This window comes from Podarcis gaigeae, assembly GCF_964106915.1.
Source record: "Podarcis gaigeae genome assembly, chromosome: 17".
Taxonomy (NCBI): Eukaryota; Metazoa; Chordata; class Lepidosauria; order Squamata; family Lacertidae; genus Podarcis; species Podarcis gaigeae.
In genome coordinates this window covers 15806796-15878884 of record NC_139694.1, presented here as the reverse complement: position 1 = coordinate 15878884, position 72089 = coordinate 15806796, and the positions used below count along the sequence as shown (strand labels likewise).

The 72089-nt window shown below is 43.7% G+C and overlaps 1 protein-coding gene across 1 annotated transcript; it reads right to left on the bottom strand.

The window, feature by feature from the left end:
- Positions 1 to 32453: 32453 nt before the first annotated feature.
- SUSD1 (sushi domain containing 1) lies at positions 32454 to 71707 on the bottom strand. Its single transcript, XM_083718829.1, has 16 exons — positions 71428 to 71707; positions 68449 to 68580; positions 65652 to 65807; positions 62388 to 62540; positions 58561 to 58737; positions 58076 to 58258; positions 56779 to 56958; positions 55924 to 56015; positions 54258 to 54444; positions 53035 to 53123; positions 50197 to 50383; positions 43485 to 43578; positions 41937 to 42195; positions 36981 to 37020; positions 35703 to 35796; positions 32454 to 33177 (listed from the first exon to the last, which is right to left on the bottom strand). The coding sequence occupies exons 1-16, from the start codon at positions 71537 to 71539 to the stop codon at positions 33033 to 33035; spliced, it is 2280 nt and encodes a 759-aa protein (XP_083574955.1). The 5' UTR covers positions 71540 to 71707; the 3' UTR covers positions 32454 to 33032.
- Positions 71708 to 72089: the final 382 nt, after the last annotated feature.

Below are 72089 nucleotides of genomic sequence, written 5' to 3'. Positions count from 1 at the left end.
ATGTGATGTCTGTCTTCAGCTTGCAGCAGTACACTCAGATAATATTAGACTTAATGTTTTTAGAGGGGAGGATTCTTTCTATTGTCACTTACTTCCAATGGTCCTATGAGTCCCTCTTATGTAGATGTTCCTTCAATTGCTTCAAACTATGATAAACCAACCCTTGCTCATTCTGAGTGGGGCATCTGCCCTTAAGGCCTACTGTGAAGGCACCTGAGACCACCACATTGCTGAAGCTAAGTGTGCATGATTGGTGCCTGGGCAAGAGACCACCTGAAGACCCCATGACTCCTCCTTGGGTTCCATGGTGGAAATATGGCAGGATATAAATGAAATAAATAAAATAAATAACAAAAGAATCAGCATGTGACAAGCTTGGTAATGCTCTACTCTGCTTTCCACTGTACTTCACTCTTAATAAAGTTAGGTAGCTGCAATTATTTTTAACTTTTCCAAAGGAAAAGAGAGAGAGAGATAGAGAAAGATCATGACAGAAGGAGATACTTTGGGATGAATTAGTCATGGTTCGCAATGATAATCTTTGTTAATGATGCCTGAAGCAGGCGCATGTCCAAAAGAACGAAATAATGAAGTGTAGCGCTGTTTATGGGCCCATGGAGAATTCATTAACAAGGATACTATATAAGCCAGGGAGCTAAGGGAGGGAAATGGGATCGGTTTTTTTAGAATGCTGTTTCCACTAGGGGCATTGTGTTTTTCCCAAAAAAAGTTTCCATTTGGGAGGATGACCTCACAGTTAAAGGTATACCACAGAATAGGCCCCTCAGCTCCCACTATGTTTTCGCATGGTAACTACAATCCCAAAGGATAAGTGTGTGAGACTGGAGATGCACTCCCTGCTTTATCTTCTCATATTTCTGCTTCAGCAAGTTGCACCTGCCGAATTCCAAATGCTTAGGGTTTCTTGTTTAGTTTTTTGCCTTTTTAAAGGCTGTCCAGTAAAAGCAACAACATACCCTATGGCACTTCAGAGACGACTGTGCTACAAAAAAATTGTTAAATCATTAGGGTGTCACCATTAGGGTACTTCATTAGTCCCCTTGGCAAATTATGTTAATAATTCCAGAGTATTTGAAAGCAGTTTTATGCAATGAACAATGGCATATTGAATTAGAAGGGGAAATGTGAACTTACCTCTTTCCTATACATTATATATGGTAATTGGAAGCACCACCAGAGCTACATTTGGGGTTCTGGAGGGGTATTGATCACTTTTCCCAGCTGTCAACTAAACAAGAAAGAATTATGGAGGGAATGGCAGCTGCCAGCAAAAATTGTATTGATAATTTCAAAGAAAGATCCCGGCTGAAACACTCCAGAAACTGTGGTGGTTCTTCTATCCTGATTTCATCACTGTTTCGTCACATGGTCCTAGGGCTTTGCAATGCAATGTTAGGCATGCCTACTGAGAAGTAACGCCTACTGAATTCAGTGGGCTTATTGTCAGATAAATGGGTATAGGATTGTAGCCTGAATTAAAGTATTCAGATCCTTAATTCATCATGGTAACCATGCTCCTGGGATAGCTCAGTCAGTAGAGCATGAGACTCTTAATCTCATGGTTGTGTGTTCGAGCCCCACATTGGGTGAAATATTCCTGCATTGAAGGTGGTTGGGCTAAATGACCCTTGTGGTCCCTTCCAACTCTGTGATTCTGTAAGAAGAGCCCAGCTGGATTGCACCAAATGCTCCTCCAATCCATTTTCCAGTTGCACAATTATTTCTGAATGAGTTATTAGGTTGAAGTACTTGCTTGGAAGGCAAGCGAATCACAGAGGGTTACTGTACTTGCTATTCCTGGGTCCATTTCACACAGGTATGCTGCCTTTTAAAAACCTTTAAATGATTTACCGGGATCATTCTTGTCTGTATCCTATCACCCAACGGAACAGAGGGCACCCATGAAGGTCAGTGCTATTGAGAGAAGTTTTATAAAGTGCAGTAGGTTAATGATTATAGAGGTGGGGAGCACACAGAAGTCCAATTTAAACAGATTCTAGTATGTCTTTCTCCCTTGTTGTGCAATCTAGTTGCAGCTCTTCCAATTAAAAAATAGTTGATAGATACCTGTGTGGAAAAACAAGCACAATGAGAAGACAGAATGAAAAGGGGGGGAAGAAACTATTCAAAAGTGAAGACCTCACTAAGGCTTAGTGAGATATGTCCAACTCTCTGTACAAACTTAAGTTTGCAGCCAAGCCTAAGAGATATGAAGTGAAAAATTGACTCATGTGGCACCACCAAGCTCTGAGCAAAAAGGAGTGAAATGCTAAGGAACCAAACAGGCCAACCAAGGAACCTCTTCCATAGTAAGTAGGCCAGACTACTTCTTGCCACCCCTGTATGTTGAATGGGAAGCAGCGATAGTTTTCTGTAAACAAATTTGCTGCAGTGTTTAACAACCAACAACAGAAACCCTAACCCCACCTGCAAAAGCAAAGAACCATTGGAAGAATCTCATGGGCAATCTCTTGAAGGGCAATGAAACTAGCTGCTAGAAGGCAGCAAAGAAAACATGCATTAAGAAAGAGAAAAGGTTAATGATTGCAAAAAGGTGCTCTCAAGCTAAAACGGCCATTCATTGGGAACACCTAGAACCATATAACTGCGTGTTCTAAAACAGCAAAGGAATAATATTTTTTAAAAAAACAACAATAACCAAACATCTATTTTTCGGTAATTTCTAAAAGGTTGAAGGCAATTGTCAGAGCTGCCCGAGGCCCCAGCTCACAAAGGACCAACGCCAGTTCCTTGTTATATACAAAAGTCTTTATTGAAGTTCAGTTTCGATTTCAAAGCTGTGGCGCGCAGCTCTACGTCTTAACCTCTAGACCGCTGAAGCTCCGTCTGAATCTCCTCCCCCCAGACACCAGTTTAAGACTCTAGCCTTGCACCACCTCTTCCTTTGCTCTTTCCTCCTCTGGGCCCGCTTGTCCGCTGGGGTCTCGCCCTTTCTAGACTCTTCTGACGCTGAGTCCCCTGAGTCTTCCCCCTCCCTCCGGCGGGCTTTAGGACCTGGTTCCCAATCCGGGTTTCCTGCTGTGCCGCTCGCCTGTACATTCGAACTTGGCGCGTGCGCCCAGCCGGCAACCTTCCTCCTGACCGTTACACTGCTCCTGTCACTGCTTCCCCCTTCGGAGAGGCTAGCTGGACCTGACTTCCCCTCCATTCCCTCACTCTGTGATGGAGGCGTGGCCAGCCCTGATTCGTCTTCTCTCCCTGCTGGAGGAGAAGCTGGCCCTGATACATGGGACTCTTCCCCCCCACTACGCTCTGGTGGGGGAACTGGTCCTAATCTCCCGCTGCTGCTTTGGGAGTCCCCGCTGGCCCCTTGCTTCTGGTGTGTCCCCCCTGGGACCCCCCTTGCCCTGGTAATCGGCGCCCCCTTCTGGGAATCTTCTGATTCACTGGAGAAGCTCATGGAATCTCTCGGGCTACTTTCATACTCCCCTACGCTGTCCTCCGATTCTTCCCCTTCGCTCTCCATTTCCTCTCTCCCCTGTGCCTCTGCTCCTGAGCCCCTGACAGCAGTTGTTGTTTTTCTTAAGAAAAAAAATGTTTAGGGGTACTCTCATTTTCCTACTCATATTGAAATTCTGCCCCTCCCTCAGTGAGGCCAAACTTAGATTCACAAAATGTTTAGGGTTATGCGTATCCCTGTCCCACCCCCCCCCCTGAAAAAAAGCACTGGCTGAAAGGATGATCAGGAGTAAGGAGGGAAATCTGGGTCAAAGAGTTTCATTGTTTTGCAAATCAGAGGCAAGAGCTTTGCATACATTATAAATAATATGGCCCTGTATTATGACAAGATGTAATTCCAGCATATACTGAAGCCAAGGGTATATATAATTTTCCTTTGAATTCATTGTAATGTGCAGAAGCACTGTCTGAACCCTCAAGGTTTTATTAAAAATAAACTAAAAGATTTGAAGTAAACATCAAATGCCGCGTATGTTACTCAAGAAAGCCATAAGATCACACTGAGACCTGCATCGTGGAATTTCACAGAACAGCAAGTTGAGGGGCAAGAGACAACAATTTTGATCAGGCAGCCAGAGACAGAAAGGTATTACATTGCTGCCAAAGGAATTGAGGAAAGGAAGAATTGCCTGAATACAGGTGAATAGTGAAGCTTCGGAGACATGGCAGACCCAAGGGAAATTCCCCAAACTGCTGAAAACAAGCTAGGCTGGTAAAAGAATTTCTTGTTTTTACAAAGGGGCCATCACTCAACTGATTCCCTGGGACCACAGAGAGCTCTTTCTCTCTCTCTTTGTTCCTGAAGATATTTATGCCTCCTGCACAGAAAGTAATTCAGTGAGCCATATCTCTTTTCCAAAATGCAATGCTTTATCCCCAACACACAAGCCCAGGATCCCCTATAAACTGGCTGAAATTTGCTAAACTTACACTTTAAGATGTCTACAAAGGAGTCCCCCACTGACTCCAGGGAGCGTTGCCTCTTGATCTGCCAGAAGCCTGGAAGAACAGCATATTCAATGCATCACGTTACTTGTAATAGGGAAAGAGCTTGCAGGAGGCAAAAGAATAATGGCTTCCCATATTGTACTTTTAATGCTTTGGAGTGTTTTTGCAGGAAACTCCCTCTCTAAAATCTTGAGGAGGGTGACTTTTCAATGATTTGGTCGCTTTTCAGACCTCTTTACTAATTTTACCATGTATAGTAGCAATCAGCAGAGTATTTAAACATGGACCGTTCAAATACATATGACATTATTGCTTGAATGTGATGAATTTTTGCCTTTTTTGTTACATAAATAGTAGCCGCAGGGAGGCCTGAGCAGCCACAGGATGGTAGTGGTGGGGAGTTTAATAATTTCTCTCTTTGACACCAAAATAACCTCTCTGAAGCTGCTATTTGCATTTCAGAGAAGCCTCCATTGGCATCAAGGGGAGCTTCTGCTGAAAATGAAAATAGCAGCTTTAAAACAAACAAACAAACAAACAAACAAACGAAATCTTATTGCTTTTTAAACAAATACAATAACCATTAAACACTTATTCAGCAGTACAGCTAATGGTGTTTGTTTTACCCATTGCACTGCAAGGTAAATTAAAATAAGAGCTTTGGGGAAATAATGTTTGTCAGGACTGTGGCAAAGAGACAAAAACATTATGTTTAAAAATCTTGAAAGAGAAAAAGGCATTCATCTGTTTTATCACCCATACTTCCTACCCTCTAGACCTGCTTCTTCCTATGTTGTCTATCACAACATTGACCTGATTTTATCCAGTAGGTAGGAATTTCACAACCCCCAATGTGAGACATTTTAAGAAAAAATAACAGCAAGTTCACATACTTACCTTGTTCATGTGATGATTGCAGCTATCACTTGATAACCAAAATAACTGACACCGTTGCTGTTCATCATCTTATGAGCTAGCATCGATCATTGTCTCTTATCTTAAGAAATCTCCCAGGATGGGCACCAAACTGTAAGCTAATAAGAGACAATGATGTATGGCAACTCAGCGAGTGATGAATGTTAGTCCAACTGCAACACACACTTCCCTGGTTTCTCAGACACTGAAAACACCAGCATTGTGCATTTTCTTTGTCAAGTACAAGAGAGATAAAGCCTTTATTAATTGGAATTAACAGGGTTGTGGTGATGCCCTCTATTAAGGGCAATATAAAAGCAGACCATATCCCAGACATGATCAACAATCTTTAGAACAAATTGAAGTTTGCATTTAGACAAAGATTCCCATCCCACCCAGCCAGGAAAATATATCTTCACATCCAAGGTTCACTAGCCAAAAAAGGTAAGCCAATTTTTTAGTCTCCTAGCAAAACCTCTCTACCTGTTACTACCTTGCAGTTAATGCTGGGAGCAATTTCTCCATTCAACCCATCTTCTAACAATCATAGAAGAAAGCCGCGGTGCTACAGCCAAAGTAATAAAACAGAGCCAAATTAGAGCAAACATCAGTCCCTGAAAGAAAGCAGTAGGACAGGCTGTAGTGGTTAAGAGTGGTGGACTCATAATCTGGTGAACCAGGTTTGATTCCCCACTCCTCCACATGCAGCTGCTGGGTGACCTTGGGCTAGTCACACTTCTCTGAAGCCCCTCAGCCTCACTCACCTCACAGAGTGTTTGTTGTGGGGGAGGAAGGAAAAAGGAGATTGTTAGCCGCTTTGAGACTCCTTAGGGTAGTGATAAAGTGGGATATCAAATCCAAACTCTTCTTCTTCTACCTAACTTGCTACATCCTTAGCAGAACCACAGAAACTATTAGCCCTCTACGTTGGAGAGGATGTGGAGCGAGAGGTACCTTCTATCATATGTGGTGGAGCTGCCAGGATTCCTGGGCATGGAGATTTCATGAAGTCTCCCTAACAGCAAGGCTGTTACCACCTATTCCTTTGATGGCATTCCTGCCAATATCTGGCAGAGAAAGATCTGGTGTACATTAAGGGAACCTGTCGAATTTCCTTTTTTGCAGCAGCAGCAAAAATCCAAATATACTCATTTTTGCAAAGCAATTTCCTCATATACAGTGAAAATTCTGTGTGGTGAATCAGCCTTCATTAATGTATGCCTAATGTGTGCATTTTACCCTAGACAATGCATTTCTGTAAACATTATTTGACTGTGAGAACTGCATTGCAAAATTCAGAGAAGCGTGGATTTTGAAGTATGGTTGTGTTTTGGTTCACTTATTGTTCTGGAAAGTGCAAATTATGTAGGTTTGCCTTTAAAATACCCCCCCCCCTTGCATCCCTAGGTGTGTGTGTGGGGGGTGTCTTCTGAGGTGATAAATCTTCTCTCCCTAATTTGCAAATTGTAATTATATGTAGGGAGTTCTTTTTACACGAGAGAGCTTTCAAAACTGATGTCTCTCCCTGCAGTCTGAAACAATACTGTTCACCCTAGTACCGCAGAACTCCTCATTCTGCTGCATGCATACACCAGACTTCAATGTCCCATCCATGCATTTGCCAAAGAATGCTGCAAGCTTGCCTTGACAGATGGAACATTTTCTCTAGCAGTTTAAAAGGTCTGCATAATATGGAGGACAGAAACTAGGTGGCGAATCAGCTGCAACTGCATTTACGAGGGATCGTTGACAGCAATCATCTGGAATTAACAGCTGAATCTTTCAAAAGCCACCCTCTTCAATTTCACGAAATGTTTAAATTATTGCCCTTCTGGGACCTCGTGCAATCAGGAAGGAAGCTTGAAGGAAACTAGATATTATTCAAAGATGTCAGTTGGCTGCTGATTGGGTTGTTTACTGAACAGCTGGAAGAAGGAGGAAAAAGTCTTTCTGAAGTTGCTAGATCAGCAATGCGCTCCTTGGGCAGAATTTGGCCTCATGTGCTGGTCAGGGCTGCAATGGCTCATCTCCTAGAGTGCAAGCCTTCGGCCTGGAAGAGCTGGCTGAGGTCCCAGCAGAGACATGGGGCTGATATCGCAGAAATGCCTGAGTGATGACGGGTCACTGCCCTTTAAAGAACAACACTCAGCTTTTCTGGGTTATCTATCTTTTATTATTATTTCAAATGGTGAAAATATCCAGCTTCTTCCTCTTAGAGCATAAAGCAGTTGAACCAGAATCCCGCTCACTAAAGTCCACCCAAAATTGACTTGCTAAAGAACAGTTTTTGGGACAATTGTGTTTCCCTTTCCTCAAGGATTGTGTTGGTTTTGCAAAAACCAGGTAGTGAAGACTTGCGCTTCTGCTCTTTTGTTTTCTTCCAGGCTCTTTTCCCTTTTAATTGTGTGTGAGTCTCAGCAATAAGCAACACCTTAGGCCATAGGAGCCAACTCCTAGGAGCCAAGGTCCCTTTGGCCCCCCAATAAAATATTTGAGGGGGCTGCCCCCCCAAAAAATTGATGGGCATTGCTATTCAAATGGTGTGTGCTCACCGTGTCATTTGATCAATTCTGCAGGGTGGAGCTTACCTGCCTCCTCATATTTTATTAAAGTTGGCACCCCTGCCTTAGGAGTGCCCACGTGTTACATGAAACGAGCAGTGCCGGCCCACCCATGAGGCAAGGTGAGACAAGTGCCTCAGGTGGCAGGATCCACAGGGATAGCAGATCCAGCCTCCAAGGAATGCATTGCCCATTGCTGCTCCCTCCTCAGCTACAGCTCCCAATGCTACTGTAGCCTCTTAGGGAAGAAGAGGCGCTGCTGACCTTCTCCCACCCTTGTTCCTGATGTAGATCTTTATTCCTGCCTTGTTCCTGATGTAGTTCAGGCATAGGCAAACTCAGCCCTCCAGATGTTTTGGGACTACAACTCCCATGATCCCTAGCTAACGGGACCAGTGGTCGGGGATGATGGGAATTGTAGTCCCAAAAGAGCTGGAGGGCCGAGTTTGCCTATGCCTAATGTAGATCTTCACTCACCCCTTCTTCTGGGCTGTGTGTGTGTGTGCGTGTGCCATTTTGTGGTTCCTGTTCAGGTGCCAAAATGTCTTGGGCTGGCCTTAGCAATGAGTGTACAATCTGTACACCTGTGTACACAAATTGTTGAGCTGGGCACTCATACAGTTACTAACATGCAATGTTCAACAAGCTTACAGCCAAACTAGATGTGTGCTTCAGTAAAGTACATACCGGGCAGTTCCATATCTTGATTTTGTTCCTAGCCCAACCTTTACTGTGGAGGCACCTGCATGGGAAGATGAGGCTTATCTCTTCGCCTCCCTCCAAGATTGGAGTGGAGATTCCACACACAGGGAGAGAGAGAGCTAGGAGCCTTTGGTGGAAAAGTCCTCATGGGAACCAACGTCTTTGCACCAGAGTGAAAATATTGCTGCTTGAAAGAGAAGCTTCCCAAAAGGAAGGCAGGTCATCCAAGAGCTCAAACTAGGACCAACTGGTGTCGGTAGGGGATATCCCCTCAATACAAAAAAACAAACAAACTAGCTTTGTGGAAATATTTTCTTAAGGGTTGCATTAGCGACGAAAGGGTTGAAATCTCCTCCTTTGCTTGCTGCGATCCCATTAGCAATCTGCCCCTCTGCTGATGCAAGACAAAATTGTTTAATTTTGTGGGTTAAACACAATACACACACACACACACACACACACACACACACACTTTATTACGGTCCAAAGACCCACAAAAACAGTGAAAGCAAAATACAGCAGGAGAAAACATTTCAAGGCAGTCACTATGTTTTATCCGAAGCACTGGTGGAGGAAAGGGGGGCGGGGGGAGTGCACCATCCCTGGCACCATCAAAGAGGGGGGTACCATCATGGCTGCCCCCCTGGACATGCACCGTGCACCTCCCCACCATGCGGGCGCCAAGCCCCTGTGGGCGGCACGCCACGCCCCCTGGATGTGCGCCAGGTCCCCGCGGGTGGCATGTCACGCCCCAGGACGTGTGCCAGCCACGCCCCCGCCTGCTCTCCGCCCCCGGTGCCAGAGCATGCAGCTTCGCCACTGATCAGGAGCATGTTGATTTCCAATTCTTATTACCTCTGAGAGAACTTTTGCCACGGCCAGAGTACCGAGTATAAGCCAACCGGAATATAAACCGAGGCACCTAATTTCACCACAAAAAACTAGGGGAAACTTATTGACTCAAGTATAAGCCGGTTCACCACACCACAAACCTGGTGGTCCTGGCAGCGATGGAGGAAGAACAAGCAGCCTGAAGGGACTGCTTTCGGGCTGCTCGTTCCTCCGCCACTGCCGACAGCGGCAAAGGTGTCGGAGGAGGAAGGAGCAGCCCGAAAGGACCCTCTCTCGAGTATAAGCCGAGGGGGGCTTTTTCAGCATAAAAAATGTTCTGAAAAAGTCGGCTTATACTTGAGTATATACGGTAATATAATTTGTCTTATCTTTGAGAAGTTACTTAAGATGAAAGGTTTCAGAATTTCCAGATAAATTTACCAAGGAAGGAAGATGCAAAATGCAAAATATAAAAATGAATCGGGAAGAGAGGGAGAGAAGGAGGGTGGCAAGGGGAATTTTCTCTCTTTGCTCCAATCAAACTGCCCCCATCCTGGCCAATGTACATCATCAGCCCAGTGGGATGGAGGAAAGAGAAGCAGCCAGGGAGGGAAGCTAGAGCAACATCATCTAGCCCTGATCCAGACACACTGTGCCCTCTCCACCACAGGGCAACAGACACCATTGGCCCTGTGGCAAGGAAGGAAAGAACAAGGCAGGGATTGAGGCAGGAAGGCAAAGGCAGCTGTCAGATTGCTGCACTGGCGTATTTTAAGATTGCAAAGTGCCTTGGGTGCCTTGCCTTATTATAAAGGCAATAAATAAATAAGGAAACCCTGGAGCATGCCTAGAAGCAGAACAAAAGTGGCAGAAAGTCTCAGCTTTGTATTCTTCCATGCTGGATATAGGTTTTTTTTGGTTTTTAATGTGAGCATGAAACCGAATTGATTCTCTGTGCTTTGTGTTTGCTGATGGAATATTACCTGCTCCGAGAGCTACCCTTTGCGAATGTTTGTGTTTTCCTGTTTTGCACTGTGAAAAAAGGATCCCTTGTTCTTCAGGAAGGGAAGAACGGTAAACATATAACTAGAAGATTACATGTCCTCAGGATAACTGCTACTTCTGAATAACCCACATACCTCTTGCATTGTCTCCTGATGAGTGTCCCGCTGTGGCTAGTGGGATTTGCTAGAAAGGTTAGCAAACTACAGCGTCTAGTGCAGCTGCAGACCCTCCAAGTTCCCCTGTTTCTCAGGGACGTCCCTGATTCAGAAAAGCTGTCCCGGTTTCTGATTTGATACCGGAATGTCCCACGTTTCCTTTAGGACATCCCTATTTTCATTGGAGAAATGATGGAGGGTTTGGAGTTATCCAACCCCTGAGCCATCTGAAGGCAATCCTGTACAGTGGTACCTCGGGTTACATACGCTTCAGGTTACATACGCTTCAGGTTACAGACTCCGCTAACCCAGAAATAGTGCTTCAGGTTAAGAACTTTGCTTCAGGATGAGAACAGAAATTGCGCTGTGGTGGCGTGGCGGCAGCAGGAGGCCCCATTAGCTAAAGTGGTGCTTCAGGTTAAGAAAAGTTTCAGGTTAAGTACAGACCTCCGGAACGAATTAAGTACTTAACCCGAGGTACCACTGTATAGGGAAGGGGTTTTTTATATTTAATGTTTTTGTTATGTTTTTATAGATGTTGGAAGCTGCCCAGAGTGGCTGGGGCAAGCCAGTAAGACGTGTGGGGTATAAATAGTAAAATTATCATTATGCAATGGGACGTCTTTATTTTCACCGGAAAAATGTTGGAGGGTATGCAGCTGTCTCTCTCCCCTCCCTCTCAAATTCTGTGGTTTGAAATCTGCTAGAACAAAGCAGAATAAAGCCGCTGTTTGTTCTGATTTTAAAGCAAAATAATGAATGTCCTTCACTTGTACTGCCCCCTTATGCAAACAAGAAGCCCACCCCAATCCTAGAGGAGCTTGCACCAAGGAATAAGTGCATGAACTAGCAGTCCTACATTGCAATCCTGTCCTTGTCTCTTTGGGGACAAGCCCCACACAGTTCAATAAGACTTAGTCTCAGGTAAGTGTGTATAAAGGGATTGCAGTCATAATCTTTCACTTTCCCCCATAAGCTGTTTACGGAGACTGTCTTAATAGCTTTGCAATTTTAAAAGGAACAATATTTGCATAGAAACAACTCTCTTGAACTTTGCTTGCCCTGATAAACTGGCTTCATCCCCAGCATGTCTCCTTGGCTGGAATTATTATGAGCACCATGAGTAAAATCTTGCAGTGGAAAGGAAGTTTAATTTCTTGAAACCATGCTGGCGTTCTTGAGCACCATCTACTGGAACATATCCTAGTGGCTTTCTGAATTGGAAGAGATTTGAAGGTCATTACTTAGCTCTTTGCATTCTCCAGCTCATTTGGGTGTATATATATTTTTTTAATTGGGTGTATATATATTTTTAATAAAAAAAGGATGGTAACAATATTAATTTTTTAAAAAACCCTAAAATCATAAAATTCATGTTGGATGCCCCCTGCTCATATAATGATGTTCTTTCAATTGCCCAATCATGTGTTAAGTCTCTATAACTTACGGTAGATCCTAACTCTCTCCGCTCCTGTAAATGGGAGAACTGCACTTGCTCAACTCTCCTTAGAGAGTTTAGAGCAGGTGTATGGAATCGTTGGTCCTCCAGCTGAACCTCAGCTCCCATGGTTGTTGTTGTTGTTGTTGTTGTTTAGTCATTTAGTTGTGTCTGACTCTTCGTGACCCCATGGACAGGCACTCCTGTCTTCCACTGCCTCCCACAGTTTGGTCAAACTCATTCTGGTAGCTTCAAGAACACTATCCAACCATCCTGTCCTCTGCCGTCCCTTTCTCCTTGTGCCCTCCATCTTTCCCAACATCAGGGTCTTTTCCAGGGAGTCTTTTCTTCTCATGAGGTGGCCAAAGTATTGGAGCCTCAGCTTCACGATCTGTCATTCCAGTGAGCACTCAGGGCTGATTTCCTTCAGAATGGATCGGTTTGATCTTCTTGCAGTCCATGGGACTCTCAAGAGTCTCCTCCAGCACCATAATTCAAAAGCATCAATTCTTCGGTGATCAGCCTTTTTTATGGTCCAGCTCTCACTTCCATACATCACTACTGGGAAAACCATAGCTTTAACTATATGGAACTTTATTGGCAAGGTGGTCATTAGCCATGTTTGCTGAGGTTGATGGGAGTTGTAGTTCAGCAACATCTTGATGGCCAAAGACCTGAATTAAAGGTTAAAACCCAAGCTGTTTTCAACAGCACCAGTGAAGGCCATTTAGGGTGGCCAGGTGAAATCAAAGCAGGATTCTTTTAACTTGAATAGTCTTTTTTTAAGAATCATAGTTGTGTAGAATAGATTTATTCCGCACAACTATAAAATGTGCAGGTACCCTGTCCTCTTTTGCATCTGGCTGTTCTACTTGGATTTGGTGTGAGGGGAGGGACCAGGATGCCTTTGTCCCCAGATTTTAGGATTTCCCCAGGCAGCAGGATTTGGTTGTTCCTCGCCAGTGGAGGAGGGTCAGAGACATGCAAATTGACAGTGTCCTGGTTGTCATGAACAGAGAGGGGACTCTCACTTTTCATGGGACTCATCCTGCCTCTGACACACTCCTGCTGGACTGCTGGTGTGCTCTTTAAGAGCCCATTGTGCTCTCAGCTTGGGGGGGGGGGGGGTTGCTTACATAACCTTCCGAGTCTGAGCAAGTGTCCTGCCTCGCATGCTTAATAATAATAATAATAATAATAATAATAATAATAATAAATAAAAAATTTTATTTATACCTCGCCCTTCCTGGTTCAGAAAACCAGACTCAGGGCATCTAACAACAAATTTAAAACACTTAATTTATGCAACAGAAAACAGCACAAAAGAGTATAAAATGTGAATAACAATAAATTCAGAATTCAAAAATCAATTTGCCTCCTAGAGGCAGCTCACAGTGGAGGCATGCTATATGCTTGGGCAGGTCTACCTAAGAGGAGTCCAGACACTCCAAGTGTCCCTATTTTACAAATACAGTCCTGGATTTACAGAAGCCACCCCAGTGTCTAATATGATCATGGAATGTCCCACTTTTCCTTAGGACATCCCCATTTTCACTGGAGAAATGTTGGAGGGTATGGAGTTATGTGACCCCCAAGATTGAATGTATTGTCCTCGGCTGTACCCAAGGGATGATTCCAACAGATTCCACATGAAAAACACTTATGTACCTGTGGAGAAGGCAGTACCAAATCGGTGGCACATGCCCTTCTGGCTTGAACTCTTTATAAAGACTTAAGGAATGAGATTATCACCCCTCTTTTATTGTCCATTCCAGGTTGCCCAACCACTGCCACAGTGCCCTTTCTCTTGGCAGAGCTAGATGAGCAGGTGACAGCAAAGGCTGCCAGGTTTTTAGCTGGGGCGATCAGAATAAGATCCACTATTTGACTATTGATTCAAAACCCTAAAATGTATTTTATATAACTGACTTTCTATTTCTATTCTTTGTATATTGTATTGTTGTTTTATTGCTATGGCTGATGGCTGACACAAATAAAGATTCATTCATTTGACCCTCCAAGTCAAGGAGATAAGTAACCATACAACCTTTAGAAGACATCTGAAGGCAGCCCAGCATAGGAAAGTTCTTTAATGTTTAATGTTTTATTATGTTCTCATATATGTTGGAAGCTGCCCAGAGTGGCTGGGGCAATCGAGTCAGATGGGCAGGGTATTATTATTATTATTATTATTATTATTATTTATTGAATAGCACATCCTTATTTCCATCAGAGAAAAATTGGAGGGTATGGAGCCCTGCTGGAGAGTGGCATGCAGTGAAATTTCCCATAGGGGAACAGAGCCAGCTTGCGAGGGCGATTGCAGGTTGTGTGTGTGACTTTGTGACGTCTTAACGTTGAGTGTGAGAGCATTGCACCGCCCTCCCTAAACCGGACAGGAACTTTCTAGGCTTTGGGAAGGAGATACCAGGCCTCTGACAGAATGCTGGAGCTCTGCTGTCTCCTCTTTGCCCAAACTAGGAGAGCTTTGGGGAAATGGTGGGAGGGCTCTTAAATGTAGTCTACTGACCGTACTCCACTGCTGCTTAAAGGCCAATCTAGTGCAGCGTCACCTTGCCAACAAAGGTCCGTATAGTTAAAGCTATGATTTTCCCAGTAGCGATGTATGGAAATGAGAGCTGGACCATAAAGAAGGCCAATCGCCGAAGAATGGGTGCTTTTGAATTATGGTGCTGGAGGATACTCTTGAGATCAAAAAGATCAAACCTATCCATTCTGAAGGAAATCAGCCCTGAGTGCTCACTGGAAGGACAAATCCTGAAGCTGAGACTCCAATACTTTGTCCACTTCATGAGAAGAGAAGACTCCCTGGAAAAGACCCTGATGTTGGGAAAGATGGAGGACACAAGGAGAAGGGAACGACAGAGGGGCGAGATGGTTGGACAGTGTTCTCGAAGCTACCAGCATGAGTTTGACCAAAGTGTGGGAGGCAGTGGAAGACAGGAGTGCCTGGTGTGCTCTGGTCCTTGGGGTCACGAAGAGTCGGACACGACTAAACGACTAAACAACAACAAATGCAGCATCCCGTTGCCCACAACAGCTGACCAGACCGGTTCCAAGAACCAGGCCTGCCTTATTTTAACCCTTGGTTTCATGTGCCTTTGTGAAATCAGCCAGGAAGGGAAAGGGGAACTCCTGCAAAAGGATTTCCTGGCAGATTGTGAGGCGAATCTACAACAACAGGATGCCTTGAAAGGAGTAAACTAAAAGCCACTTTGTCATCGCTTGTAGCAACATCTTATAGGTTCTGTTCAAGGAAAAGGAGGCACTAAAAGCAGATAACCTGTCAACATTGGAAATATAAGTTTTCGTTTTACAAAAGATGCAAAAGCAGGGCAATGTTTCCAGCTATCCCCCACCCCCCAAAGGCAAAGAAATAAGAAATGATACATCAAGACTATACAACTCTTAACGCATTGCTGCACACTTGTGGGAAAGAAACTGTGGTCTCCTTATTTCAGCTTCTGAAACAGTGAGAGTTTATTCTGAATTCTTCAGCAGAGTTTGGTTTTATTTTTATTTTATTTTTCAAAACTTGGATTCCGACTCTTTTTGCAATCTTTGATTTTTTAAAAATAAGCTTCTAGCTTTCATTGGTCCAAACATGAATTGGAAATCACAAAGGCAGAATTACAAAACGCTCCATCCTTCCTGCAAGAATTTCAGTCCCTTTTTCTGATGAAAGATAACACCACTGTTATACATCTCTTCCATCTAAATTTCCTCTTGCCACCATACTCCCCCCCCCCCCCGTCAAAATGGTAAACATTTCCCATTCTACAAAGGTGCTTATTAAAAAAAAAAAAAAGATACGGAGAAGCAAAAAAAAATACTCAAAATTTGATATAGAACCAGAACAAAACAATAATAATGATGATGATGATGATGATGATGATGTATTTATACCCCACCCATCTGGCTGGGTTTCCCCAGCTTCTCTGGGTGGCTTCCAGCAAAGATTATATATGGTGAAATGGGCTCAAAGTATTGGAGAAAATATTCCTTTGGACATCTGGGAAAATTTGTGCATATCAGATTCACAATTTCCCCTTCAATATGGGTAATCTAGAAAATTGCTGCAAAGTTATGAGTGACTGGTACATTACACCAGCAAAGATAAATGAAGTTAACAGAAATTATCCATCTTTGACAAGGAGAGGCATTTCCCCTCCCTCCAAGCAACCCACACATGTGGTGGAAATGTAAGTTGTCAAAAATATTAGAAGATGATAATAAAAAAAATCAAGCAAGCATTTAGGGACATGAAGTCCCACTTCACCCTGTTTTCTTTTTACTAACTTACAGTATATGAAACAGTTAGCTAGACCAGAAAATAAATAACTAGTTTCTTATATTGCTACCTCAGCCAGAATTATTCATGCCAAATATTGGAAATTACAAACTATACCTAAAATCAAAGAACGGATTGATAAACGTCAGGATTTTGCAGTTATGGACAAATTGGGAATATAATGAGAAAGAAGAAAAAGACAAGATAACACATTTTGGTAAAATGGCAGAAGTTTATTTATTATAGTAAAACATACGGAAAAGGAATGGGTTTGCAAAGTTGACAATGGGTTTCAAATTTATGGCGCCTTATGGTAAGTAGATATAGATATGCTTCTTATTTTGAGAAATGTTTGCAAAATGTTGAGACCGTGCACCTGGTGTGTTTATAATTTGGGACTAAAAGAGGTAGGAATGATCAAGTATATTCTTCTGTAAGGTTCTCGTTATAATTTCTGCTCATGGGTGAAGCGATGATAGTTTTATTGCTTGCTCTAGTTAGGACCAATAATTGTAATTTATTTTTTATCTGGCATGAAAATATATGTGCTGTTGTGAGCATCATAATCAGTGGAAGTGCAAAGGCAGTAATGCAATTGCAATCTCTATAAAAGAGAGAGAGGGAGGGAGGGAGAGAGAGAGAGAGAGAGAGAGAGAGAGAGAGAGAGAGAGAGAGAGAGAGAAATGGTCAGGTTGGGTTCCATATAGATGTAGCCATCACCATGACACCTCCTGCCACAGAGTCCTGGGTTGGTGACTGAGAGATGGCTGCTTGTGGACTTAAGCTCAAACAGGGCAGTTCATAGTTGAATAGGAATGCAAAGGGAGTTCTGCTTGATTAGGCAAATGCTATAGACACTATACCACACTGCCTCTCCCCCATGCATGGATAGCCTGGAGCCTGAGGGTTCAAAGCTGTCTGTCCCTCATGCTGAGAACAGGCAAGAAACAAACCAATAAATGTGTTATTATTTATTAATATTTTACTGAATGTTCTATTGAAGAATTCTGGGGTTTTTTTAAATGAAAGTACCCTTTCAGAACTGAAAACCATTAAAGGCTTTGCTTTGAAAGATGGCCATGTGTCCTACTTTACAAAGGATAGTGCTCTGTTTGAAGGAGTCTGGTTTTGAGATAAAGAAGATCTGGTTTGAAGATAAAGAAGGGAGGGGGCAAAAGCCCTAAAGCTGCCCATCAACAGGTCACCTGCTCAGTTTTCTCCACAGTGGTGAGATGTATTGCATTTGTACTTAAATCATAGCAGTTATTTCTAAATTTACATCAATGCAACTCAATTAGAATTTGCAAACTTTATTGAAATCTGTGTCCTTGGTTGGTTTTTGGTGATTCGTTTCCTCTCTCGTTTTGGTGATGAGTGGTGGTTGATCATCCCTATTAAAGGTAAAGGAACCCCTGACCATTACGTCCAGTCGTGGCCGACTCTGCGGTTGTGGCGCTAATCTCACTTTATTGGCCGAGGGAGCCGGCGTACAGCTTCTGGGTCATGTGGCCAGCATGACTAAGCCGCTTCTGGTGAACCAGAAATGCCGTTTACCTTCCCGCCGGAGCGGTACCTATTTATCTACTTGCACTTTGACGTGCTTTCGAACTGCTAGGTTGGCAGGAGCAGGGACCGAGCAACGGGAGCTCACCCCGTCGCAGGATTCGAACCGCCGACCTTCTGATCGGCAAGTCCTAGGCTCTGTGGTTTAACCCACAGCGCCACCTGTGTCCCTTGGTCATCCCTATTACTCTGTTGTTATTGTTGCTGCTGCCTATCAGAGGTGAAAGACACTTTGTGTGTGCTCAGAGGAACTGTGATCTTGGGTTCATTTCTGCAGACACCAGTTCCCTAGAGAAATAAAAGGCACTCTTTAGAGAACCTAAAGGTACTTAGATTAAGGAGCCATTTTTATTTATTTATTTTAAATAAGTTCACACCGCTGCTTGTTCATCCAACAAGGACAGAGTCTTGTGCACTTTTAACAGCATGATGAGCATGTTTTCCAAAAAGCAGCTGCAAACTAACATCCTGTGAATCTCCTACTTACCCCTGTCAAAATTTCTCCTCTGGCATTGGAACGCAGAGAAAAATGTTTATTGTTCTTTTTCTGATCAGAACTCTCTTGTCCCAGAATTCTCCCACGTGATTCCAAACCATCAGCAAACTTTCTGGGGGGGAAATTACTCTTTGGAAAATCAGTCAGGGTTAGGGCTTTTTCCCCAGGGGTTGCAACCCCTCTCATTTGGGCGCCATTGCCCTTCTAAGAGAATGAGGCAAATCTTCATGGTGAGTTCCTCATTTTCTAGTAAAATAGCACTGGTCCGGGTGATAGATTCTCAATCTTCCACTCCCTTAAAAAAAAGTGTTTAAACTGCTTCCTGTGAAATGAACAAATATATCCTAGTCTGACCAGCATTTCCCAAACTTCTGACTGCTGAAGCACACTTTAGGAGGCGTGCATTAGTCTTAAAAATAAAATGTTTTCATTTAGCATGTTTGCTAGTAAGGCTGCATACAGATATATATATCAGTTCAGCTGTGAGCCCAATGTGAAAGTATACCCATCACATATCTGATAAGCGTAAAGCCGTTTTCTGAGGATTGGACTCAGTTGAGCCTGTTCTTCTAGTTTAGAACAGAAAACAAATTTCCACAGCACAGACCTGCTAGCCATTGAATCAATCATGAAGCAAATCTATCAGAGCCGGTGTGGATTGGGGGTAGCCGTTTTATATCAGTCCTGAAACCGCCTCCCCTTCCTATCAGAGTAGATTTCAAGGTTTGAACAAACTGTGGGAAATAAGCTCTTAAAAATGCTGAACAAACCAAAGCAGGTAATCTACCCGGAACCTAGTACAGATAAGCACTTTCAATCTCATGTGCTATTGAGGAACAAAAAAGTTTTATGTTTTGGACGATGGGGGAGATAACTTCTCTGGCAGCATCCCGTGAATGGCTGAGTCAGACAAGTGATAACAGCAGGAACCTTTACTGAACTAACAGAACTGGACAACAGGGGCAAAGTAACTGCTTATATACATTTCACAAGGCCTGGGCCACTCTCAACGTGATTGGCTGCCTAAACTCCCAAGCTGCAAATCATGACTCAGAGTTTAAGGGCCAATGGCAGAGGCCCAAATCCTGAAATGTTCTGTGATTGGATATCATGTATCAAATCAGATCACAGGGGCTCAGAATCCTTAGTTCAGTCTCAAGCTCAGGCAAACACAGACCACTGAATAGAAAAAGACTCTTGTTCACTAATCCAGCCCATGGCATTTCGTGGCCACAGAGCACGCTCAGTCCTCACTGGGCTGTTCAGGGTTCACTTGCAAAAATGCATTTATTAGAAGATATAAACACAGTAAAAAGCGGGCTAATTGTTCTGAGAATTCTTTTTGCTTGAGTCCAATCCTACCGGGGTTCATTCCCTGATAGGAATGGGTGGATCTGTCAATTTCAAGTTTTTAATGTTGGATGTTTTATTGTGTTGGATCTTTTAATTTGTTGGAAGCTGCCCAGAGTGGCTTGGACAACACAGTTAGATGGGCGGCCTAGAAATTGTTGTTGTTGTAGTTGTTGTAGTTGTTGTTGTTCTCATTTATTAAGTTCAATTTCAAGCATATGTTTGCATTTTTCTTAATATAACAAATGTGGTGAAGGGAATCTAAGATTGAAGAAATAAGAAAAGGCAGAGAGACTGAAACTGTCCATCGTGGCAGAGGGGTGAGCCCCCTTGAACTTCTTGGTAAACATGCACAGCAGTGCACTGAGGAATGGTTGTGTATCAAAAGAAAACAAGCAAATATGACTTTTTAAAAAGCTTTGTTTCTCTCAGGAGTTTCCAGAATAGGCACGCTTAATAAAACAGTGCAAAGAAAGATCTGGGCAGCATAGGACTACATGTGACATGCAAATCAATATATGCACTACAAGCATGTTCATGTTTACTCAGAAGTAAATCTTAAAAAGCAGAGACATCATCTTGCCAACAAAGGTCCGTATAGTTAAAGCTATGGTTTTCCCAGTAGTGATGTATGGAAGTGAGAGCTGGACCATAAAGAAGGCTGATCGCCGAAGAATTGATGCTTTTGAATTATGGTGCTGGAGGAGACTCTTGAGAGTCCCATGGACTGCAAGAAGATCAAACCTATTCATTCTTAAGGAAATCAGCCCTGAATGCTCACTGGAAGGACAGATCCTGAAGCTGAGGCTCCAATACTTTGGCCACCTCATGAGAAGAGAAGACTCCCTGGAAAAGACCCTGATGTTGGGAAAGATGGAGGGCACAAGGAGAAGGGGACGACAGAGGACGAGATGGTTGGATAGTGTTTGCGAAGCTACCAGCATGAGTTTCACCAAACTGCGGGAGGCAGTGGAAGACAGGAGTGCCTGGCGTGCTCTGGTCCATGGGGTCACGAAGAGTCGGACACGACTAAACGACTAAACAACAACAACAAATCCAGTTGAATTCAGTGGGGCTTACTCCTTAGGACAGGCTTCCTGAAACTCAGCCCTCCAGACATTTTGAGACTACAATAGCCATCATCCCTGACCACTGGTCCTGCTAGCTAGGGATCATGGGAGTTGTAGGCCAAAAACATCTGGAGGGCCAAGTCTGAGGAAGCCTGCCTTAGAACATATGTTTAAGACTGGCCCTGTTTACATCAATCGAGTTCCAGCACTCAGTCTTGTTTTATATCCCTCTGATGGGTGGTTGTGTGCATAATATATGTCCAAGCATAAGTAGGCACATAAATGCACACCCTCTGCGTGGGAAGCCTTGTAGACCAAAGCATAGAAGCTATATATGAGGTACTTGTGACCTTCATTCCAACAGAGCATGGGAAGATTTGTTTTAAGGGCGGTGCTTTCCAAAGTCTGTAAAAGAAGTAATGGTTGGTGATTAAAAGCATATCAAAGCCACATCAACATCTCAAGGCTGCTGAATACCCAGAGTGACTCATCATGTGCTCAATGCAGTCATTCTTTCAACTTCCCTTCTCCGGTTTGTTCATGAATTTTACTATTGCTCTCAGTCAACAATCACATAAGGGAAGCAGTGGTTAATGGCAGGACACTGTGAGGGTGTGAAAAAGCCTCATCCTACCTTCCACATTTCTCATTTATAGGGCAGAGATGGGGAACTCATGTCTCTGAATCGGTTGTTGGGCTCCAACTCCCATCAGCCCCACCCAGAATGGACAGTATTAGGAATGCTGGGAATTGTAATCTGGAGGGCCACAGGTTCCCTATCTTTGCCATACGTAAACTACTCTGTGAATTCTGCCTTTACTAGCCATAAATAGGTAAAGGGACCCCTGACCATTAGGTCCATTCATGGCCGACTCTGGGGTTGCGGCGCTCATCTCGCTTTATTGGCCGAGGGAGCCGGCGTACAGCTTCCGGGTCATGTGGCCAGCATGACTAAGCCGCTTCTGGCGAACCAGAGCAGCACACGAAAACGCCATTTACCTTTCCGCCGGAGTGGTACCTATTTATCTACTTGCACTTTGACGTGCTTTCAAACTGCTAGGTTGGCAGGAGCAGGGACCGAGCAACGGGAGCTCACCCTGTCGCGGGGATTCGAACCGCTGACCTTCTGAATGGCAAGTGCTAGATTCTGTGGTTTAACCCACAGTGCCACCCGCGTCTCTTTTACTAGCCATATCGCTGGATAACTTATGCTAATATGTTTGTTTCCATATGAACTGACCCAGACCCTCTGCTTGTCATCGGAGGCCCATCTCTATGTACCCACTCCCCAAGAGGTTTGAAGGGTGACAACATGAGAATGGACCTTTTCTGTGGTGGCTCCCCATCTGTGGAATGCTCTCTCCAGAGAGGTTCACCTGGCACCATCATCACAGGTTTTTAGTCACCAAGCAAAAATGTTCCTCTTTTCCCAGGCCTTCAACCATTAAATAATCTAAATAATGTTAAAGTTTTGGGGCGGGGGACCATTATTATGACTATTTTTATTAGTATGCTGTCTAATACTATGCTTTGTTTTATGTGTTTTATAATTAACCTCTGTAAAATGTTTGAAAATGTTGTACGCTGCCCTAAGATATTTTGATAACGGGTGGTATATAAATCAAATAAATGATAACAATAAAAATCATTCCCATTTTTATAGTTTCAAGGGCAGGAGGTGCAACAGAATACAATGCCCAGCAGAGGTGCATATCTTTTTCAAATATTTGCCAAATATTTGGCAAATAAACCAAATAAACCAAATAAACCAAAAGCTTAGCAAAAACAAACATAGAGGAAAGATGGTTTCCCCCCCAAATTTTGGGGAGGGGATTGCCGTTTCCTTACCCTTACAAGGTGGAGAAGACTTTCCTACTTTTTTTTTATTTTAAAACTTAAAGTCCCCTACTGCTCAGGAGCTGCACTTCCCGGAATATTTTAGCTTAAGGATGACTGAAAAGATCTCTCTCCCCACTACTCACCCCATTTTAAAAAATCACATACAGCTTCCCAGCTGGGTTGAAAGGAGTAGAGAGCCAGTGTGGTGTAGTGGTTAAGAGTGGTGGACTCGTAATCTGGTGAACCGGGTTCGCTTCTCCGCTCCTCCACATGCAGCTGCTGGGTGACCTTGGGCTAGTCATACTTCTTTGAAGTCTCTCAGCCCCACTCACCTCACAGAGTGTTTGTTGGGGGGAGGAAGGGAAAGGAGAATGTTAGCTGCTTTGAGACTCCTTTGGGTAGCGATAAAGCGGGATATCAAATCCAAACTCTCTTACATGTAAGTACATATGTACTATCAATTGGATGGATGTAGAATCAGAGAAGGGAAGCTGGCATTCTGTCAGCCTAATAAATATATTTGGATGCAACTCTCCCGCAGCTGGAGCCTGTGATAAGAAAATGCTTAACAATACATGTCAGTTGCTTTGTCAGTGTGTCTGCCCAAAAACAGCTCTACGCAAGGCTGCACCAAAAGGTTTACTTTGGCTCTGTGCCAGTGTGTGTTGTAAATCCAGAATAAATTTTGGAGTAACTTACTTTAACTCAAAAACCAGTCTAAGAAGCTAGAAGAGGCCCAAGGTTTCATTGTAGGTGAGTGTGAAGTCTGGGTCAATATCTTTTTATGCAATATGTACGCTGGCTCCCTCGGTCAATAAAGCGAGATGAGCGCCGCAATCCCAGAGTTGGCCACAACTGGACCTAATGGTCAGGGGTCCCTTTACCTTTTTAAGCATCGGTTGGGAAGGGTGTTCTGAACTCACTCTCCATCCCCGGAGGCCAGTGCAAAAAGGTGTGCCTTGGCTTGACACTGAGATGTATACAATGATGAAGCTAGGGAGAGTGAACCTGGGGGCCACTGTAGAAAAGGCCCTGTCATTCACTGATATATATATGGGGGGGGGGGGGACTGAATTTAATAGTGGAAAAACTGAGATAAACTGAAATTCTAATATTTGCCCTACCAATTTAGTAGATGGACTGGGTCTTTATAATTCATAGCTTTTTTTTTTACATACTGATCATAGCTTTAACTCTAAAAAGTGCTCCCTCTCCTTTGTCAACAAATCATCCTTCACTGAGAAAGGAAATTAGATGACAAGGACACTGAATGTTCCAGCAGGTACATGACCGGATGGCTGCATGAGAGTAGCAGCAGTACCAGGATAAACCTCAGTGACCCAGTGGAATGGACATATTTTCTGTGGAATTAACATTTAAAAACAACAACAACTAGCATCTTTTGCCAAGAAATGCATTTGATTTATACTTTTTTAACAACTCTGATAGAGATAATTTAAAAAAAAATACTGACAGAAAGCATTCATTAAGGGGTCTTTTTTATAGAAACAAAAATACATTTCTCTTTTAGAGCTAAAATAAAATTAAAGCTTTTCCCATGAGGACTTGGGGTTGTGGGCAATTAATTCCTACTCAGAGTAGGCCCACTGAAATTAATGAACCTGGATCACATCCCAGTGTTAACAAGCAGCAGCTCTAAGCACTGTCTGTCTAACGTACGATGGAGTTTTGCTCCTCTCCATTTGCAAGTAAAACTTTGACAAAGAGCCCAACCAATGGCTGCTTTGAAGTCCAGGTTCTGTTTGAAGAAATCGGAGCATAGATACATCTACTTGAAGGATTGCTACCACCCCCAGCTCTCCTAACAAAAAACTAGATCTTTTCACAGGTTCACCACAGGTAGGCTATTCTAATGTGCTGGTGCAGTTTCCGCCAGTGTAGTGATGATTTCAGATGGTGAAGTTCTATTTAAGGAAAAATCCTGCTAGGAAGAAAGAGGGCAGCCCCACACCATACCTGGCTGCTAATATGATTCTGTGGTTTTATCGTTTGGATGATTTAATTGTATTGGTTTTTAAATTATATGCCACCCATCGTGTCCCGTTACTGAGGGCCAGCTGATCAACAGCCAAAGAAAGTAAATAATACGTGAATATTATCACATAAGCAGAAACTATGTATATGATCTGTTTAAGCTTTTTTTGTGTGCTTATCCTGCTTTTGATCTCTGCCTTTCTTCCTGGTGGCAAAGCTTCCTAAGTAGAACCAAGGAGCCTTTTAACAGTGTGACTCTCTCAAATATCCCAGTGTGACTCTCAAATCTGTCAGAGCAATGTTATAAGACTTCGGAATGTGTGTCACATGCTAATCAGTCCCAGAAAGAAAAAGAAAAAACCCTCTCACTCACTGCAACCAATTATTGTCGGGAGTGATTTCAAGGGCTAAAAAAAAACAACTGACATGAAAACCCAGCCAAGAAAGAAGAGACTTTGAAAATAAACATCACATTCCCGTGATGAAGCCAGAGCGGAAAGGAGGTTCTTATAGCAGCCGCAGACAAGAGGAATTTCTCATTCACGTGGTAAAGCACTGAAGCATTGCTTCTTAAAGGACACGGGACTTGTCATCCCAGACTGTGTGGGGGACTTTTGTTCAACAACGGTGAGAAGCAGTATTAGACATCTGGTCGGGTTAATATTCTACCATTTCAGTCTGACCCACGCCCAGATTTTGCAGTAAGATTGTCATTGCACAGCTAATTCATCCCAGAGATTCTGCTGGGAAAGCAAGCATGTTTGCACGAGAGCAATGCTTTTATGTAATGCTTTTGAGGGATTGTTCCTTTGAAATATGTCTTCACTGTCTTGGTGTTAGAACTCAGCACCATCAGGTAGCTGCCAATGGCCCATTCTCACAACCGGACGCCTTCATTTGCCCCAACTGCAACAAAACATGTCCCTCCCCAACTGCAACCAAACATGTCCCTCTACAGCTACAACAGGTTTGACTTCACCCCCGAAGGTGGAGTCTTCCATTGTCTCCCAAGACAGATGGGTGCCAACCAACGAGAAATTAGCACTAAAATGCTGGCTAATTTTCATGAGAACCTTTTGGGGTGGGGAAAGAACCAGCTGAGGTGGAACTGATTGGGAGAATAAGAAACCAAAACGGAGAGATTCAGTCACCCATCCCTAGGCACAGGTGGCTGGGGAGAAAGTCTGGTCAGATTCCCAGAGGAAGCTTGGCTTACGTCTTGCCACTTGCTCAGTGTGGGAGACATGATCCGACCTACAGTGTAAATGAGAACCTGGCAATGCTCTCATGGAGAACTAAAGCACAGCTGCTGGGGCATACATCGGAAGACTGTCCAAGCTTCCTTGCAGGCAAAACAAAACATAAAGGCAGTGATGTCTGCACCCAGTACAGAGATAAAGGCAGCAGTGACCTCATTCCCTTAACTCAGCATTGGACCGATGAGTGTAGCATCCTGGCACGTCCCCTGTGGCTCAAAACATGTGTCAGAACAGAACAAGGAGAGATCACGGCTCCGGCCAGCCTTCTGCATTTCATTGGTTCAAAGTATAGCAAACAATCTCCCAGATTTCGTAATGGAATATTAAGAGATTGGTGACAGGATAGAAAGTAGTAAGAGAGAAATATCGTCATGTCGAGAGAGACACGGAGTCCTCTATGTGCACTTAATGCAGTTCTTGTCATTTCATTTCACAAGAGAATAAAGCTTTTAATAATAATAATGATGATTTTTTATTTGTATCCCGCCCTCCCCAGCTGAGGCTGGGCTCAGAGCAGCTAACGTCATAAAAAAATCCATTTTTAGAGATAAGGGAAGAGAACGATACCAACCATCAGGTCCATCAGGTTGTGGGCAATTAATTCCTACTCAGAGTAGGCCCACTGAAATTAATGAACCTGGATCACATCCCAGTGTTAACAAGCAGCAGCTCTAAGCACTGTCTGTCTAACAGTCCAATGGTTGCACGCTGCTTCCTTCCCCTCCCACCTTTTTCTCTTTAAAACATCTGACATGGTGTGTTCATCCACCCACAGCCTGAGTGGCTAGCGCTTGTGGGCTGGCGGGCTTCTAAAGTAGTCCATTGATCCCACCTACCAGGATCAGTCCAGGTGAGCAAGGCAGATTCCTCCTCCATCCCTTTGGGCTACACCCACTTTTGTGCCCTGCCCTCTGGCAGCCCGTAGCCCCCATAGGGGTTACAATGGAGCAATGCTGGAAAAGGTTATCCATCTCTTAGCTCAGCAAAGGACAAAGGGCAAATGACTTTGGCACTGCTGATTCAGCCACTGACTGACTCAAAGCCTTCTTTCACCTCCTTCTCCCAAGGAGTAGCAACAGAGGCTCTGTCCAATCGACACCCCTCCTCTTTTAGATTGTGTTTCCTTGAGGTCTATACTGTAAGAGAAAGTCCTTGTTGTGATTCACAGTGGAGTAATTTGAGCTGTTATACCTTGGCTCTTGTGAGTGTGTGGTGTTAAGATAAATAATAGGTAGGGAATCTTTATTATTGGGCTATGCTGGAAGTCTGATATGAAGCATGTACGCTTTAGCAATCATGCAGTGCCGGCGGTTTATACTGTTGGGATCATTTTATGGTTTTATACCTTTTAATGGCTACACTGGATGTCAGTTTCTTTGTTTCTCTTCTGAGGACCTCAAAACGGGGCACATGGTTCTCCTCCTCTCCCTTGTTACTTAATGAATATTACTTAACAAAAAGTAACCAATAAATGCATATATAATGCCAAACAGCTATTTTGCAAAGAACTCAAAGCAACTTTAAAAGTATATATGATGCCTTAAAGTGTCAAAGGCTACAAATGAATTGCGGAGATTGGAGAACTCACATTTGCAGGTAACTCTAACTCACTAGTCTTTGACCTCTTCAAACCTCTTTCAACTCAAAGAGACTTCCTTCCTTCCTTCCTTCCTTCCTTCCTTCCTTCCTTCCTTCCTTCCTTCCTTCCTTCCTTCCTTCCTCTTTCTTTCTTTCTTTCTTTCTTTCTTTCTTTCTTTCTTGCATTTTTATGGTGCTATCATCGCTGTTGCAACTTGCAACCCACCTTAGATCAGGCTGGAAGCAAATAATGGGGAGACTACAATTCCCATCATTCATGACTGCTGGTCCTGCCAGCTAGGGATCATGGGAGTTGTAGTCCATAAACAGCTGGCGACCCAAGTTTGGGAAACCCTGCTCTACACAAACCAGTTCATAACCTATGGTTTGCAGTTGTCTTGTGACCAGAATCAGCACTCTGGGTCTAGCCATTATTTCAGTTTCCTACAACCCTGGAAGGATGGGTATCACAATCCTGGGTATTGTGAGAAATTTAAATGGCAGCTAGACCCAGCCACATGGCATGGCTCAGATTATTATATCAGGATTATTATTATTATTATTATTATTATTATTATTATTATTATTATTATTTTTAAAAGGGGGAGTTTCATCAGCTGTGGGCCCCATAGGGTGTTGGGGTTGCCCCCAGATGCCCAGTGTTGATGGTGACCCTCTGAACAATGCATTGCTAGAATTGCCCTCCATATTCCAATGCTTAGTCTTGTCCCATGTTGCTTCTAAAAAGGTAAAAAGACCCCTGACCAATAGGTCCAGTTGTGACCGACTCTGCGGTTGCGGCGCTCATCTCCTTTATTGGCTGAGGCAGCCAGCGTACAGCTTCCGGGTCATGTGGCCAGCATGACTAAGCCGCTTCTGGTGAACCAGAGCAACGCATGGAAATACCATTTACCTTCCCGCCAGTGCAGTACCTATTTATCTACTTGCACTTTGACATGCTTTCGACCTGCTAGGTTGGCAGGAGCTGGGACCGAGCAACGGAAGCTCACCCTGTTGCAGGGATTCGAACCACCGACCTTCTGATCGGCAAGTCCTAGGCTCTGTGCTTGAACCCATAGCACCTAGCTAACTCACATCTCGGTTTGCTTCTCTGTGTGTCGCTATACACACACACACTCCTGCCCCCTCCATCGAGCTGGTATGGCGGTGAATCACCTTCCCATAATTCTGATGGATCTTCCATTCAAAACACATAAGAAATACCTCTATATCTAGCAGCTATGCATCACTTAACAAGCCCATAAAAGGATATCAACTGCCCATTCAATATTCTTAACAACCTGTTTACTGAATAAAGAAATAACCAGCTAACTTCTATCACAATAGCATGCCTCTGTGGCATTGGCCAAAAGAAACAGATTTGTATACATTTCGCAAATTACTTTTAAATTCCAGTTTTGCAGTAGTTACTCCTAATCCTGAAAAATAAGTGGATTCCATCATCTGTGGAAGCCTCTGAACTGAACTGAATCTGTTTATCTTTAAACAGATTTTCAGTAATTGTTGAACAGAGACAAATGCCCCAACATTTGTGTTACAAAACATAATAACTCAAAACAGGTTCAACTTGAAATAGCTCCTGGAACAAACCGCCAAGGATTGTTGTGGCCAGGGTGGCATCCTTAAGGATTTCTTAAGCTGAAGTCTGAGACTCTTCTGTGCAAAGGTTTGAGACACTCCCATTGTCATCAGAGGCCTTCTGATGAAGCTTGAAAACCCTTCTTAAAACCACAAGGTCATATAATTTCATACACACACACACACACACACACACACACCCACCCCCCTACCTCTCTTAAGGATACACACACCTCTTTGCCAGAACAGACAAGATCATATTCAAACCCTAAAATTGAAAAGCTCAAATCACATTATTAGTGGTGATGAGGAGAAATGCCATCTTTCTCAGCTCAGGCCTATAATCAGCCCTGAGTGCTCACTGGAAGGACAGATCCTGAAGCTGAGACTCCAATACTTTGGCCACCTCGTGAGAAGAGAAGACTCCCTGGAAAAGACCCTGATGTTGGGAAATATGGAGGGCACAAGGAGAAGGGGAAGACAGAGGACGAGATGGTTGAATAGTGTTCTTGAAGCTACCAGCATGAGTCTGACCAAACTGCGGGAGGCAGTGGAAGACAGGAGTGCCTGGCGTGCTCTGGTACATGGGGGCACGACGAGTCGGACTAAACAACAACAACAACAAATAATCCTATAGCATACACACTTCCCTAGGAGTAAGTTCAGTGGAGCTCAGTGAGGCTTTCTTCAGAGAAGACATGTATCACTCGAAGGCATGAAGCCTTATTTACCTAGGGATCCATCAGCCTCGCCATCCCCGGACCTTGGAGGGAACAAAAGTACCAGGAAAGCAAAATCTTCTTTGGAGAAAAAGAGTTTATTGAAATCTGTGCACAGAGATAATCTGTGCACAGAGACAACCAGCAGGATAGCTCCTGAAAACTGGCTGTAAAGCAATACACTTCAGCAAGCTTTCTTATACCTTTTGAGCATTTCCCCCCCTCCCATTCCTTCTCCAAACTTCCCCAATCAGCTGGCAAATGTTCAACTTATTCCCTTATATGGCACATCTATATTGCTTGCTAAACACATCTATACTGCTTGCCAAACATTCCATCTTCCTCATACCTATCTTTCTGCTAGCTAAGCACTTCCCCTTTTGCTTATACACATCTTTCTTATCTTTGCATTACTAAGCAGGAAAAGCATGGCAGGAAACGGCCTTCTTAGCAGGCTGATTAGATTTGCAAACGGCTGCAATTTCTTGCTAGCTGGCAAGGCAGGAAATGGACTCTTGACCTGCCAGAGTTAGCAAACAGCCACTGTTTGCTAACTGCCTGATCACAATTGCAGGAACTCACTATGTGCAGATAATATGGAGAGCAAAATTCCTTCTTAGGTACAAGGTGCAAGGTACAGAGAATATTGGGAGAAACCCTTCCCATCTCCCTTCAGGCAAAACAGCCGTCTCCCCCACCCCACCCCTTCTCCAAACTTCTGGCTGATATCCCAACTTTTTATTTCTAGCTTGCCCCAGTGCTCTGTCCTAACAGTAACAAAGAGAAACAAAACAGAGCCTATAAAATATATGCAATCTATTTAACACAGAGGTAAAAAGAATGCCATATTTATTCTTAACTGCCAGCTTAAACTACAGGCCCCTATAGATGGTTTGGCTTTTTCCTCAGGTGGACACTGCAACATGCCACTGACACAATAATAGTGCATGAGTGGTGGATTTATACTGGAATAATGAAGTTGTTCCACTTATTAGTTGTTCTGTGACGCTTCCTCGGTGTTGCCACATTAGTGTTGCCTGGAGGGGTGCTTCTGAAACAGTGCAACAAAAGCAGGACAACCCACACCATGTTTGTGGCAGAGATATTTGGGTTTGGGCATGACCCATGACTCCAACCAGGCCCCAACCTGCATCCCCACTAAGCCTCATGTCGTTGCTCAGCTCCTTCTCCAACAATTTTTGGGTATTTCCCACATCAAAAGGATGGCCGCCTGACTTTTCTCTGACTTGTCATGTGCTGCAGTTAAGGGTGTCCTCAAGAAAGCTTCCTTCTGAATCAAACAAACCACTAGACTGCAATGTAAGAGAAAATGGCTGGATGGACAACAGCCAGGAACTTAATTAGAACAGAGTTCGTTGAGATTTCTTTTCAGGCTGTAGAAGAAGGCTGTTTGTATCTGCAGCATTAATAGAGTGAAAACCACAATAGAGTGTCAACACAGTCCTCAGCTGCCATGTGACAACCCACTGCAGATTTTGAGCACATTAACTTCTGGATCCGTGCTAGAGACAAGCAGGAGAAACTGAGGGTAGTTAAGACTGCCATGGCACTGTTTCATTATGCCACAAGCTTGATAGATGGACGTAGCTATTTCCATGTGGCTGGCCTTGATTCTGAGAAATCATTCCTACTCAGACACAGGGAGGTAACACAACTGCGAGGGACAAGTGGGAAGAGACAGGAAGCGGCAGCAGCCTAACATACAACTAGGTCCCTACATAGGGCTTTGTGGCTGAAGAACTGCAGACAAATGTATTTGCGTCCTCCAGAACCAGCAGCACATTGTTGTGGAGATGTCCTCACTCTGGCCCTGGCATCCAGCTCTGCCCTGTGCTTGGGTGAAGTGGGCACTGTTGGTATTCTGGCATCAACAGTCCTGAGCCCTCCGTAAGGAACTTTTCCCAGTGCAAGTAGGGCGCCAATCGGATGCTTGACAGAACATCTCTAATACACCAGCTTAGGAGCAATGCTGTACTACAACCTGCAGCATTCAAAGTGGTGGGGGGGGGGTTGGCAGTGGTGGAGGAGAAACGACATAGGAGAGATGGGGCATCTGAAAGCTCAGTCCCTCTCACTTGCATAGAAATGAATGCTGCTCCAAGTTTCAGCACCACGAAGGTCTGCTTGCAAACGTATGCTTGAAATTTGGGACAGGGCAATGGCAGGTAGATAAAGGCTCTACAAATGTTTATTAATTGAAAAATATTTGTACTCAGTTGTATTTGTAATCAGTTGGATTCCAGCAATACTTGAAGGGTCATAGGATTTCCACCCCTGGGTTAAGTGATCCCTCTCTTGCCGATTCTTCCTTCTTAATTTCTCCCACCCAAAGTGGTATTTCAAATTATTATTTTCTTGATTTATTTTAAGAACGCATTATTTGTTTGTTTGTTTACGACCTTTCATATAAATTTCAACTAAAAATAGGTTTTAAAACACAAAAGACAACAATTAACAATACTTTACTTGTACTTTTCTAAAACAGTATGACAAAAACTGTAAGGCTACAGTTCTATATACTTGGGTGTAATATATAGCTTCACCTCAAGAAATACTGAAACCAAAGCAAGTTTTAAAGTGAAAAAAGACAACAAAGTGAAAAATAAAAGCTTTTCTTCTTTTAATTCTCAAGTGAACAGTGTAGCTTTGGAAACTTTTTGCCTTGAAGAGGCTTCCAGTGACAGCAGTGTGATCAAAACCATGTAGCAGTATCTAAAGCACAAAAGAATGTTTTATTATCAAAAAAAGCCTCAGACTTAGATGGCTCAGTGCTTTGTGACTGCAGCCTGATGCAACAGACCAGCACAGCTGAAACATGAGACAGTATTTCCTTATTCATATATACTTTTTACTGGGGCATGTAAAAGCAACTTTCCCTTTGTTTACCTCCCCAGCGCCCCCAAAAAACAGCCTCAAACAGAGGCTGAGGGTAAATTGCCGCACTTGCTAAGGATTTCAAGTGAAGATGTGGGTATACAGAAGAACGTTTCCCCCAACACAGTTCAGAAATGAAAAGGAAATGAGGAATCAAAACAGAAAATATCCCTTGGCTTCCTAATGTAGAAACAGTAGCTGACATTTTGTGGGTGGATTTGCTTGTTCCAAGCACCCAAGACAGGGACTGCCATTTTAAAAACACAATTCTCTCTTTACAGGTTATTGGTGGATGCACACATTAGAGAAGAGAGACAGTCTGAAGCATGGGAGAAGAAGACGATGCAATGTTCTTCCTGGCAATATCAACAGTGATTGATAAATGTCCAGTATCGTTGGAAAATGCTTTTCTGGGAAGTGAAGATGGAGATATGTGCTGTGTCGTGCTGCATCATACAGATAAGAAACCACAAAAAGGAGGGAGGAAAAACAACAACAGTTAAAGTTAAAATACTCTGTGCTCTGAGCTACAAAATCTGCATAGAGAAGAATCTGATTCACAGTTGGCCACATCCCAGAATATACAGTATCTGGAATTTATCCAGCGCATAATTACCCAACCCTGCAATGGGCCAGGGTTTGTTTAGCCAAGACTCCATGATAAAAAGGTACACATTGTCCTGCAAAACTGGGTATAAATTATATTGCTGAATAGTGCCCTTGAGCAGAAGGCAAAGTTGAAAAGCTTTCCAATTTTCCCCTCCCCACAACTGGCTCTCTAGCAGTCCCCTCACGTTCAACACAAGTCAATTTCCTGCGTTTCTAATAAAGGCACAATCCTATCTTAATCTGCTATCATCTTTATTGTTAAATGCCTTCTGCAGTAAAATAAATAAATAAATACCCACTCCAGATAGTTATCATTCTAAACAAAAACTCAGTTGGGAGTTTTAAAATTACATTAGATTTATCATACACTCCAGAGTCAGGAGGGAACAGGTATCAGTGCTTTCCTGGTCAACTACCAATTACGAGCACAAAGGCACTATTGGGGGAAAACTTTGCTTTGGGATTTGAATCATGAGAATCTAATTAACTCCCCACCCCCAAAGCAAAACCCTCCTTGTTCGCGATTCCCTCTCTCTCCAAATATCTCTCGTGCAATTCTGAATGCCAAACATGCAGATTAAATTGACTAGATCTTCCCCGTTCCTAAGCAAAAATAAGCAGGCCATTTGCCTCTCGGGTGAGACATGAAACAGGAGAACAGAAATAAAGTGTCTACAAACACACCTCTTGGTTGAAAACGTATTTAAAATTACCAAACAGGCAGAGCTAAGTGGCAAAGGGGATCTTATATATTGAATGGGGTTACGTGAAGAAAGAGGGCCTGTTCAGACATAATGGGAAACTATGGATTAGGTAAAAGAGCTTGAACAAGAATCAGGATTGCACACTTCTTCCTTACCCTGCCTCCTTTTGAGTGGCCATGAGGATGGTATCTGAAGCATTCGCTTATTTGGGGGCTTATCCACACTAACTTTTTGCAGACACAGTCCGCACTTTGAAGTTCTGTGTCTGAGCATCCTTTTTTTGTTCTGGAGCTTTCCCAAACTGATGGTTGCCCTGATTGAGCACTAAAGAATGGGTTTTCATGGAGAAAACTCCACAGCAAAAAAATAAATACAATACTGTTGGGCACATGGACCTGTGCCTGGTAAGAGTGGGGCAAAAGCTAAGTGTGAATAAGCCCTAAAGCAAACCACAGTTCTCCATTATGTCTGAAACCCAGGAACTGTGGTTTGTTTAAACTGTAGATTGTTAAAACAAAACAGGAGCAAATCATGGTTCCGGCTTGTTCTGGCTTGTTCTAAGAAAGCACAATTTAAACTTCCTTTTGTGTGGACAGAATAAAGGGGAAATGATTTCTTTAAAAGCAGAAGCTTTTGATATCCTCCTTGTGGCCAAACAGGAAGAGAGAAAGAAGAAATGTAAGAACCTGAGGGTCATTCGTGTAGCAGGAAATTGTGGTTCTGCATTATGTCTGAACTGGCCCATATTTTTTTAGCCTTGAAATACGTTTTAAGCATGAAACAATTACTGTTTCTCTCTCTTGATCAAAACAACTGGCTCAATAATAGAGACAGGGGTGGTCTGATGGTGTTGCCCACGTTGTCCTCTAGATGTGGTTGGACTCCAACTCCCATCAGTTCCAGCCAATGGTCAGGGATGGAAGGAGCTGTAAATCCAAAGGACCACAGCTTTGCCACATTTTGGTTGTCACTGAAAGGCTCCGCAGATTTTCCAGCATGAGATTTTCAACACAGTTCTAAGGTGCATGTTCCATCAGTGCAAGGATTTCTCATTGTGCAGTGGGAGGTTCCTCCCTCTCCTTTTCCCATGCCCTCCTAAATTTGTTCCACCAACCCTCTAGAGCAGATCTGGAGACAACGCAGGGCACATATGGGGAAGTCCTGTTGTGCAAACGGAAGTACTTCTGCTTGCGCAATTGTTTAACTGAATGCCACTCTGAGTCTTTTTGACCTGATGGTGCTAAGAGCCTAATGAATAGTGTCAGTGACATCACTAGGAACCTCACTGCCTGTCCCAGTTCCCTAGTTCCCAAATTAGTTTTGCAAGATGAAGGTGAAAGGTATCAGTTTTGTGTGCATGTGCAGTGCTGCTTTTTTCTTTTAAAGGACACAGATCGTCCAAAACATAATTTGGGGTTGGGGGAGACAACAATGTTGTGGAATGGGAGGCAACTTGCTGGAGGAGCATTCAGCTCCCTCATATGTATGTCTGTAACAAAAGTTTCAAAGTGGGTTCACACTGTAGGCAAAGGTCTCCTGTAACTGCCCTTCAGAATTCTACATCTGTCTCTTAGCTTCCAAGAAATTTACTGTGTTATCCATTCTTTTGTACACAGTTAAGAAGAAAGTTACCAAAGTGAATTCTTAGAACCACATACCATGCCACAGAGAGCAACAGTAACAGGATGGAGCAGAGAGCAGCAACTGACCCCAATAAAACAATAGTCAGACGCTGTGGCGGGGATGATAAATCTGAAAGAAAAGTAAATTAAAATTCAAGTAGGCGCCCACCAAATGACGCAGTTCAGTCTTGTGATTCATTGTCAGAAGGGACTGAAGTTTACGTACTGCAACAAAGCTCAAATGCTGGGTTTCCTGCTTTTTTTTCTCCAGACATCAACCAGACAGTAGCCAGCACCCAATTGAAGAAATGACACGAACTACATGGAATTGTTTTTCTCAAAAGCAGTTGTACTTCTTACCCATGGCTTTCTTGTCTCACTCTTCCTTTACAGTAATGTGGTGATCCCCAAACTTCCCCATTTATCCTGGGGCTGATAGGAATCCCCAGGACGCTGAACAAGGCAGATGAATTCAAAAAAAGGTAGATCTTGTTAACTGCATGCAGTGGTGACCAGCTGATTGCTAAGGTCCAGAGACAGTCCTTGGGACTTCCCAGGGTGCAGGGGAATGCCAGCCTGCAATAGCACCCAGCAGAGTGAGTGAGTGGACTTCCTTTCTCTACATTTTGAGAGTTTTGTCACATTCACCCATCTGCTTTAGACCTTCACCTCTTTAGTTCTGAAGTGTGATAGCGTGACATATTGTTATAGGTTTAAGAGGGGGAACCTCCAGGAACCCTAGAAATTAATAAATGCCAGGGTTTGGATTAATTGGAATAGGGGTTAAAATACAGAACAGTGCCAGATAAGGAATTCAGTGAATTCCTGGGCTGGCTTATGCAAAGCAGCCTGGATGACTGAGTGAAGGTCAAACCTATTAACATGACAAAAGGTGTTGGTGGGCCATTGTTACAAAGGTTTGAGGGGACAGGAAAAGAGTTTCTGGGAAGAAAGAGGAAAAAGAGCTGAGATCCATCTTGGGCAGGCAGGCTGAAGGTTGCCTGCACTGGGGTTGGCCATGCTGTAAGATCTGGACTCCCTCCATGCAGACTGAAGGTGTAAATAGGTGAATAAACCATATTTATGAAAGCCACGACTGTCTCTGCTGCGTCTTCAATTCTGCAAAGGAGCACAGACGCTGTGTGGGTGCCTGGGACCCCATGGGCTCTTGCCACCGCTCGGCAGAGGGAGGGGGAAGGCATTTGACTTTTGTAACAATATAAATTCATTAAACAACGGCCACATGGATTGCTATTTTCATAACAGGAGCAACTGGAAGTTAGTTGTTGGTTCCTCAGTCAACAGAAAACTTACCTTTAATCTGAGCCCAGACTACACAGGATTGCTTTTTCACCTGAGGGGGGGAAATAACACAACCTGCATCATTGCTTTCTTAAGGGACAAAGGCTGAAAGCTCACACAGATATAATTATTTATTTTGGCATTTATATATCACCAAATTGCCAGGTCTTCTGGACATTTTGGGGGGGGGGGAAACCCTCACCAATAAACTGAATACAAACAAAATCAATACATACAATTAAATATCAAAACAAAAAGAACACAGCATAAAACCATCGCAAGAATCAATAAAACCCAGCAAGGGGACTAAAATGCACTGAACCAAATGTATCAAAAAGGCTGGTAGAATAAAAAAGATATTTGCCAAAAACTTCCTAACATAGGCACAAGGTCAAGCCTTTCTGTAATGTGTATGTGAACTGCATTATATTAGATGGCAGAGTGGGGAGAAGGAGCACTAAATATTCCTCCATACAGAAAATTAAAATTCTTGAACACAGAATGCTGGCATATCAAGGAGAGTGTTCTAGCCTTGCTTCATAACCTATCAGGGAATTTTATTTATTTATTTATTTATTGTATGGAGGAAAATTCTGTCACGTGAACTGCGCCTGCAGTCTGAATTAATACAGTTCAAGAACAAGATGGGAATTAGGGTTTCAGGTTTGCCACCCTTGCATTACTGTGATATCCATCTCTGGCTGCAACCCAGCACACCATCAATGACTGCTTGCTAGCTACATTGGCATCAATGGGCTAGACTACAGCCTACTTCTTTCAGAGGTTTGAGTATGAGGTATTGTATCCATTAATGGCATTTATCATTAGGTATAATGTCTAAGGTCCATTAGCTGCGACCTAGGGTTTGGACATACTTTGTGGGGTTTTCTTTTATTCCTTTTCCCTATGCTGAAGCATAAGCGACTTTTGAAACACCCTTTGGCTTCAAATGAAGTTTGCCATGCATCATTGGGGATGGGGCTGCTCAGAAACCACATTCAAAATCTCTTTTGGACTTCTGGAACTAGTTACATTGTTCGGTGAATCCAGGGCCATGGCAAGTATCCACTGCATACTATTATTTCAGCCTAGGTTTTGAGATCTGTGGGGAGGTTGGGTGGGCTGTTCTTGGCAGTGGAACTCACATCCCCACAGCGGCCTGACTGTGGCGCTTCCATTGCCAGCAACTTGAGATATCTTTATTCATCTGGGTTCATGATGGACCTAGTTAGGCTGCAGTAATCCACAGAAGTTTTATACTGAAGTTATTGTCCTGTTGGACCATAAAGAAGGCTGATCGCTGAAGAATTGATGCTTTTGAATTATGGTGTTGGAGGAGATTGCAAGAAGATCAAACCTATCCATTCTGAAGGAAATCAGCCCTGAGTGCTCACTGGAAGGACAGATCCTGAAGCTGAGGCTCCAATACTTTGGCCACCCTGGAAAAGACCCTGATGTTGGGAAAGATGGAGGGCACAAGGAGAAGGGGACGACAGAGGACGAGATGGTTGGGCAGTGTTCTCGAAGCTACCAGCATGAGTCTGACCAAACTGCGGGAGGCAGTGGAAGACAGGAGTGCCTGGCGGGCTCTGGTCCATGGGGTCATGAAGAGTCGGACACAACTAAATGACTAAACAACAACAAGATGCAATCCTTTGTGAGTTTACTCATTTAGTTCAATGGGAAAGGATAGCAGTCACAGAAGGGATTACTAGTGCTTAGCTAATATCTTTTCTTTAAAAGAAGCCAGTGGTGAAAAGCAAAAGGGTATTAGGATAAATGAAGCTTCTACGAGAATCAAAAATAACAATTGAGCAAGTTTCTTACACTGGCTAATAATGTTTGGAAGGGGAGTGATTGAAGCTTATGACAATGCATAAATGAGCAAAGCAAGTTTCTAATTGCCAAGAGCGCTGGTGTTTGCCAACATTTTTGTTCTGCTTAATAGCACTCACTGTTCTGCTGTTTCATTTAGACCAGTGCCAGATTTACGTATAAGCTAAACAAGCTATAGCTTAGGGCCCCACTCTCTTGGCCCCAACCCCCAAAATATACTTCTTCTTAATTGTATTTCACTATTACTATACTTCTTAATTGTATTTCAGTTCAACAATCACTTTGAAAAATACATATTTTGTTATGTGCAAATGGCTTTAGATACCTATTATGTCCATAAATTACCATACAGTCGTACCTCATGTTACGTTTGCTTCATGTTACGTTTTTTCAGGTTGCGTCCCGCGGCGACCAAGAAGTACCGGAAAGGGTTACTTCTGGGTTTCACTGCTCACGCATGCGCAGAAGTACTAAATCGCAGATACAGCGCTTCAGGTTGCGGGCTTTTCATGTTGCGAACGGGCCTCCAGAATGGATCCCATTCGCAACCAGAGGTATAGCATATATAACCACTGTATAGCATATATTCAACACACAAAAACAGCGACAATTTGTTGCCGACAAAGGGCAGCTGGACATATAAAGGGCCCCATTACCTTCAGTAACTTAGGGCCTCATCAAACCTAAATCTGGCCCTGATTTAGACTATTTGTCTAAAAATTCACTGCTGTTGGATGCAGTGAAGACTGGTCCATAAGGATGAATGGGGCCCTGTCCCACCAACCTCAGTCTCTCTTCTAACTCCTACCTGTAATTACTTCCTACTTGGTCGGAAGGAAAAACCCAAATGTATCATTGATGCAATTTGAGGAAAATATTTCATCGCACAGAATGGCCTGCAAAACAAATGGCTTAGCCTGGAGGAATTATACTTTGGGCTGACTAAAGAAAAAAACCTGTCCTGATACAAAGCTTCAATTTCCTGTCCACAGTCGGAAGTGAGCACAAAGCTTTAAAGAAAACAGCATCTTGGAATGAAACAATTTGGAAGAATACGCCACACAATAACCAACTATTGTTCACTAAAAATGCACAACTTTAATTCCACTGTTAATAAGATTTGGTACATGTGCCTCACGGGATCATTTTTTCTTTAAGTTTCTATTTTTAATCCTATTTCAACATATAAAAGGATATGTCTATTCATGTGATGAGGATTTCTGAAAGCACTACTTAAGCTTTCTTCATTTGAAAAGGGTGAGTGACTTGAGAAGAATTTGGAAAACCAGACATTTCAATAAATGAAAGTTCTATTTTCACACAGGGAATATAGTGCACTTGGATACCTTTTTTAAAAAAAATGATAGATTAGAAGTTTTATGGTACTGAAGCAGCTAGGCCCTATTACATCAAAACACTGGGGGAGTTCTGTTGGAAATCTTGAACTTGTTTTGGACAACTAGAGTATAGACGTTATGTTAAATATTAAAAAAACTTTAATGTTATTTAATACAATGTTTATATACAATGTTTAATATCATGTTATAAAATACCAACTTTTCCATATAAAACCCATCAGTTTGGGATTAGGATGCCTGAAGGTTTGCTTATCTCTACATGTACACAAAGGGCAATTCCACAGTTATAGCCCAACTGCAAAGTGCTCTCTACATGGATCCTTGCGGGTGTTGTTTTGGCACGAGGTAATTATCATCATTATTATTATTTTCCCAAGTTCCTTAACCTTCTGAACAAAGTCTTTTATGCCTCCTGGTATCTGTTTTTCAGTTCCGCTAACTGCATTTACAATGTACAGTCACACCTTGGATCTCAAACACCTTGGCTGCTGAACAAATTTGCCCCTGAATGATCAAAACCTGGAAGTGAGTGTTCTGGTTTCCGAACGATTTTTGGAAGCTGAAACATCCGGTGCTGCTTCTGCAGCATCTGATTGGATGTAGGACGCTCCTGCAGCCAATTAGAAGCTGGACCTTGGTTTCCAAATGGTTCCAGGAGTTGAATGGACTCCCAGGACTCATTCTGTTTCAGAACCAAGGTGTGACTGTAGTCTTTTAGGCTGCATCCGAAAGCAGATGCTCCACCACTGATCTACAGCTTTTCAGTTCAATGGGAGTTGGGGCCAGCCCAAGACATTTTGTCACCTGAGACGGACCCCCAAATGTTGCCCACCTCCCTGGCAAGGAAGAAGGGGTGAGGAAAGGTCTACACCAGGAACAAGGGAGGGGAGATAGATTGACATCGGAACCTGCTGCCCCGGTGGATCCTGCTGTCTGAGACAGTCGCCTCACCTGGCTTCATGGGTGGGACTGACTTCTGTAGCTCAGTAGCAGAGCATCTCCTTCGCATGCAGAGGGTCTCAGGTTAAATCCCTAGCATCTCCAGGTGGGGATGAGAATGTACCTGGTCTATCCTGTAGACAATGAGGAGCTGGGTGGACCAATGATTTGACTCCATCTAAGGCAGCTTCTGACATCCCCAACTCAACAAAACTTACTTCTGAAAACACATGTATAGGATTGCAACCAGGGCTGGATTTAGGTGTGATGAGGCCCTAAGCTACTGAAGGTAATGGGGCCCTTTATATGTCCAGCTGTCATTTGTCAACAACAAATTGTGGCTGTTTCTTGTGTTGAATATGTGGTAATTTGTGGACCTAATAGGTATCTAATGCCATTTGCACATTAACAAAATATGTATTTGCTCAAAGTAATTGTTGAACTGAAATACAATTAAGAAGAAGTATATTAATAGTGATAGTGATATTTTAGGGAGCAGGCTAGCAGACTGGGCCCATTATTTACACCATAGGAGCCTACACAACACAAAACACTGTTGCTGTGTGTAGGTTTTATTTTATTTGTTTCTTATCTTATATTTTGGAAATGTACATCCAGGTTGGGGTTTTTTCTTTAATTTTTTTGGGGGCCCCCCCAAGCTATAGCTTGTTTAGCTTATACGTAAATCCAGCACTGATTGCAAAGTTCATGTTTTTGTTTTAATTTAATTAACTTTTTGTAAGTCGTCATGGGAATCTGTCGAAAGGTAGGGTATAAAATCAAATCAATAAATGCATCATTCTTATTCAGGAAGAATTTTGGCCGGCGTCCTTACCCCATTCCATTTACTGATTGTCCTCAGTATAACACAATAATCTTTTCCTTGTTTCAGAGGAGCATTGTAAAAATCCCCATAGTAGAGTCTGTCTCCGAGGGCAAAGACCAGCATGTTGTCAGCAACGACCTTGGCTGGGATTTCTGCTGCCACATAGCCTTCTGAGTCAGTGCCTTTGCTGAAATAGTCTAGTCTAGTCAAGGAGTAACAATCAAATTTGCACTGTAGGCTCCAGGGAATGACAATCACTTGGTATGAACTAAAAAGAGATGGAAGAGCATCAAGGAGTGTCAGAAGTGATTTATACACAATTGCCTTTTGATTTCTGCATTGATTTTCTTCAACGTGCTGCTTTGTTTAAAAGTGCTCAATCACTGGCCATCACTGAATGGCTTGTTGTACTGTCTTTTATTTTTTTTAAAAAAAACCCTGTAATCCTAAACTGTTATGCTTTCTTCAATAACACTAGGCTAAACCACACTATTCAGAGCACTGGATTTACAAAAGAGCAAGTTAACTGGTGGACTTTATTGCTTATTTTACCAATTCTGGGAAACTAGGAAAGAGGGGCATATACTGCAGGGATCTCAGTAGAATGTAGTGTGTCTCTTTGCATTCCACGTAGAGCGATCCATTCCATCTATTGTTAAGCATCTCTCTCCATTGAACACAGAGGCAACCACCATTAGGGACAGGTGGTGCTACACCCAGTGCCTTAATCCATATGAGTAAATGGTAGCTTCTCATTTACAGGGACGAAAGTATTGTCTGGAACCATTTGAGTGAAGACAGCTAAATCCATGCCCTCCCTTTGAAAAATATGCTGGCCCCTATTCTAGCAGTCTTGGGTAACGCAGCCGTGGGGTTTCCCTGCTTCCATGAAGGCCACGTAAATAAAGCTTGACTCTAAACCTCCAATGTCCAGCCCTAATGCAAATTAGGTATCCCTTATTATCTTTTCCCCATACAGTGGTACCTCTGGTTAAGAACTTAATTCGTTCTGGAGGTCCGTTCTTAACCTGAAATTGTTCTTAAGCTGAGGTACCGCTTTAGCTAATGGGGCCTCCCGCTGCCACCACACGATTTCTGTTCTCATCCTGAGGTAAAGTTTTTAACCCGAGGTACTACTTCCAGGTTAGCCGAGTCTGTAACCTGAAGCGTTTGTAACCTGAAGCATTTGTAACCCGAGGTACCACTGTATTAATGAACCCACGGAATGAGTACTTACTTATGGTGAAATGGAGATCAAAATCTATTATGGACTACAGCTATGGAACTGAGTTGTCTAGATTAAATAAAGAAGAATGTAAGGGGTATAAATCTTGCATACATGGCACAAGATTCTGTGTTTTAGTTGATTTTTGCATCTTTGGGTCAAAAAGCAGCTAGCTATATGCGATAGAAAGTAAATTCAGATATGGAGAAAATTAAATCCTTTGAATTGTAATGAAATTTGAAAGGGAAAAAATAATCTAAGCAAATAAAGTTTGAAGTGTAAGTATTATGTGTTTGGGGAGTATCTTAAATGTGTAGCAAAAATCCAGAGACCTTATTGGTCCATTTTTGTCTTCTGCCTTCCTCAGACTGAATAATGGTGCAGAACCTTGTACTGATACGAAGTCTACTTCCGGAGATGGCGGGTCTAAAAAGTAAACCAGATGTCGTTCTTATTACAATGGTATTATTCATGCCTTACTTTTTTTTTATAAAAAAAAATATCATAATCTGGTCTTCTTCACAAAGAAAGCTGAGCAACTTGCAAAATCAAATGCACGGCAATATCAACAGCAATGATAAAAACCAAAAAAGTAGCAGAACAAAAAACAGAACATGGGTGTTCCTTACATTGGTGCCACAACCAAGGTGGTCCTGGTCCTCACAGACCAACACTGCATTTCAGCTGGCTGGGAAATCCAGGACAAAGCCTCTGATGTTCAGAGGAACAAGCAGGGCAAGTTAGTCCTTCAGGCATGTGTTACACGACCATTTATACTGTGCTGTACATACTTTTTAAAAAGCCACTATTTGCCATCCGTATTAAAGATAATAAACTGAAGGCTTCTGCGCGCCATCTTTAATTTTTATAAGTATTTCTATTAAATTATTGATTCCGCTCCCAATTAATTGGGCTACCTTTTTAGGTAAGTAAACCTTGTTGCTTTAAAAAAATAATAATGGTGAATCAATGAAATATTGATGAATCAATTAAATATTGCTGCCTAATATTTTATCCCCTTTCAACCTAGCAGTTTGAAAGCACACTAGTGCAAGTGGATAAACAGGTACCACTGTGGCAGGAAGGTAAACAACGTTTCCCTGTGCTCTGGTTTCCATCACAGTGTCCCGTTGCACCAGAAGCAGTTTAGTCATACTGCCCACATGACCTAGAAAGCTGTCTATGGACAAACACCAGCTGCCTCAGCCTGAAAGCAAGATGAGCTCTGCAACCCCATAGTCGCCTTTGACTGGACTTAACTGTCCAGGAGTCCTTTACCTTTACCTTTTACCCCTTTCTAAATCTCTGTAATTCATTCAATTCTGGAATTATGAACGTTGCTTTTTCTATGTGATGGCCTGGGATTCCGATTCAGAGGCTGAACCAGAGGAATCCCAGCCTGCACAGGAGTCCCCGCCTCCAGGGCCGGCTGAATTGGGGCAGGGCTTGGATTCTGAAGCACCTGCACCTGTGTTAGATCCTCAGGAGCAGGCATCAGGTGATCCCACTCTGGCTCCAGGAGTGGTTGAGGACTCAGTGCCTGCAGGTGAGTCTCCCCCTGGGCCCAGTAACCCTTTAGCCTCTCCTGATCTGCAGAGACTCAGGGCAGAGAGGCGAAGGGAACTGGTTGCTCCCAGGAGGAGTGCTCGCCTTAAGGCCAAGAGAGGCGGGTCTCCTGGGGGCCGGGACCGCCCCTAGCCTCAGAATAGATAAAGGCTAGTCGGCCCGGTCCCAGGTTGTGGGAGCAACATCGTTGTTGAGTTCCTGTTCCTACCCGGACCCAGACCTGACTCTCCAGTGCTCCTGTTCCCCGCCCGGCTTCCTGTTTCGGACCTCACCCCGCTCCTTGTGGACTGATTTCCAGGCTAGTGACTCAGGACCGGACTTTGACTACGCCTATGCTAACCTGCCCCCCGGGATCAGCACATTCTACAAGCAACTAAAAAGATATTCTTTTCTATATTTTAAGCTTTGTCCATTAATTAAATCAGCCCACCCTCTTTGCAATGGTAAACATGCAACTAGTGCTCTGTGCGAAGGGAAAAGATATGAAATGTTGAAAGTTGCAGGTGGGAGAAAAGCTGTTGAAGAAAGGATTCCGCACGTCCTCAACATCCACAAACTCCACTGCGTCGCCCTGCAAAACTGCCACATCTCAAAGCTTTGTCTGTTTACAAAAACTTGTATCAGAGCTTTGTTTAGCATGTGGGTTTTGCCCATCAATACCTTTCTCATAACCCAAAGAGCAGGTATTTGAATTGAGAGCACCAGTAATTTGAAAGACTGTGGTACCGGCAGACAGCATAAGGAAGTTTCCTGTTCGTGGGCTGCAAAAGGAAACGAGCACAGGCTGTGCATCCTTGCAATATGGGCTCGTCCACATTTCCGCTTGACTAGTGCCTAGAAAGCACAAATTTGACCCATTCCTGCTTCTCTTGTGCTCTCTAGGCAGAAGTTTGAGCAGTTCTGCCTTGCCCCACTGCTTCCTGTCATAAAACCCACTCTTTAGCACAAACAGCAATCGGCAGAAAACCCAATTTCCATTTGTTCTGATTCAGCGCTAAACCACGGGTTTTTCCAGGGGAAAGAAGTGGGGCAAACAGAGCTGTGGTTGAGCCCTAAGCTGAACTCAGTCCAGCTCAGCACATCTCCTGTTTATGCTGCCTGGGAATGTAGGAACTATGGAGGGAGGGATGGGGGTATCAGGCAGCTGGAAGAACACAATGAATGGCTGATGATGATGAATTTTGCTTGGTGAGTCACAAATTCTGAAGGCTTGGAATACAGGCAGATGAATAATTCAGCAGATGGTTATATCGAGTTGGTGGACAAGAACAGCAGCAGGATCCTTACTGAGCTATTTTAAATACAGAACTATCCACAATATGTGGCAAATGCAGCACATGACTATCAATCGGAATAAAAAATTTAGATTGTGTTTTACGTTTTAAGCTCAGCTGCAGTGCGCAGGCAGAAGAAAAGAAGGATGGGAGCAGTTGAGGTTATTAAGGCAGGTGGGACTTCTCTGTTTCACCCTAACAAAGGAAGGAACAGCTGAAGACAATTTATCTGCCGAAGATAAACAGCTTCACCTAGTGGATGATTACAGACTGGGGAGAAATGTAAAGAAATTGCAAAGACTGCCTTCTTCTGGTTAGCAGACAGAGTAACCACAAAGTGCATGAGAAATGGCAATGTCTCGTCCTCTTTCCACACAGCGCATTGAGAAATGAGGGTGTTTTTTCAAGTATATGCAACATTACAACGACCGAGACCGTATGGTGTTCCATACAGAGAAGATATTCAATCAATCAATCAATCAATCAATCAATCAATCAATCAATCAATCAGTAACTTCCCCAAGCCCACTCACATATCTAAAGCAAGCACAGGTGCCAAATCCCTGGGGTCTTGGTTCCCCAAGCACCCATAAAAATTCCCCAGGAAGGGGCCAGGTATCCACAAATTTCAGTGCCAGGGCCATGCACGCTGCACGGCTCCCACAGCCCTGGGCACCCAGAGTCGCAGGGCCTAGTTGGCACTCCTGAAAGCAAGGGGTGAGAGGCGTAAAAGGAGCACACAGGAGAGGAGACTTGAACCCTCTCCCTCGTGGGGCTCATCTCTCCTGCAGCTGGTGGCTATAACCATTTTTTTTCTCTTCCTGGTTCTGATATCAGAAAAGAGCCCAGAATGCAAAAAGTGGCTGGGGCAACAAAATTAGGGGAGGTAAGGAATGGGGAGGGATCAGCAAGCTTCTTTTGCTGTTTGACAATCCCCCCCCCCATTCATAAGTGAACAAGAATGGCACGTGAAACAAAATGTACCTGTCATCATCACTGCTCGTTCAGCAATCAGCAGGTTATTGGACAAACATGTACAATCGTACCTTGGAAGTCAAACGCCTTGCAAGTGGAACGTTTTGTCTCCCGAACGTCACAAACCCAGAAGTGAGTGTTCCGGTTTGTGAATGTTCTTTGGAACCTGAATATCCAACGTGGGTTCCATGGGTTCCACTTGGCTGCAGGCGCTTCCTACAGCCAACTGGAAACCGCGCCTTGGTTTCCAAATGTTTTGGAAGTTGAACGGACCTTCGGAACAGATTCCATTTGACTTCTGAGGTACAACTGTATTTGAATCTGATACTGATTAGATTAGTTACTGATTGATTGATTCCCTGGTGGCCCGCTGGAATGTGGAGTTAACCAGGGCTATTGACTGTTTGGCTCCGAAGCGCCCTCTCCGACTGCATGGAGCCCGGACAGCCCCATGGTTTTCCACGGATCTGAGGGCAATGAAACAATCATTGAGACGGCTAGAGCGCCGGTGGCGGATAACAAATTCCGAATCTGACCGGACACAGGTTAGAGCTCAACGTCAAGCCAACCAAGTGGCGATAGCGACGGGGAAGAAGAATTTCTTCACCGCCTCTATTGCATCTGCAGAAAACAGCAGCAGGAGACTTTTTCAGGTGGTTCACAATTTAGCGGAACCACCTGCAACATTGGGGCCCAGTACGGGCCACATATTCTCCTGCAATGTTTTTGCAAAGTTTTTTTGCAGATAAAATCGCTCAGATTCGGGAAGAAGTAGACTCCACCGTGGAGCAGGGCCGGGGCGGGAGAGTGCTAGAGTTCTGTCTAGTCAAGTTGAGTGGGATCAATTCCAATCTGTTACCTCTGAGGATGTGGACAGGCTGCTTGGATGAGTGAAACCAACCACCTGTCTCCTGGATCCTTGCCCATCCTGGCTTATAAAAGCTAGCCGGGAAGGACTGGGTGATGGGCTTCGTGGGGTGGTGAATGCTTCCCTCTGTGAGGGAGCCTTCCCAGACCTGCTGAAAGAGGCGGTTATTAAACCGCTTCTTAAAAAACCATCTTTAGATGCGGCCACGATGGCCAACTATTGCCCAGTCTCAAATCTTCCATTCTTGGGCAAGGTGATTGAGCAAGCGGTTGCCGAACAACTCCACCTGGAAGAAGCGGACCATTTGGATCCCTTCCAGTCGGAATTCAGGCCTCATCATGGGACTGAAACTGCCTTGGTCGCACTGGTTGATGATCTCCGGCGGGCTAGGGACAAAGGTGAGAGCTGTTTCCTAGTTCTGCTAGATCTCTCAGCGGTGTTTGATACCATCGACCATAACATCCTTCTGGACCATCTTGAGGGGCTGGGAGCTGGGGGCACTGTCATACAGTGGTTCCGCTCCTTCCTCCTGGGCCGTGTTCAGAAAGTGGTGGGGGGGGATGAGTGTTCAGACCCCTGGGCTCTCACTTGTGGAGTGCCTCAGGGTTCTGTCCTCTCCCCCATGCTTTTCAACATTTACATGCAGCCGCTGGGAGAGATCATCAGGAGGTTTGGGCTGGGTGTTCATCAATATGCGGATGATACCCAGCTCTACCTCTCTTTTAAATCAGAACCAGTGAAGGCGGTGAATGTCCTGTGTGAGTGTCTGGAGGCGGTTGGAGGATGGATGGCGGCTAACAGATTGAGGTTGAATCCTGACAAGACAGAAGTACTGTTTTTGGGGGACAGGAGGCAGGCAGGTGTGGAGGATTCCCTGGTCCTGAATGGGGTAACTGTGGCCCTGAAGGACCAGGTGCGCAGCCTGGGAGTCATTTTGGACTCACAGCTGTCCATGGAGGCACAGGTCAAATCTGTGTCCAGGGCAGCTGTTTACCAGCTCCATCTGGTACGTAGGCTGAGACCCTATCTGCCTGCGGACTGTCTCGCCAGAGTGGTGCATGCTCTGGTTATCTCCCGCTTAGACTACTGCAATGCACTCTACATGGGGCTACCTTTGAAGGTGACTCGGAAACTACAACTAATCCAGAATGTGGCAGCTAGACTGGTGACTGGGAGCGGCCGCCGAGACCATATAACACCGGTCTTGAAAGACCTACACTGGCTCCCAGTACGTTTCCGAGCACAATTCAAAGTGTTGGTGCTGACCTTTAAAGCCCTAAATGGCCTCGGTCCAGTATACCTGAAGTAGCGTCTCCACCCCCATCATTCTGCCCGGATGCTGAGGTCCAGTGCCGAGGGCCTTCTGGCGGTTCCCTCATTGCGAGAAGCAAAGCTACAGGGAACCAGGCAGAGGGCCTTCTCGGTAGTGGCGCCCGCCCTGTGGAACGCCCTTCCAGCAGATGTCAAAGCGATAAACAACTACCTGGCATTCAGGAGACATCTTAAGGCAGCCCTGTTCAGGGAAGTTTTTAACGTGTGATATTTTACTGTATTTTTGGTTTCTATGGAAGCCGCCCAGAGTGGCTGGGGAGGCCCAGCCAGATGGGCGGGGTAGAAATAATAATAATAATAATAATAATAATAATAATTATTATTATTATTATTATTATTATTTAGGGGTAAAGGTAAAGGTACCCCTGACCGTTAGGTCCAGTCACGGAGAACTCTGGGGATGCAGCGCTCATCTCACTCTATAGGCCGAGGGAGCTGGTGTTTGTCCGCAGACAGCTTCCGGGTCATGTGGCCAGCAGGACTAAGCCACTTCTGGCAAACCAGAGCAGCACATGGAAACACCATTTACCTTCCCGCTGGAGCGGTACCTATTTATCTACTTGCACTTGACATGCTTTTGAACTGCTAGGTGGGCAGGAGCTGGGACCAAACAATGGAAGCACACCCTGTTGCGGGGATTTGAACCGCCAACCTTCTGATCGGCAAGCCCTAGGTTCTGTGGTTTAGACCACAGCTCCACCCATGTACTCAAGTCCAAAGGTAGCTCTCGTTCCATCATGGCAAGAGCTGGTGCCTCTGCTGCAGTAAGACTCAACATAAGCACTAAACCTCGCTCTTCATATTCTACAACTTGCTAAGTCATCGTGGTGTCGGTAGGGTAAGTGGCATAGAAAATTATTTGATCCAGTAAGGGATCTTCCTTAGCAAGAATGGAAAAGTACAGTAAAAGGTAGTAAATTCTATGGCTTTTTTCCAGATGGAAAAAAAATCAACTGAAGTGACGTCCTGCACTTTTAATTTTCCAACCTTGTCAAAATACTAGGAGAAAAATACAAAGCAAGGCCTTACCAGTGATGGGGGTTCTCATGTAGGTGAGAGCACTGTGGTTGAGATCTGTTGTGGAGATGTTAACGGTGTAATTGGTGCCTGGCAGTAAGTCAAGGCACACTGCTGGAGTCTGAGAACTTGTGGTGAAGTTATAGGTCATGTTATCACGGAATTGTTTCTGATACCACCGTAGACCGTGTATCTGAAGCTGCAATCATAATAATAATAATAATAATTTATTATTTGTACCCCGCCCATCTGGCTGGGTTTCCCCAGCCACTCTGGGCGGCTTACAACAAAGATGAAAGATACATTAAAATGTCACATGTTAAAAACTTCCCTGAACAGGGCTGCCTTCAGATGTCTTCTGAATGTCAGGTAGATGTTTATCGCTTTGACATCTGATGGGAGGGCGTTCCACAGGGCGAGCGCCACTACCGAGAAGGCCCTCTGCCTGGTTCCCTGTAACTTGGCCTCTCGCAGTGAGGGAACCACCAGAAGGCCCTCGGAGCTGGACCTCAGTGTCCAGGCAGAACGATGGGGGAGGAGACGCTACTTCAGATATACTGGACCGAGGCCATTTAGGGCTTTAAAGGTCAGCACCAACACTTTGAATTGTGCTCGGAAACGTACTGGGAGCCAATGTAGGTCTTTCAAGACCGGTGTTATATAGTCTCGGCGGCCGCTCCCAGTCACCAGTCTAGCTGCCACATTCTGGATTAGTTGTAGTTTCTGGGTCACCTTCAAAGGTAGCCCCACGTAGAGCGCATTGCAGTAGTCCAAGCGGGAGATAACCAGAGCATGTACCACTCTGGCGAGACAGTCTGCAGGCAAATGGAGTGTGCGACCCAAACGAGAATAAACAAAAAAAATTCCTTCCAGTAGCACCTTAAAGACCAACTAAGTTAGTTCTTGGTATGAGCTTTCATGTGCATGCACACTTCTTCAGATAACTGAAGATACACACGTATCTGAAGAAGTGTGCATGCACACGAAAGCTCATACCAAGAACTAACTTAGTTGGTCTTTAAGGTGCTACTGGAAGGAATTTTTTTTGTTTTGACTATGGCAGACCAACACGGCTACCTATCTGTAACCCAAACGAGAATGAAACACTTTAAACATTTGGCACATATTATTAGCTAGTGGGGCCTCTTAAATTTAAGTGCACTAAGCAAACGTTTTGGTGGTTGCGGCAGGAAGCAGAATACACTATGTTTGTCTGGTCTGAATGTTCTCGGTCTATTGGAAGTGCCTGCTTCTAAGGCCAGGTTTACATGTGCAGCAGAATGAAGCGAAAAGGAAGCGCAAAACCACTTTTGAATGCTGCCCCACTGTAAAGTGCTCTCTGAAAATGGAAAACTAGCACAACAGGACAGAAGTGTTTTAACCTTTAACCTAACCTGTTTCCTCCCCTTAATGGATCACTGCCTTGTCGTGGCAAAGGCGCTTGAATAACTTCAAGAAGCTATGAGCCATGCTGTGCAGGGTCACCCAAGACAGACAGGTCATAGTTAAGAGTTTAGACTACATGTGATCCACCTGGAGAAGGAACTGACAAACCACACCAGTATTTTGCCAAGAAAACTCCATGGACATAAAAAAGGAGAAGCTTTGAGAAGAAACTGAGAATTTCCAAGGCATATTCTGGTTCGTGGGGTCACGGAGAGTCAAACACAACTAAGAGGACTAAACAACAACAACCTGTTTCCTGCTGTACTGGATTTGGTATTTGCAGAGAGTCTTTTATGTTGGGGCCTGTTAATAAAATGTGAATTCCTGCTTATAGTCTGAAATGGTACAATCCATTCAACCACCTCTGGGCCACTTCTACCATCTCGTTCCCACCTCCTTCTTTAGCTTGTGCAGACCAGGTTTCAGATAGCATCATCGGCTGAGTCACACCTGCAAGTTCATCCAGCCTGACCAGATTTCCAGGATTCACATTTTGAGTCCTGAGGGACTTGCTGTGTGTGAAGACAAATGTAGCATTCTATGAGCTGTCAGAGCAAGGTATTAACTAGGGTCCCGTCTCCCCAAGCTGGAGCTCACTGGAGCTTAGCTCTGACACCTCTTTTTCTAGAAAAACAGCACTGGTCTTAACCCACAATATAAAGGTCCGCATGTTTTGTTGACTGGCAATTTGCTTCTCAGATCAAGAAGTTCTGACAGCCCTCTCTCTTCCCCCAAAGCGTTCTCCATTAGGTAGGCTGTTTGGCTTTAAAAAGAGTAATAAGCACCATGGAACTCCAGGAAAGGGGCCTGAATTTTAATGAGGGGGCAGATAATCTCTATGGCTGCAGCGCTAACACACAAGAGACTATACAGAAATCTTATGTCCACCTGATCTACCTCAGAATATGTTGCAAATAAGAATGTATGGCACGCAAGTCCCTCACAAAAATTCAGCAGTTTGCTTGCAAATCTACACACTACCTAATCAGTCACTGCAATGGTTATATCTGGTATGTTTTTCAAGCGTGAGGCATTATCAGAGTTCAAGGGTACACTGCAGCCAGCCAAAAATACTCAAGGAGGGTGTGAAGGAAGGCTGCTGATAGATGTGGCCTGAGAAGAATTCCAGTTGTGAAACAGAGACCTAGGGGGCTGCATTTGGCCTCTAGGCCTGAGTTCTCCACCCCGGTAACAATGGCCCTGTTGACTTTCTTGAATAAGTAGAGATCCCTGTTGTCTCTGATCAAACTGTTTCTTTGAAACGCACCCAAAATCTGCAAAACTTGTATCAGGGGTGACAATGGGATGGACGCTGTACTGCTGTCAACACTCTGAAACACGCATGTCAACATGAGATTTAGTCCCAGTACTTCCCACTGCAATCAGAAACTGTACATCACTTACTACATAGTTTTCCTCAGATGATGATTCTCTTTGCCATTTAATACAGGTGTCATTAAATATGGAGATGTTGCTGAATGCAGCTTTCTTTTCTGGGGGGGAGAAGTGTGACGGGGAAGAGAAACCCTTAATCAACTATGCTATGCTGGTATGTTATTAATAATAACAGGTAATGCAACACAAAGGAGTAGCCTGCAATCAGAACTGCTTGGTTTGAGCAAATCCAGTATGCAAAATTCAGGCCCACTCACCTGTTTCTTGACTGCCATGGCTATTTTTTGGTAGCCAGGTCACAATGCTACTGCAGAAGACACAGTTGGCATAATTCCTGATTTGCAACTCAACTCTCTTTGGCCCCTTCCCTTGCTTGCCCTCCTGGTCCAAAGCATACAGTCTCTCTAGGCCCTATATGTAGCTTTCTAATTTGGTTCTTTGGCTCGTTTTAATCCACTAATCATTATCACAAGGGTTCACCAGCCCATTGCGCTACAGAATCTTTAGCATACAGTTGCAATCGAAATTATTCAACTCCATAGCTGTCAACCTTCCCTTTTTTTGTGGGAAATTCCCTTATTTCAGTGCCGTTTCCTGCTGCTTCCCGCTGCTATCCCGGATTGTTAGATACCCCGTAGACTGTCTCCAGGACAGGTGAGGCTGCTGATCCCTTATTTTCAAATCTGAAAGTTGGCAGCTATGCTGCTGATCCCTTAGTTTTGAGGCTGCAGATCCCTTATTTTTGAGGCTGCAGATCCCTTATTTTCGAGGCTGCTGATCCCTTATTTTCAAATCTGAAAGTTGACAGCTATGTTCAACTCCCCCATTGCAAATCAGGTTTATTATCAAAAATTTACAGACTTTCAGCTGTTTGCAATGAGCAAATCAATTGAAATAGCTCAACACAATGGATGCTTCAAGTGGTTCCCCCAAATTCAGCTGAAATTGCAACTTATACTGGCTTCTCCAGTCTTACTTTTATTCAATTCCTTCATGGCAAGCATCTTTAGTACTTAGTAAAGCAGCCTTTTGCTGCTATGATCTGCTGCAAACGAGATGCATGGCCAGATCTTAGCCAATCTTGGCCCCTTCCTCATGAGCAGTGGCCTCCAGTTCAGTATTATCAGCCACCAGTTTAAGAACACTGTTTTGTGTCATCACCAGCACTGAAGATTTTCAGGTAAAATTTCCTAACTAACAGTATTGATGATTTGCCAAACTGCAGCACCTACCAACTACTGGGTGCATTATTCGGACTTTTAAAGCCAAATTGGTGGATCCTGTAGTTACTTCCACACTGTAGTTTGCATCCTGACGTAGCTCCAAGCATATCTTTATAGCCTCCTCGGCTGTGGTATAGCTAATCTTTGATTCAGCCACAGTTTTCTTCAAATCATTCCCTAGCATTCTCATTGTGAGCTGCATGGGAAATGAAAGGGAAGTCAGTGCTCAGAAACAAACTTCAGGGCATAGCTATAATATAAACTTGGTTAACGATCCATTTTGTCTTCCCAAAGAACTCCGGAGATGTTCATTTTGAAAAGGCCACACTTTTACCACATGGAGTCTTTGGGGAAGAAGTCAAGACAGATAAGCTGGTACAAATTTGTTTATTTGTTAAATTTCTATACTGCCCTTCATCCGAGGATCACAGACAGGGCCGGATTTAGGTTTGATGAGGCCGTAAGCTACTGCAGGTAATGGGGCCCTTTATATATCCAGCTGTCCTTTGTCAAAAACAAATTGTCACTGCTTTTTGTGTTGAATATATGCTATATGGTAATTTATGGACCTAATATATATCTAAGGCCATTTACACATAACAAAATATTTATTTTATCAAAGTAATTGTTGAACTGAAATACAATTAAGAAGACATATATTAATAGTGAAATCATTATTAAGCTCTAACTTAAAATGATTTTTACTCAGAAAAACTTAATAATGCAAACACATTGGCATTTGGCAATAACAAAAGTTCCTTTAGAAACACAATTTACAAAGACTCATAATCTAGTCTTTAAAAACTTGCTATAACATGAAATAATAGGTGTAAATATATGATGCAAACTTCTAATAATTATAAATAGCTTTATTAATATGAAATTAAGTGTTATAACCTGTACAATGCAATTGTAGTTAATACAATCATTTTTAGGTTTTCTTTGTTTTTTAATCTTATATTTTGGAAATGTACATCCAGGGTTTTTTTCTTAGTTTTTTGGGGGGAGGCCAAAGAGTGGGGCCCCAAGATATAGCTTGTTTAGCTTATACGTAAATCCGGCACTGATCACAGAGCCATTTGAAATATAAAAACACAAAAATATACAACATAGTAACGAAAGCCCACAATAACACACTCACACCATGTTTAAAAGGCCATAGATTATTTAAATAGCCAAAGGCCTGAGAGGAGAGTATGTTTTTGCCAGGCACCTAAGGATATGTAATGAAGGCAGCCAGGCGAGGCACCCTGGGGAGATCATTCCACAAATCCTATTTAGATTTGTATATACCCTCAGAATAACTGTGAGATGGAAAGAAGACAGGCCAAGATAGTTAATCAGCATTAAAGACAGAACTGACTTGGCCAGAACAGAAGCCCTTCTGGCCAATCAAGAAGCAGTTATATATTTATCAAGTTGTAAATGTCTCCAGGCAGCTCAGAAGTTCTTTGTTTCTGCTTTACTTTGTGTCTAGATGTTATGGCATCTAGAAGAAATGGTGAGCAATCAAATCACATCCTTTAAAAAAACATTTGCAGATGTTATTTAGCAATATTTTATTAAAATGTTTATACATTCTCCCGTACTTACAGAAACCTGCCTGTCCCCTGCTAGAAAGCTAAGAACCTCTTATCTTTCTAGTACAAAAAAAGATTTAAAATATCTCACGCACTTGGTAAGTCTCGTTGACGGCTGTATTTCCATTAAGCCTCCTCCACGTCAAACAAGAGTTATTTAGTGCAATACCGACAAAATCTTTAACTTCTGCAAAAATAAGAAACGTAAACATTTCCCATTGTTGAATGGCATGTAAAAGCCAGTTTCTTCTTGTCGCTGTTTCAATTGCAGGATCTAGTAGTGGTCAACTGCAATCTAAATCCAGCTTTTTCAACATACAAACTTTGCAACTTGACAGGGAAAGGGCAGCCATTCTTTGCCATCATCATTTACCTTGTTCCATCAACAATACAGGGAACTGCCATATCATTGCTCTAGAATGAGACCTGTTATGGCTTCTGCTAACGCTTCATATTACATCTTGCCTATTTGCTGAACCCAGTTTTGATCAATCATCATTACTATATTTGTCACATGCATGTTGTTAACAAAGAAATCCACTGGATGCCACTGTTGTTCTGTTAAACACAGAGCTCCCAAAACTTCAAGAGTCCTCTCTGAAAGTTCTACAGTATTGGGAGAGGGTAGTTAATGAGAAGAGAAGACTCCCTGGAAAAGACCCTGATGTTGGGAAAGATGGAGAAGGGGACGACAGAGGACGAGATGGTTGGACAGTGTTCTAGAAGCTACCAGCATGAGTTTGACCAAACTGCAGGAGGCAGTGGAGCACTTTAACCCTTTCTCCTCAACCAGGGAGATTCCAACAAACAACCTCCTCTGGTTCTTAACCCGTAGACGCCTGCCAAAGGGATAGTGCCCTCATTTCGCTACAAGAGCAATAATAACTCCAGTGTCCCTTAGTTAGAACTTGCCCACAACGTCTGTGCTAGCATTATCATCATGCACTTACTTTCACATCTTAGATCCAAGATTTCCCACGATCCATTTTTGGTACAGAATGAATGTTTTTTCATGCTCGTGTTGTAGAAGCCCTTGACACATCTGTATTCCACAAGGCTTCCCGGCTTTGATATCCCATTCCATATCATGTTGGAGTGATGTATGGCAGGAGGTTTGCCACATTTTATTTCTAAATGGGATCAGAAGCTGTTTTAATTCAGAAATGCAACTGCAGTAGTCTAGACTTTTTGTCATCCCAGTCTAAACCACTGAGCCTCTTGGGCTTGCCAATCAGAAGGTCGGCGGTTCGAATCCCCGTGATGGTGTGAGCTGCTGTTGCTCGGCCCTGCTCCTGCCAACCTAGCAGTTTGAAAGCACACAGTGCAAGTAGATAAATAGGTACCGCTGTGGCAGGAAGGTAAACTGTGTTTCTGTGTGCTCTGGTTTCCATCACGGTGTTCTGTTGCGCCAGAAGAAGTCTAGTCATTCTGGCCACATCACCTGGAAAGCTGTCTGTAGACAAACGCCAGCTCCCTCAGCCTGAAAGTGAGATGAGTGCCACAACCCCAGAGTCGTCCGCGACTGGACCTAATGGGGTCCCTTTACCTTTTTTATCTACCATATTGGCCCAAATATAAGCACTGCATGCTTTCAAACTGCTAGGTTGGCAGGAGCTGGGACAGAGCAGCAGGAGCTCACCCCGTTGCGGGGATTCGAACCGCCGACCTTCTGATCGGCAAGCCCAAGAAGCTTAGTGGTTTAACCCACAGCGCCACCTGTGTCCCCAATACGGTAGAAACCTGGCTACAAAATAATAAACCTCTTGTCAAGCAGCAATGGGATAGAACTGGGAATATGAATATTTAATAATAATAATATTAATAATTGTATTATTCATACCTCGTCCATCTGGCTGGGTTTCCCCAGCTACAGCATGTATAAAAATATTGTAAAACATGAGGCATAAAAAATTTCTCAATACAGGGCATATGACCATCGTGCCTCGTATACCGTGTTCTCCAATTTCCATAACCAAATAGAAAATGTAAACCAAGAATCAGCCATCTGAGCAGATGAGAGGTGGAGCTTTTTCCAGGGATGCTGTTTAACTTCTCAACTAGTCTGAACCTGAACCTCTAGTACTTGTCAAGATACCTAAAAATCATTTAGCCATTATTAAGAAGAGATAAGAACCTTGGGATTTTCAGGAAAACATTTTTTTCTTCTTCACAAAGGATAGTTATTATGGTGGTGTTCATTCATAAATAATGAGCGTTTTTAATGTAGATTACAGATGATATTTTTACCTTTGCATTCAAAAGTGATGTTTCCCCACTTCTGAGATGTTGTGCATTGTGAAAAATTATGCTCTCCAAAAAACTGAAATCCTTCCCTACATTTATAGTATATCGTGCTTCCTAAAGTTGTTCTGTTATCCCAGATAATATCTGTATTATTTGGAAACCACCGTGGTTTTCCACAATCGATTTCTAATGGGAAAGAAAGAGAAAGATGACAGCATTATTAAGCTAACGGTTTCCCCATTTTTATTTATCAGTAAAATATTTGCTGCTGAGTATTTTGTGAAGTAGTACTTTGACCTAATGAAATCAAGAGAACCAAGCCATTTAACTACATACTTAAGTCCCATTGACTTTAATTATAAAAACTCTGATTTCCTTGCGATTTAAGCATGCCTAATTTTTTAAGATATGCTTACAACTAATGTAACAAATAGCCTTTGTTGAAATAAATGCTGCAATCATTAAAGCTTTTTAATTGTTTTCTTTACCTTTGCATACAAAATCAGCTTCCTTCCATTGTCCACTGGAACTGCAAACTGCAGTGGAATTTCCACTTTCGATGACATAACCAGGCTGGCAAGTATAAACAACTTTGTTTCCATAAGTTGTTTTGTTGACTGCAGAATATGCATTTGGAACAGAAGGCGGGAGCCCACAGTCCACAACTGCAACAAAGGGGGGGGGGGGAATAAGTTAAGACACTATAAGGCAAAGACACTCTATGATTCGTAATGACACTCTATGATTTGTAAGTGTTCTTTTTTCATAGAAAGATCATGCAAGGCCCAATTTCTTAAAGTAACAATGGCTGCCACTAATCACACATTTGAAGCACATTCGTCGCCCCCAAAAATATTGGGAACTGCTGCTTAGGCCACAAAGCTATAATTCCCAGCATGCTCAACAAAATACAGTATCCAGGATTCTTTGGTGAGAAAAATGTACCGTACTTTAAATATATTGTGTGTGTGTAGCCCTAGGGTACACAACATAGAACTGAGACAACCCCAGTTGCTTAAATCATGAATTTACAAACACATTTTGCTACATTTATATGTCTTTACTGTTGCCAGCCACTCCAATCTCTGCTGAGCAGTGAAAGATTCCAGGGATCTCGGCATTTAATCAAAGTTTGTGTTTCCTTTGGGGAAAATGAGGCATGGTGGAGACCGTAGTGCCTTTATGAAATATGGTTTATTTGCACATATTTACACCTGAGCTTGGATAGAGTCCCGCTTCCCTTGTAGGCCTTGCTAAATCCATTGACCAAACCCCACATTTACTGATTTCAGACATTATGGGGAGAACTGGCACCCAGAAATTTTAGGGGATCCTTGCCCTCCTACAAACCCAGTTAAGGAACTAATGAGAATGCTTATAGTTTTGATGCCATACTTTTTTTTGGAGCGGTTGGGTGGGGGGTGGGGGATGGGAGCAACTTTGTGATGTGTCAATTTAAAATGGAAAAGCAGCGGAGGCGAAGAGTCCTGAAACCATTTCCCATCCATTTTTCTGCTCAGATCACAAAGCCAAGCAGCTTTCTCTCCCCAATGGGTTGAAACCACTGGAAAACACCTAATTTGAAAGATGAGAGGAACATGAGGATAATCTGTAGCAAAGAAATGGCAGCTGCCCTCCAGCAGAAGCTTCTTTTTTTAATAAAAAAAAATGTTGCAGAAAACAAAGACAAGAAAACATTGAGATTTCAAAGCCCATTTAGTGAATCCCCAGCTCTGCCTACTAACTGCTCTAGAAGATTGACACTTTTGCACTTTAGGTGTGGCATTTAGGTCAGATCGGTGTTAGTGTAAGGGCAGGAACTATCGCCTCTTTTATCAGATCCTATAGGCCCCTGCTGCAGCACATGGCACCATCATCTCTCTAAAATCCCATACTTCATTTAAGCCCTGAGTCGGTTGAATTAGGTACCTGGTAGAGGCACTGGATGTTTTTCACCGCAGTTCTAAAACATTTCCGCGCCTGCCTGCAATGTTGCCATAATACCACTGCGATGCCTGCATAGCATCGCCTTTTGAAATGTGCTGGCACACCTACTGGCATGGCTCATCAAAAGCCTGTGCGCTGGTACAACGAGTCTTGCACTCAAGCAATTATATAGCCTCCTTGAAGTATTCTGCCTTTTTATGATCATTATTATAATGATTATTTCTACTATATTATTACGATGACTGCCAAAGCACAGTTCTCAGGAGGTGCTGCTATCTTATTTAAAATGAGTCATCCGAAGATTATGCCAACTCCACATGGCAAAGTGGTAAAAGCTCCTGACTCTTGCAGGAGTGCTGCTGTTATTACTTTCATTTCTTTACATTTCCCCTCTGAAAACACAAGTCACTGTGATTATATATTTTCACATGAGATAACTATCGTGCTAGGCATTTTCACAGAGAAAAAAGTGACAGAACTTGGCAGTTAAATTCTGTGTGTTCTTCCTCTTTTTAGGGTCCCAGACACTCATACAACACAGAAGCGACAATGTCTTAAACCGAACTGCTCTAGAAAACAGAAATTAAAAAGCAGAGGGCTGTTTTATGGGTGTAGGCGCTGCTACATTTTTTCTGAGTCGTATCTAGGGCAGACTTTCCTGCTCCCCTTTCTATTGTTAGCAGCGCATAACATTTTGTTTTTATGCTGTTTTACTGCAGACCACAAGGCAGAGGGAAAGAAGAAGAAGAAGAAGAGTTTGGATTTGATATCCCACTTTATCACTACCCGAAGGAGTCTCAAATCGGCTAACAATCTCCTTTCCCTTCCTCCCCCACAACAAACACTCTGTGAGGTGAGTGGGGCTGAGAGACTTCAGAGAAGAGTGACTAGCCCAAGGCCACCCAGCAGCTGCATGTGGAGGAGCGGGGACGCGAACCCAGTTCACCAGATTACGAGACTACCACTCTTAACCACTACACCAAGGACTGGCTTGGTAAAGAAAAGAAGGAGAGTTATGCTATCACCTCTGCTGAGAGGCCAACTGCCTTTCAGCCTTCCTCATCTGTCACCTAGTGGCAACCATTCCATCAAGCTCCCTGAACTTTTTCATCGCAGCTGCTCATTATATCTCTAACGTAAAAAACTAGTACATAAGGATATATTTGTTCTCCTCCCACCCCATCTCTTATTCTTTGCATTTCAGGTCTTTTAAGCCTGAGGGCAGGGGCTGTCTTACTACCGATTTTTTTTTTTAAGCCACTCTTTTCAGCTAAACAGAGCGGAAAAAAATAATTACTGAAATAAATAAATGCATTGCTGCATTTATTCATTTTATGCACTACTGCTTTGTTTTTGTAAGACACTATGAGTTATATGAGGAAAAGTGGGGGTATAAAATGCTTTAAACAACACACCTCTACCATTCAGTGTTTTGCTTTTTACGTTAGTAAAAAAAATGGAATCTTACTTTCACTATGAGTAATAATTCAATTGCCTAATACTTGCAATGTAAAATGAAGCATTTTCAGTAACGTAGTAACTATTAAAGAGCTGGTCAAAACTGATAACAAAATGATACCAAGGTTTACCATCAGCATGGCTCTGTCTTAAGGGAAGGGATTTATCATGTAAGGTAAGGTAAAGGTAAAGGACCCCTGGGTGGTTAAGTCCAGTCAAAGGCAACTATGGGGTTGCGGCGCTCTTCTCGCTTTCAAGCTGAGGGAGCCACCGTTTGTCCACAGACAGCTTTCCGGGTCATGTGGCCAGCATGACTAAACTGCATCTGGAGCAACAGAACACTGTGATGGAAACCAGAGTGCACGGAAACACCATTTACCTTCCCGCTGCAGTGGTACCTATTTATCTACTTTCACTGGTATGCTTTCAAACTGTTAGGTTGGCAGGTGCTGGGACAGAGCAAAGGAGCTCACCGCATTGTGCGGATTCAAACAGCCGACCTTCCGATCGGCAAACCCAAGAAGCTCAGTGGTTTAGACCACAACGCCACCCGCATTCCTATTTATCATGTAAGCTGCAATCTTATGCCTGTGAACCTGGGAGTAAGTCCCACTAAACACTGTGGGAATATGTTTGCAAACCTGAACACTTAACTTTCAGGTTTGCGGTGTTCGGGAGCCGATTTGTTCGACAACTAAGCCATTCAGGAACCAAGGTACCACTGTACTAGGGATTCAACCTTGGAATTGAGTGCTTGTCAATCATCCCAGTGCCTCATCAGCTAGAATACTGGAAGATGGGTTTACCACTTACTGCACAATTGGGCAGAGCATACAGACATGTTTTCCCTTGTATTTCAATACCTAAAGGGGCCTAAAACTGTACTCTTTTTAAAAATACAAGCATTCACCTTTGCACGAAGTATTTGCTGTACGCGAATGAAATGGTTCCACTCCATTTTCTGTTCGGTATCCTTCAATACAGTAGCACTCATAGCTTCCTAATGTATTCACACATCGTCCTCCAAGGCCACAGATGCCTGAGATTCCACATTCATCAAGATCTAGAAAATGTAATATAATTGTGACCGTCTTTTTATGAAGACTGCTTCAAATATTTTGAACCCATTGGTAGGCAAGAGCCAACATGCAGCAACAATTATTGTTTAGAGCTTACCTAGCACCAAGTTGCCCCAATGAAATTAATGGACCTAACTTAGCCATGTTCATTCATTTCAGTGGGCCTGCTCTGAGCAACTACCACACATAGTGCTTTAAACTATAGCATACATGAAAATGACTGGTCCTTGGGTCAGGGGGCTTTCAACAGTGAGGGAAACAAGTAAATAAAGGGGAGAAATGAAGAGGGAAGTCTAACGGGAGTGTGTGAATATGGACTAAGTGTGGAATCCAGTGTTGTAATATTATGACTGTTCTGTGAACACAAGCATTGCAATTTGCCCGACGGAAAAAACCCCGTCCCTTCCAGCTGCTGTGGGGTTTCTCCTGATCAACGGCAGAGCATATGCCCATGCTGCCCAGGGCAGGCATGCTCCCAAAGGGGGAGGGATGCGGAGGGTGCCCTCCCAGGCATGGGATAGCAGCTCAGGTGCACAGAGTGGCGCAAGTGGGCCGCCCATGGGGGCGGAGCGAGCCGCCGATGGCGGACATTCGGCGCACCACCTGCCCACGACTCCCAAGCCTCCTCCAGCTGTCAAAATGAAGGGGGAAGGGGGGATGCAGCCTTCCCCTGACGGCTCAGGGTAGGCTGGGAGTCGCGGGAAATGTCACCCACCTCAGCGAAGACACCCAGGATGATCCGTCCCCACCGCACCCCCCTTCCTCCACCCCTGCTCCTGATACCCCCAGAGCCAATTCTGGAGGTTCAGGGGGGAGAAGCCCCACTGCCCAAGCAGAAATACTTGTGTCTCATTAGGGGAATCCCACCCTTAGTTTCAAATGATAAGAGGACTATGGAATTAAGCCAAAGACTTGTTGGAAGAAATGAGGGGAAAGTCCCTACCAGAGAAGAATGACAGATTAAGTTGATGGATGATGCCGAAATGGCTAAAATGACCGGAAGAATCAGAAATCAGGAAGACCAAAATCTTAATAAGGAATGGGGGGAATTTATAATTTATCATAAAAACCATTGTAAACAGCTAAAATCGTCAGTATGATTGGAATAACACTTGTAGCTTAATGGTGAATTTTGGCCATAATTGAGAGGTAAAAGATTTTGGATTATCATAAAAGATGCAGGAGGAAATGGTTAACAATAGGACCCACAAAGGGGAGGAGGGAAGTCCAGGAGATTCCTTGGAATCTTGTTTTTATGTTGTATGTTGGATATGTGACTGTAAAATGTTAATCTAGAAAACCAAATAAATAAATAAATGAGAAAAAGAGGAGGATGGCAGTAAGCAAGTATTTGGAGAAGGGGGTGCAAGGGGGAAAGGGCAGGGCTATTTAAGAGAGCAGGAGACTTTGAGGTCGCTGAAACTGGAAATATCAACAGATCAGAGACATGTCAATAGATAAGACTGGGGCAAGCTCACACCAATGTTTCAAAGGTAAGGGCAAACAGTTAACACTGGGCATGGAAGGGGATGGGAAGCCAGTAAAGAGATCTGAGGAAAGGCATCAGCTGGACTTAGATCAGGAAATCTTGGACTCAAGTTCTACCCCTGTCAGTGGCAGAGCAAGCCGATTGGGTGCATGGGGCGGCGTGCGTGGGGGGGCGGGGCCAGCCGGGGCAGGACGCTCTGAGTCCGCCTGCCTCCTCCCACTCAGCTGCCCTACAGCTGAGGGGGAGGGGGAGGGCGGACCGTTTGGGGCAGCGTGGAGCCTGCGGGCACCCAAGCCACCGCATCACTCCCAGGAGAGACGTGTGGCTCGGGTGCGCTGCAGGCCCTGTGGTGAGTGCCACCCGGCATTTTCACACACACACACACACACCCCTGTGGTGACACCCGGGGCGATCTGCCCCCACCGCACCCTCTTCCTCCTCCCCGGTTCTGCCCCTGCCACTGATTTGCTATGTGCCCTTCAAGAAGTCAGTCTCTCACATCTGCCACACATACATATTGCAGCACTGAAGCAATCTTCCCACATGAAAAATAATAACCACAAGCTTGCATACACAAAACCTCAGATATCAGAGTATAAAACACAATGGCTATGTTATCAGCTGTGGGAGAAAACAGATGCAAAATACATAGAACAGTAAGCCTGGACTTGGACTATGATGAAGAGGGGCTGGGGTGATCTGTCAGACCAGCAGCACAAGAGGCCTGGGTGATAGAAACCAACGCCAGCCTTGAATTGGGGCCTCCAGAGTCCATAAGGGCTCATGCAGAATCCCGCTTGGTCCTGCCACTTTCTCCTGTAGAAATCCGATCTTTACTGCTGGACCGGAGCAAACATCAATTGGATTTCCTGTTGATTGACGTTTGCTCCGATTTAGCACGAAAGAGCTGGTTTTCCCAGGGAAAGCAAGTGGGGCAAACAGAAGGTTTGTCCACACTTCCAGTTGTCCTGTGCCTTAGAAAGCATGCATCTGAACAGTTTCCCATTTGTCTCATGAAAAAACACTAATATAGCACACTTAGATGTATATATTGCAACAAATTCAAAGCTTTACCTGGAAATTATTTTTACGGGGAAACTTGTAAATCTATTGCAGACTCAAATATTCCCTTCCCTGAACATTAATTAGGTTTCGGAGGTGGGGGAATGAAGGCTTCTCTAAATCAGTTAAAAATAATAATAACTACAACTTTTATTTTAGATTTGACTGGTATATATTTTAGTTGTCAGCTTAATCAGCATGATAGTCACTCCTGTATCTTATTAATTTTATGAAACAATGCATTTCTAAAAATGAAATACTTTCTGCCAAAAATATATAGCAGAAAATTCCCCCTCTCCTACATAACTATGTGGAAATATGGGTTTGATCTTCCTCAATTACAGCTCCCAGCAATTTTGAAAATGAAAAGTGTCAATTTAGACATGCTCAAGTAGTGGAAAGGACATACATTAAAGAGAGAAACAGCTTTAGATGAAAACTAAAACTCTCTCTCTCTCGTGTGTGTGTGTGTGTGTGTGTGTTCTAAAAAGAACATAAAGGAAAACAGTAAAAATTCCTTATGACTTGTTGCTGCTGTACTTACCTATACATTTTGTGCCATCATTGGGAATGAATATCTTGTTTTTACTGGAAGCCTGGAAGCCTTCTAGACAAATGCAATAAAAGCTTCCTTGTGTATTGTGGCATGAAGCATGCTCTCCACAAATCTTGCTTGCCCCAATATCACATTCGTTTTTGTCTGACAAAACATTTTTTAAAAATTGCAGAGGTTAAAGCAAACCATTAAATATCAGTATTATTCTCTAATTATTTTCTACCATTTAAAAAGAGAATTTGTTTTGGTTTTGGGTTTTTTTTAAAAAACATATATATTAAGTTTTCCACAATTATACCACATAACAGAAGAGATAACACAAAAAGGAAGGGGGGGAAGTGCATCAAAAAAGAAAACAGTACAATAAACATCTTATCCACCACCATAAAAGAGATAAACAATATGAGCGAACTTAATCCTTTAAAAGCCCATACTTATTTACATATTGGTTGACTTCCTCCATTCCCTTCCTTCTGAATTTCCTTGTGTCTGTATGTAACAGCTTTCCAATATCATTCTTAAACCAAAATATTTCCAGTTATTATCTAGCTAATTCACTTTTCTTACTTCCTAAACCCCATTTATTTAGTAAATCCTATTTTAATCCTAGGCCTATTTGGTACTTTCAAGTGATTTCTAATTTTTTATATTAGAATATTTATTCAAATAGTCTTTTAATTTCTTCTAATCTTCTTGGTATTCCTCTTCTTTCCGGTCGCGGATTCTTCCAGTCAGGTCAGCTAGCTCCGAAAAATCCATCATCTTCATCTGCCAGTCTTCCACAGTTGGTAATTCTTTTATTTTCCAGTTCTTAGCTAGTAAAATTCGAGCAGCCATTGTGGCATACAAAAATAATTTAACATCTTTCCTGGGCAATTCCAGACCTGTTATCCCAAGAAGAAAGGCCTCTGGTTTCTTAATAATTGTATATCTCAACATTTTTTCCAATTCATTATAAATCTTCTCCCAGAAGTCTTTCACCTTGGGGCAGGTCCACCACATATGAAAAAAGGTGCCTTCTTTTTCTTTACATTTCCAGCAAAGATTATCACTGTTGTGGTAAATCTTTGCTAGTTTTACTGGGGTTAAGTACCACCTACACATCATTAAAAAGAGAATTTGTTTAAAAAGAATTGATTCCATCAGAGGCATAGCAAGATCAGGTGGTACCTAGTGCGGAAATTTTTTTGTCACACCCACACACACCACATTGACGGCTCAGGGTAGTCTTGGGAAGAAGACTATTTCAGCCGTACTCAGCATAGACCCAGTGAAATTAATGAACATTACTAACCAAAGTCCATTGGTCTCAGTGGGTCTATTCTAAGTAGAACTTAGATGTATACAACCCATTGTTCAGATAATTCACCCAATTTACTGTGAGCCCCTGTGGGGGTTCTATCTGTAGGGCCAGATTTAGGTTTGATGAGGCCCTAAGCTACTGAAGGTAATGGGGCCCTTAATATGTCCAGCTGTCCTTTGTCAACAACAAACTGTTGCTGTTTTTTGTGTTGAATATATGCTATATGGACCTAATAGGTATCTAAAGCCATTTGCAAATAACAAAATAGGTATTTTATCAAAGCAATTGTTGAACTGAAATACAGTTAAGAAGAAGTATATTAATAGTGAAATAATTATTAAGTTCTAACTGTATGTAGGTTTTATTTTATTTGTTTCTTATCTTATATTTTGGAAATGTACATCAAGGTTTTTTTCCCTTTAAATTTTTTTGGGGCCCCCAAGAGACTGGGGCCCTAAGCTATAGCTTGTTCATCTTATACGTAAATCCGGCACTGCCTATCTGTGAAGACAACCTAGCATGCCAGGATAGTGCTGGTGGGGCAAGCTTCCCACATCACAAAACCTGCCTTACCACACTCTAACATTCTATATCTATATAGTGGACACTTGGGTTGTGAACATGATCCATGCGGGAGGCATGTTCACAACCCACAGCGTTCACAACCCGCGACCCGTGCGTCGGCACACAGGCGGTTCGCAATTTGGCGCTTCTGCACATGTGCAAGAGCTGAAACCCGGAAGTAACCTGTTCCGGTACCTCCAGGTTTGACGCAGTGCGCAACCCGAAATCACACAACCCGAAGCGTCTGTAATCCGAGGTATGACTGTATAGGTTTATGTTCTAGTAGATGTGTCTATCTCTTTAAGGGAACAAACTTTCACAGAGAAGAAGCGGAGCAAACTGAAAGTTGCAAGCAACGATTCATGGGGCTCAGTTTGTTCAGTTTAGGGACCGCTGACCATTAGGTCCCGTCATGGCCGACTCTGGGGTTGCGGCGCTCATCTCGCTTTATTGGCCAAGGGAGCCGGCATTTAGCTTCCGGGTCATGTGGCCAGCATGACTAAGCCACTTCTGGCGAACCAGAGCAGCACACGGAATGGCATTTAACTTCCCGCCAGAGCGGTACCTATTTATCTACTTGCACATGACATGCTTTCGAACTGCTAGGTTGGCAGGAGCAGGGACCGAGCAACGGGAGCTCACCCAGTCGTGGGGATTCGAACCACCGACCTTCTGATCGGCAAGTCCTAGGCTCTGTGGTTTAACCCACAGCGCCACCCGCATCCCCAGTTTGTTCAGTAAAGGCATATTATTAATATCTGGAGTATATCTGAGCAGTTCTGCATGAGCAGCAGTATGTCATGCCATTCACCCCTGGAGGCCTTTGCGTTATTATAATAAATCCTAAATTGTAACAGTTCAATTGTTAATCCACACATGCCTTTGTGAAGTTGCAAGGAATCACAAATGCCCACCTACCTTGACAGTAAGTCCTCCCATTGCCCACAAATCCATAATTACAGGTGCAGACGTTTTTGCCATCTCGCTGCTGACATGTGGCATTAGCATGGCAAGTGGCGCACACATCAGAAGGTAAAGCACTTGTGGCATCTATAAAAAAATTAAGCACTGTAAATTAGGACTGGTAATTACCTAGCAATGCACTGGACAACTAACATTGGAGGCATTTTCAGCCTCCCAATGAATCACACTCAAGTATAACTGCAACACAGGTACACAAGATCATGTTAGTTCTCATACCAGCACCATGTGCTTCTAGAGCCAAGGAGCAGAGAAGCAAGGCAGACATAATGACACAAGCCTTCTTCTATCCAGATAACAGGCCTGGATGGGCTCATTCCCACAAAAAGCTAAGGATTAATCATTACTGCAATGCGATATATGTAGGGCTGCCTCTGAAGATGGTTTGGAAACTTCAGCTGGTGCAGAATTCACCGGCCAGCTTGCTCACTGGAGCATATTACACTGATTCAGGTCCAACTGCACTGGCTACCAATTAGTTTCCAGGCCTAATTCAAAGTGCTGGTTTTGACCTATAAAGCCTTAAACGGCTCAGAGCCACAATACCTCAAGGACCGCCTCTTTCCATATGAACCTACCCAAACCCTGAGATTGCCTTCTGAGGCCCTCCTTCAATGTGCCTCTTCCTTGAGAGGTTCTGAGGGTGGTAACATGAGAACAGGCCTTCTCTACAGTGGTTCCCCGTCTGTGGAATGCTCTCCCCAGGGAATTTTGCCTGGTGCCTTCATTATACACCTTTAGGTGCCAGGCAAATACATTCTTTTCTAACCAGGCCTTTGGCTCACTTGATCAATATCCTATACCCTTTTAAAATGTAGCTCTTTTGGGGGGGATATTATTGGGTTATTGTTTTTATTTTATATATTGTGATCTGTTTTGTGAACCGCCCTGAGACCTCCGGGTATAGGGCGGTATATAAATTTTAATACAGTGGTACCTCGGTTTACGAACTTAATCCTTTCCGGAATTCCGTTCTTAAACCGAAACCGTTCTTAAACCGAGGTGCGCTTTCCCTAATGAGGCTTCCCGCAGCCGGTGCCCTTCCATCGTTCAGCTTCTGTTCTTAGACCGAGGTAAAGTTCTCAAACCAAGACACTATTTCCGGTTTTGTGGAGTTTGTAAACCAAATTGTTCTTAAACCGGACTGTTCTTAAACTGAGGTACCACTGTAATAATTAATTAATTAATTAATTAACATCAGCTGGAATTCTTACTGGAATTCTACAGAGTGGTGGAAAAAAGGAAATCTAAACTACAGAAGAGGTAGCCTGATTGTGGCAACAAGCACTCCTGGATTATTTTGTATGTTTTTTTAACATTGTCAGATGTTTGTTATACTTTATTTTTAACTGTATTGTTTTATTCACTGATGTGTTTGCTGCTTGGGCTCCTTTGAAAGCAAGGGCAACATATGAATTTAAATAAAACAATACCTGCTCCAAAGTAGGGAACTCCACAGTCCAATTACAACACTGAGTCTTGGCCTAAGCTTCTGCCCTCATCTCTGGCACTGTGCTGCTGCCAGCCTAGGAGCAAAACTACCAAATTGGGGGTTGGGAAAAAAATGTTGGCCAGTACTCTTTGATGATTACTCTGTTGCCCCCAAGTAACTCTTGGTTTTGGAGCAGCAATTTTCAGGGCTACAGCAAGGGAGGAAATGGTTAGCACCTTGAACAACACCAACTGTGATCCCAACAATTATTAGTCTACCCACCATGAGTGCTTACTATTTGCATTTTTAAGGAAAGTGAAGGCTAAATGCAGACATTAACCCAAAGGTTCCATAACATGCAAATACATTTTAAATAAAATACTGAGCACTGTTGTTTGATGTGATGAAAATTTTACTTGGAATGCTAAAAATGCACAGCTGAGCGCTCAAAACAAAACCTGGAAGCGGGCAACCCCCCTGCAGAAATGTGGGCGGTTTTCAGGAGAACTGCTATTTATACATTTGTAAGCATTAGCATCTTAAAACGCGGCAAGGTTGTCCGTCCCCCCCATCATATTTACATATTGCTGTACACACCAGAGAGGGGGCAGGGATGTCCTCACCTGGTGTGCATTAAACCTGTTTTCTTTCCCTGGTTCTCCCCACCCCAGACCCCCCCAAAACCACCCCCTTTTTGTGAAAGCTGTCACCATCTGTGCACATGCAACGGCTGTCTTCGACACACACACCTCGGCTGCTAAGTTTACGTGGATCAAATTTCCAAACCCAATGGTTAATTGGGTTGGAGGAGAAATGCAACAAACAGGCATCTTTCTCCACGAACAACAGGATAGATATGGATCATGGCACATGTCCTGCACACAGCGCTTCCAAAAGGGGAGCATCCCAGAGCCAGAGTATGCGCAGCCACTAAAGGTGCGAATTTGAAGAAAATAGGAGGAGGGGGGCATTGGCAAACCCAGGATTTATTTGGGGGGAGGCTTTATGTAGGGGGGGCAGAACCAAGTTATCTGTGATGCAGTTGGTCAGTTAGTTAAGTATTTTAATTAATGGGGGGACAGGTAATCCCTGCACCATATCATTTATCACATGCACAACGTCTGGATGGCAATGCGCATCAACTTGGGGTGGGGTAGGTTGACCCCCTCAAAAAAAATTGGGGGTGAGGGACAAAGGGACCTCGGCTCTTATGGCAGCCAACACAGAATCAAACAACTCATACGAACAACAATTGGTTTTCGGTGCCCCCCCCCCCACATCCTCGAGCTTAAAGCTTCTTTTTAAAGGTCGGCTAGAAAAAACTTATAGAAAGAAAGCTGGAAACGCGTCCTTCTTCTGCACTGTTTCCACGGTGGCTGGAGCTCAGCTCCGCCTCCGCGCGCTCCCCTCTGCACATGGCCAGAGGTCCTCTTGCTCCAGCAGAGATCCGAAACGCGCGCTAATTTCTCCGAGGCGACGCTTACCCGGGTCCGCCTCTCCTCCTGAAGGGGACGAGAGGAGCAGCAGGAGGAGAAGGAGCAGGAGCGACGGAGGCGGAGGTGGTGGCTGCCGTCGCGTCTCCGCCGCCGGGCTCATGGCGCCTCCAAGGTCCGTCTTTCCGCGCCTCCCCGCAGCTCTGAGGCCCGGAGGGTGAAGGGCGCCTGGGGCTCGTTCTCCACGCCCCCTCGGCCGCCAGGCGGCGAGCGGAGGGCTCCCGCCCGAAGCCTCGGTTCCTGCCCGCGAAGGCGGCTTCGCCTACTGTTTTAGTACCCACCCATAGGTGCCAACTCCCCGGGGTGCCCGAGCAAAATTCCCTAGGAAGGGGCAGGGCACCCACAAATTTCGGTGCCAGGGCCATGGGCAGCAGCCAGGGTTTTTTTTTTGGTGGGGGCGCAGAACCTCAGTTTGAAATGTATTTTTATTTATTCGGGGGGAGGGCAGTTGCCCACCTTCCCTTGGCAACGCCCATGGCCAGGTGTAGCAGCAACAATTTTTAAGCCCGTGTCATAATGACTAAGCCCAACTCTGAATTATGTTTCTGGCTTTGTTTCGACATTTGGGGTTTCAGTCCTGAGCTATTATTCCTTGAATATTGCCTATCTTCTTTCCATATGCCACCCTTGCTGCGGTCTCTGTTTGAAACACA

Coding starts and splice junctions, on each gene's coding strand:
- SUSD1 (XM_083718829.1), bottom strand. CDS start 71,539: ATGAGCCCGGCGGCGGAGACGCGACGGCAGCCACCACCTCCGCCTCCG. Junction 58,738..62,387: donor AGCAAATACTTCGTGCAAAG/GTGAATGCTTGT, acceptor CCTTTGTTGCAG/TTGTGGACTGTGGGCTCCCG. Junction 54,445..55,923: donor CCGTCAACGAGACTTACCAA/GTGCGTGAGATA, acceptor TTTCCCATGCAG/CTCACAATGAGAATGCTAGG.